Here is a 72,089-nt window from a genome sequence, read left to right on the forward strand (position 1 = left end):
AATTTAAGTGTGGGGGAGGATCGGTATCTTCGAGGGGGGTAAAATTTTTCTTCTTAGACACTTTGCAATATTCCTTTTGTTCTTTTTTCTTCAATTTTTTTTTGCAATTTTGTTCTTGTTTGCACTTTGTTTGGTTTAGGTTGTTTGTATATATTTCTTTAATGCTTACAGTATTATGATAGTAAATACACTACAAGAAAAAAGGCCTATGGCCACGCTTTTTTCTTGCCACGCTTCAAAAGCGTGGCCAAAAGTGGTCAATGGCCACGCTTTTATGAGGGTGGCGATAGATAAGAGATTTGGCCACTTTTTTTTTGCCATGCTTCAAAAGCGTGGCGAAAAGGATCAACGGCCACGCTTTTGTAAGGGTGGCAATTGATTAGAGAAAAGGCCACGTTTTTTTTCTGCCACGCTTCAAAAGCGTGGCCATAGAGAGAAACAAAGACGTTTTAAAAGTGTGGCGACAGGGTTTCATTACGGCCACGCTTAAAAAGCGTGGCTATATGCTGGTACACCATTGCCACGCTTTAAAAGCGTGGCCAAAGGTTTCTTTTCTGGCACGCTTCAAAAGCGTGGCCGTAGAGAGCAACAATAACGTTTTAAAAGCGTGGCGAAAGGGGCCCCAACCAATTGACCCAAACCCGGCTCCCAAACCCGGCCCAAACCCGGCCCCTACCCGATCCCCAACCCTAATCTCTCTTTTCCCTTCGAAACCACTAACCCTAATGCTCTCTTTCACCTTCGAAACTACTCGCCTGTATCGGAAGGGCTCCTCCCTTCGCCCTTCGCCTTCGCCTTCGTCACTGATGGAAACCACTTCTTCTTCATCTTTTTAATCTTCGTACCCTTCTTCTATTTCTTTTTCTTCTTCGAATCATTGTGGATCTCTCTGTTCACCTTCAAGCTCCAGCAAACATGGTCGACAGCAAGCTCCTCCCTCTTCTTCTCCTCCAAGCCCTCTCAGCCGCACTTCCGCCGCCGTTGGTTGCCGTTAACGTTCGCGTCTTTGTTCAGCCGTCGTCTTCGTTCACGTTCTTCGCCGTTCAAGTTTGCTCGGCGTTCACTGTTCGCGTTCACTCGCCGTTCACCGTTCGCGTTCACTCGCCGTTCACCATTCACGTTCACTCGCCGTTCACCGTTCGGGTTCGCGTTCGTCTGGAAGCCACGTTGCCCTGCTTCAAACTCTGCGACCAACCCGTGCGCTCCACCTAGCCGTCGAACTGCTCTCTTTTGTCGCCGCCGTGAGTTCCCTAAACCCACCACCAGACAATACACTCACACAACACCAATACTCTGCTTGAAACTCTGCAACTTCTTATTTCTATTACAATAAGTAACTATTTGATTTGGCAGTGGTTTGGATTTTTTTTATAGACTGAATTAAAGTATACAATAGTTATGTTCTCTTCTCTATCACATTGATACTAAGCTTTGAATTCTCTTATTTCGTTTCAAGTTTTCCGCACTCAACATGTTTGATGAAATGCTTTAACCATATTTCGGGTTGGTTTTATCATTTCTAGCTTTTAGAAACTTAGTAAGTTGATTGCATGTGAAATTAGAATAATTGGATCTTAGTAATTAGGAAATTTTAGCTGCAAAAATAGCATCTTTGTAGAAAACATATTAGCATGATGATTCCACTTGCATTAGTGTTCTTCTGGTAAATTTTAACTGTTAGTGTGAACTTGTTAATTTGCTAATTGTTCTTGTGTTGTTGTTCTGTTGTTCTTCTGTTATTTTTATTTTATTTTTTTGTTGTGATTTTCTGTTTTTGAACCTGTTAAGTTGATAATCTGCTGTTGTTTTTGAACCTGGTTTGAGGATAGGCTCCAAGACTTACCAGATGACCCTAATAATGAATTAATGATTCCCGAAGACCCTGAATGTAATAAGGAAGGTGAGCTCTCTTGAATTGTGCTTGTGCTTTGCTCGAGCAGTGCTTATCACTGCTGCTTAAGTATGCTGTAGCCAATGTAGTTTCTGTTAAGATATTTTTTTTAACTATTTTATTGCTTTAAAATGTCTCATAAAAACTGAAATTTGGTTAGTTGCAATGGAAATGGATTGTGACTTAAACTAAGCTTTAACTAAAATGTTAGTGATTTGAACACTGGATTTCTTTGCTTTAGGGAAGATTTAGTCTGATAATTATGACTATTCAGTTCTGTTCTGTTTCTGTCCCATTTTGTTTCATATCTGGTTCTCCCCTTGGCCTCTTCTTCTCTTTGTTTCTCTGTCCCTTTTTTTCTTTTTTCTTTTCTGCTTTGCAGCTCTAATTTTCTACAATTGTTGCTTCACATATTCTTGTTTACTATGGCATTAATGAAAGAAGTTCTCCGTCTAATACCTTACTCTCAATAATACGAGATTTTCTGTTTGACAAAAAAAATTTATTCTTTTAATGCACTGTGGTTTTTAGTTTCTAGTTTTTTTCTGTTTAGTCAATCTTATTTGTAACTAAAGAGGTTGACCTTTTTGTTCTTCCTTGCAATTCTTATAGCTTGACTTCCTGGATCTTGCATGTCTTCTTTTGGTTGTCTAATCTTTCTTGGTTATTCTTAAGATTCCATATATAAAATTTATCATGTTTTGAACAAAGTGAGCATATCATGGCTGATGTATGTTGCTGGTTATTATAATAGCTCCTTGTCAGAAACTGGAAGATCAAAGGGATTTTTTGAACCATTGCCTGTGAAGCAAGGGGAAGAAGCACATTAGTACACCTGTTCCACATGATTCATACTTCGTTCTTTCTGTGAGCAGTTCTGGGAAGTAAGTTCTTTCTTACTTTTAATTTATTTCCATAATTCAATCGAATTAACTAATGTTTTTAATTCTTAAATGTAACAGATGGTTTCGTTTTTCTTTATAGAATATACAACACATAAAACTGTTACTATTGTGATTTAAAATTTATTTATAATGTTTTGTGGTTTATTTTATATGCTTTTTATCTTAATATGGTTAAGCAAAAGCATTTTGTTTGTTAAATAGCAGTACTGTGGTTGTTTTCTGAATGCACAAATATGTGCAGGTATGTTGACCAGTTTGATGAAACAGACCCAAAAGGATCAAGGCTGATGTCAACATTCTTCAACACACTCTTGCAGTCTTGCTTGCAGTGTGCCTTGGTGGTGCTGTCAGCTTAACCTTCATTGTGTGGATACAAATCCATAAAGGATGGGATTGGGGATTTGGGATTGGCACCATTGCTATGTTACTTGGCATCATTATCTTTGCTGCTGCATTGCCACTATACAGAATTCATCCTGCTAAAGGAACAAGTGCTTTACTTGAGATCGTGCAGGTATCTGTTGTATACATGCCTCAGTGGTGTTGGTTTTAACTTAATTAGCATTACTCTCGAATTTTGATAGGCTTAATACCCCAGATGATGACATCTATAGTGGTTGCAAACTCCTTATTACACTTATTCATGTTTTTAATTTCCAGGTCTATGTTGCTGCAATCCGGAATAGAAGACTTACCCTTCCTGAAGATCCTGCAGAACTATATGCGATTGAGCAGGACAGGAAAGCTACTTTGGAAACAGAGTTTCTACCTCATAGAGATATTTACAGGTTCAATTTTCCTTCTTGTAACTATTAAAGCACACATATAGTTCTACACAAATAGAATTATGTGAACTTAAGTTCACCTATAAACACTATTTTACATTTTATATGAACTTAAATTCATCTTGTAACACTTATTTTTACATTTTATTGGTTCAGCCTTAAGTATGGGCTGAACATTCTACAGGGCATTGAAGGTGAAAACAAGAATTCAAAGAAATCGCTGAAGGTAATTTAATTGCTGGTTTTCATCTCTTTTGTTGTGCCTATTACTGTTTGAATCAAATCTTCAGCACCCATGGCCAACTGTAATTGAATTTTGCATTGTAGCCTCGTAAACATGTTGTTTTAGATGGAACTTCAATTACTTGTTTCGTTGGTGGTTCTTTACTAAAATATATGAGGACTATTCTTCACTTATTAATTCCTATTGTTGTTTTTCTTTTTCCCCTTCCCCATTTTGCTCAGGATTTAGTTACTGAACATGAATTTGAGAAAAACTGCTTGATGTGATTTCTCTAAGTGATATTGGGGTCACTTTTGATGATATTGGGGCTTTAGAAAATGTGAAAGATACCTTGAAGGAGTTGGTCATGCTTCCTCTACAGACAATGCTTGTGAAGGAGACAAAAGGAGAAAAGATTGAAGATGGGGTTGGGAGTTCCTGCTCTTCCATTTACCTTTGTGGCTCACCTTCTAGCAATGGCTGCTATTGTCATGGTCTGGCTTTGGATCATACACTTCAGGGGTGGCTTTTTTCTCCTACCATTACATTGATGAAGTAGTAGCTGAACTGATTTGGGAGTGGGTTTAGTTTTTAATACAATCATTTATATATAACACAAGATAATCATATAATATTACACAAGTTGAAGTTACTAATTATTGTATTTGAGTAATAGTTTTTTAATGTATAAAACAATTATAGTAAATTATATATCTCACTAATTATTGTTTGATTTGTCTTGTAATAAAAATTGCATACTATATTTGTAGGTTTGGTAATAAAAAAGGACTGAAAATTTATAGTGTAGCAATGAAGATCAAGTAAGGGAAAGAATTTTTTTTTTAATTTAACAAGGCTTTCGTCACGCTTTTAAAGCGTGGCTGTATATTTTGCTATGGCCACGCTTTTAAAGTGTGGCTGTATATTTTGCTATGGCCACGCTTTTAAAGCGTGGCCGTATCTCTTCCTATATCTCCATCTATCGCCACGCTTTAAAAGCGTGGCCAGATCTGCCCTATCGCCACGCTTTTACAGCGTGGCCATATCTCTACCTATCGCCACGCTTTCAAAGCGTGGCCGTATTTCCCACCTACAGCCACGCTTTTCCAAGTGGCAGTTTGTAAAAAAGCGTGGCAAACAAAAAGCGTGGCAATAGACTGCAAAAAGCGTGGCGATAGAGCAACCGCCACCCTTTGATAGGCCACCCTTTCGAAAGCGTGGTGATAGCTCAAAAAGCGTGGCGAAAAGCTATTGCCACGCTTTTTTCAGCTTTTCGCCACGCTTTAAAAGCGTGGCAAAAGACGTGTTTTCTTGTAGTGATACTTGCATGTTGCATGTTAGATTGAATAATTTTGGCAAAAACAACAAGAAATTTTTATGAAATCCCTTTTAGGGCATGCCATTGATTGAATTGAGACATTGTTTTTCAAACTTGCTTGAAGTATTTTTTATTGAACATAGAAAAGAGTTAGAACAACATACCTTGTGAGATTTGAGCTTAATTGTATGGTTGCACATCTTCAACCATAAAGTTTGTTCTTGTGTGATATACTTCTTTTATGATTTTAATCTTTGATTTGCATGATTCTATATGTCTATTATTTTGTGTATGAATGCATGTATGTGATTGAGGACATCTTTCAAATAGCTCACTTACCCAAATAGCCTACCCTTTATCTTCCATTGTTAGCCAACTTTGAGCCTATGCTAAACCCATTTGTTCTTAATTTTAGCACATCATAAGCCTTAAGCAAAAAACAATAAATGTCTCTTGTTTGGATCTTTGATTAGCTTAGGCTAGTGAGTGTGTTTATCATTTAAGTTTGGGAAGTTTGGAAACATTGGTTGGGATAAAAGGGTGTTTTTATATTTTTGTCAAAATATTGGAAATTGGGTACATACTCATGTATGAATTATGTTAAACCATATGCATTGATGTTCTTATATATATTTTAGTTTGAAAAAGAAAAAAAATGACGAGAAAAATAAATAAAAGAAAAAAATGAAAAAAATAGAAAAAAGAAAAAGAAAAAGAAAAGTAATAAAAAGGGGACAAAATATCCAAAAGTGAAGTCAATAAGAATCAATGCATATGTGTGATGATAAAAAAGAGAATGCATGAGTATGTGAAAAGGTGAAGAATGGGTAGTTAGGTTAGTTTTGAATTGTATAGGTTGTCATATGTTAGGTGGGAAGTTTAGGTTAATCAAAGATTCAAATTTCAAACTCACTTGATCATATGCATCCTACCTTGACCCTAGCCCCATTACAACCCTTGGATAAGCCCTCTTGATATTTGTATGCATGCACTAAATAATTGTTGTTTGTTAGATGACTTGTAAATCTTTGAAAAGCATGATAAAAAGGGGAATTGAGTGGTTAAACCCTAAACACTGAGCAAATAAAGTGAATACACATCCGGTGAGGGGTTCGATCGCTCAATTCTTTGTTCTTGTGCCTTATATTGTATCTTCTTGCAAGTTGCTTATTGGTTAGTTTTGAAAATCTCAATTCAATTCTTTGGGCATTGATCATAGTGCATTAATTCTTTGCCTTGGCCCTAAGGCTTGTTTTGGATTAATTGGAATCTCTTGTTTGTTTTGTGCCAAACTAAATAGAAACCATTGTGTACATATATATAGTATACACATACTTGCATGCATATAGTTAATTACATTGAACAAATTGTTTCCCTTTACCCTTCTCCTTTGATTGTGAATAGCATGAGGACATGCTATTGTTTAAGTTTGGGAGGATTAATGAATCCATATTTGACGATATATTATGGTTTGATTTGGGTGGATTTCATCACATAAACCCACATTTATTCATGTACATAGCATGCTTTTGTGTTTTCTCTCTAAATTTTGCCTAATTGTGAAAACATACTATTTTGAGCTTAAATTAGTGATTTTAATCCCACTTTTATGCCATTCGATGCCATGACATATTTGTTGAGTGATTTTAGGTCCTAGAGGCAAGTTTGGCAAGGCAAAAGTGGAAGGAAGCATGAACAAAGGGAGAAAGCATGAAGAAAACAAAGGAGAAGCACACATTGGAGTGTGCATACGCAGAACCACCTGTGCGTACGCACAAGAACCACAAAGCCATGTGTGCATACGCATGACCTCCTGTGCGTATGCACAAAAGGAAAATCAGCATCTGTGCGTGCGCATGCACCTGTGCGTACACACAGGTCACAGCGCGTGACTCATTTAATGGAAATCGTTTGGGGCGATTTTTGGGCCTCCAGAGCCCAATTTTTGGACCTTCTGAAGCTGATTCTTCCTATATTTGACAAGGCCTCACTCCATGTGAAGGGGGGGGAGAGAAATTAGGGTTAGTTTAGCATTGTATAGGTTGTTTTCTAGAGAGATAAGCTCCCCATTTTCTCTAGAAATTAGGGTCCTTAGCTTATTTTCCTTCTAATTTCTCTTTTTAATTCTTGTTTTAGTCTAGTTTCTTCTATCTTTTCTTGTTCTATTGTCTTAATTTCATTACTTTATCTTGTCACTTTCTCTTTTTTGCCACTTTTATGTATTTTCACTCTTGTCACTTTCATTTATATTTAATGCAATTTTATGTTTCATGCCTCTTTTGTTACTTTATTGAGTTGCTATCTTTATTTTCCTTGCTTGGTAGTTGTAGCATTTATTATTTCTTGTCATTTTACCATCCTTTATTTTCATACCCACCAAGTGTTTGATAAAATGCTTGGTTGGGCTTTTGCATAGTTTTTCTCACTCTTGGTTGGGAAATTGTGTGGTTTGGGTGAACTTGAGTGGTGGATGTCCATTCCGCATTGTGTGTGGGTTGTTAATTAATTTGGTTTCTCTTGACTCTAAGTGACCCCTTAGTGTTGACTTAGGACTTAGGGATTGAGATTAATTATGCCTAGTTGACTTATCCTCGATGTAGGGTTGACTAATTGGGATTAATTCACACACAATCACCATGTTTGTGGTCCACTACTAGGATAGAAAGCTCTAATAACCCAATTCTCACCAAGAGCTTATTTTTTTTGTTATTTAAATTCCTTTGTCATTGCCTTTACTTGCTTTCTCTTTTAATTACTTGCATGCTAAGTTACTTTCTTGCCTCTTCATTTCATTCCTTGCCATTTACATTTCCTTGCCTTTTTATTTCATTGCACTTTATATTTCTTGCAATCTCATGCCATCAACCCCCACTTCTCCATAGTCAATAATAGACACTTCATTGCAACTCCTAGGAAAGACAACTTAGAAATTAAAAACTCCCGGTTATTTGGTTTGAATTGTGACATCCTTTTATTTTAACATTTGATTGACGGTTAAATTGTCGGGTTAGGACTATTCTTACAACGCCAATTCTTTTTTGAGATAAAATTTCTAATCCATGCAATTTGGCCATCGTCAGGGGGGAGGGGGCAAAGCTCGGAGACCCGACCCAGACCACCTACTCCATGTGGCGCATCTTAAACTAAGCTCTGTCGCTGCAGATGGATCGGGCGGAGGTTGTCTTCACCGACGAGAACGACATTGGATTCTGCCCTCGTCGAGCAGCTCGAGATCCCTAAGTTTGATTTTCAGAACCCAGCTCTATCTTCCTTGTACCGTGATCCAGCAATGTCGAAGCCAAACCAAACGGTGTTGGAAGCTTAGGCTATGGTTTGCACTGGAACCACGCAAACTTGCCCACACGATGAGGAACAAGCTTTCAAGGTCTTTGATACAATTCTGAGACCAGGTTATTCTTCAATTCCTTTCATTCAATACATTACAGTTGTTTGTAATCATAACGGAATTTCAATTCTTATAGGTTATTAATTTATGCTATAAGTTTGACAAATCAAAAGCTTAATTCTTTCCTAGAATGGATTAACTTATTTTTCTATTCATCTAATCAAATTCGAAAAGCTTGATCAAAGAAGGAACAATTGGTAGAGTGGTAGAGAAAGTAGGCTTATCCCAAACCGAGTTACCATCATAAATATTACATTGATCACCCCCTTTGGAAAGAAACTGAGCCACGTGAGGAGGAGCTGAAGAAGAAGGAGACGAAGAATAAGGGAGAGAATGCCGAGAAGGGTGGTTTCTCAAGAGCGTAAGCCTATATAATCAAGATAGAAGAAGCAGGAGAAGAAGACGAGGAGGGTGAAGGTTCTAGAGGGTTGAAGCGCTTGAACTTGGTGCTTCTTCAAACAACATCATTTTGAAGCAGGGGTCCGTTACATTTTTTAACTCCATCTCCATGAAGAGATATAATTGTCATGCGTTTCCAATTCCTCACCGTAATGGAAGATTATACATTCTTTGGAAATTGGAATTGCCCTTTTGGCTTTCCCATGGATGAGAAAAGGCGTTCAAATTCAAACAAGATAGAAATACTAGAAGTCTACGAATTTATTATCTTTAGTTATTATTTTTAGTCTTTAATTCAATTTTTTAATTTAGTAATTTAACAATATATTTTAATTCATATTTTAAATATTGATGACTAACTGATAACTAAAAACAATAAAATCCTTTTATGATGAGCGCTAAAAATATCTCTACTGGCATTGAAAAAAGGTCATGGAGGAGAAAGATCTCGTGGCGAAGAGTACAAAGAAAGTCAAAATGGATGGGACATCAATTCCAGATCAACCAGAGGAGGAAATGAAAGATATTTCAGGAGTCTTAGCTGAGGGTGGAGTGAGTGCAACTTACCAAAAGAAAGATATCCAGGAGGAGGAGGCTGAGGGAGCTAACAATACCTCAAGCAATAAAGTTTCCTACCGAGATATGGTGTTTGATAATGGATTCAAGAATCTTAACTTAAAAGAAATAGCAGATATGGTTGCTGAGGAATACATGCAGAAATAAGAATTCATGGAAGCGAAAGAAGATCTAGAGACTCCTTTCAATCCTAAACTAAACATTGAAGTGACCCTTGAGGAATATGAGGATTGGTATAGGCCATGAAAATTATCTCTAATCGTCAAGCCTCTTGGAAATAACCTCAATCTCCAAGCCATGGAGAGATGGGTCCTCAAAAAGTGGGCTAGAAAAGATGTAGTTAGTGTCATGGATTTGGAAGAAAACTTTTTCTTAGTTCATTTTCTTAATCAATAAGATTATTCTTATCCGTTGTTTGAGGGGCCATGGATGATTGAGGATCATACCTATTAGTACAACGTTGGAGACCTCTATTTATGCAGCAAGAACTTGATATAAGAAAGGTAACTATTTAGATTAGGATCCCTAATCTTCTGGTGGAACTTTATAACAAGTACTTCCTTTGGAAGATTGGTAAAATCCTAGGAACGATGCTTAAGGTTGATGAATTAACCTCTATACACTCTAGAGGAAAATTTGCCTGCATATGTGTGGAATTAGATTTAAGAAGACAGATTGTTCCTTCTTTCACTACATTAGGCAAAGAATTCAAACTTGAGTATGAAGGGATTTATCAAATATGTTTCAAACGTGGGCGATATGGACATAAGATGGAAATCTTCCTGGATTTCATAGGTGAAATATTGTCACAAGTAGCTCAGGCAGCTATAGACGGTGGCCGAAATCTACAGAATGGCGGGGAGGAAGGAGGAGCTTGTCACATGAGAAAGCCGTTGGATAAGAATTCCATAAATAGGAAAGATTCTGTGATGGCGTAAAATTAGGAGGTTAATGTCAACAACAACAATTCAGGAGAAAATCAGGAGATTAGGGTCATGCAAGATACAATCAAAAGAGGAAATGAATCAAGCATTAATGAAGGTAATCCATTTGGGACTTGGATGCTTTTCAAGAGAAATCCTAGGAGAAATAAAGGTAGATTGGAGGAAAATGTAAGAAAAAAAGGAAAAAGCTTTTATTCTACAAGATTCCAAGTATTAATTGAAGAAAGCCTTGAAGATGAGAATGACAATAATCAAAGAAGTGCTACTAATGGAGATGCAAATAAACTGAATCCATATAAGGCAAGGTCACATGGTCAAGGGAAAAATGATAATAATTTTCATAAACCTAGCAATAAACCACATCATCAGAAAATCCAGCCTAAATCAAAGAATTCCATGATACATGTGAAGGAGACAGCATCAAAAATGGGCAAGAAAAAAATAGCAAACACAAGCCAAAATAAAGCAAGGAATAGCAAAAAATCTAAAAAGACATTCTAACAGAACTAGGTGAAATACGTGGAGAATAATAGTAATAAAGAACAAAAAAATGAAGCATGAAGACTACTAGAGAAGTTTCAGTATGTTATAAAAAGAATTAGATAAAGAACACTACAATGGATGGTACATTTCAGTTGTGGACACTATAGACTATACCACGATGGCTCTCATTTTGAAGTATATGGGAGGGAATAGCATGGACCAAAAAAATAACAGCACAGAAAATGAATCTATTGACCCAGGGGAAGCTAACAAGGATGTGAAAACAACTGATATGGTCATCATTGATTAGAACACAAAGAGGGATACATCTCCCTCCAGCCCAAGGCCTAAGGAGGCACGATTGACTATTTTATTAGAAGGTTTTCAAAATTATTTTTCTTTATATTATCCATGAATTTTGTAATTTGGAATTGCAGAAGAATTGCTGCTAAAGGATTTCCTATTATTATTAAAGATATGATTTATAGGTATAATGCTAATTTTTATGCTTATTGGAAACTCATGTGTCAGGTAAAAAGGCATAAAATATTATTAAAAATATGGGTTTTGATTCTTGGTTCATTAGCAAAGCAGTAGGCTTCACTGGAGGTCTTTGGTGCTTATGGAATATGTAACACCCTCATTATCAGAATGTCTCGCTTTTGACTGCGCCACTGTGATACCAAGAAGTGTTATGACGACTTCATATACTTAATAACAAAATAGGAGCCTTTGACTTGAAACCGTATCGCTGTTTTCTTTGAAAAGCCGGAAAAATACTTTATCTTGAAAATAAACAAGTATATACATATATACAAAAGTTCTTACATAAGTAGCTTATGAATATAATATACATACAAAACATACAATTCCTATCCCTCTCACAAAATATAATATTGATGGCGAGGGATAAATAAATAATAACTAAAACAACAATATCGAATAAGCAAAACGCAATAAAACTCTTCATGAGCCTCGTCTTCCATCTCCTGAAAAGATAAATCTGTAAAGGGGTTAGAACCTAACCACACGGTCTCACCACAGAATTTCATAATTATCATAAGAAGATATTTAAAGAGAAATCTATTTTCAATCTCAGTGATTATCGTTGTCTTATGAATCTTTTGAAAACAGATGGTTTAACCATCTGAAAATCCAAAACCTCTTTAAAAGAAATTAGTTAACTATCAAGAAATTCACACTCACTTTTCTTATAAAAGAATCTCAAAAATTTCCTAATAGTGTGAATTACCAACCTGTTCCCAACATAGGTTCATTAAGTCTATGCTGAACCAGCTTGATATTTCATACTTTACTAAATCTTAATCAGAAACCAACCACAAAATCAATCAAAATTATAATCAATTCAACACCAATACTTAATCAACAAAAGTACCACACTAGAGCAAACACAAGCAAAACAGACAAGGAAGGCACATGTATAGATAGCAGTTACAGCAAATAGTTCAGATAGTAGTTAATAACAGTTAAGCAATTAGACAAACCAAAACAAATTCACACTCAAACAAAGCATGCAAATGCATATGATGCATGTCTTCCCTATGGCTAATAAGCTCATCTATCAGTTATACACCAACCCGACATGTCCTGGTAGCTAACCATTGGACAGTCCCTCTGTACGTGCATCCTCAAGCTCAATAATATCCATAAAAAAATCTCAAGCTCATCCATGGGGAGAGTCAAAGCCCCAAGCTCAAATTCATATATATATATATATATATATATATACCTCATGGGGGGAAACCGAGGAGTTAAAGTGCCTGGTCACATCTTATGTACAGAAGGACAACAATTTGTCTCAATTTTGCAAGTCTCATTTTCATTTTCATCATTAACTCATATCAGTTCATATCTTATTGAATTCTTAAATTCATCATTATTACCATCATCATCCCTCATTATCAGACCTCCCATTCTGTTTATTAATAATTTAAACTCAAAACATAATTCATTCTTTTCTAAATAAATCAAACTTAAAACATATAATATTTAAGACCAAATCTTTCTAAATAATCACTTCAAATGAGGCTTTTCGATTTTTATAAAAATTTCGGCAGCATCTCCTTTAAAACTCGGACTCTGCCACCTTTTTCGAGTCCCATCCAAACATTCCTCGAACACTTCTCAATCATTTCCAGATAGCAAATCATTTTCAATAATCAAACCATTTCCAAATATCAATTCCATTTCAAATTTGTTTTAAAACAAATTATGATATCAAATCAAGTTCAATATCAAACCAAATTTCATTATTAAATCTCTTCCAAAGCAAACCAATTCTAACACTAAATCTTTTCTAAAATAAAATCTTTTCCAAAATTTAAACTAAATTCCAATATTAAATCTTAAAAAAAAATCAACTCATTATCAATAACAAAATATTTCCAAAATCTCAAAGAAATCGATTCAGCAACTGCCAATTTAGCAAAATCAATAACTTAAAATATCCAACCTTCTCAAACAGTCAATAATTCCAACAGACAAACGATCACAATCATCCATAGCAGCTCAGTTCAATTCATAAGACTCTCAAAATCACCAAAAATATACTTTTACATCAATATCAATTTATAACAATTCTCGAAAATAAAACAAGTTTAAGGAAAGCGCCCTTACCTCGTTCGCAGCAGCAGCCGCAACATCAACTCCAAACCACTTTCACATCAACCACAGCAACTCTAATCGCAACATATAATAACCAAAACTCAATCTTATACCAATTAACGTTGCAAAACCTCATCATAAGATAACAGAACAGTGACTAAAAGGATTTCGAAAGAAAATAACTTACTGCACTAAGAAGGAACTGAGACGACGGAAGGACAGCAACCCCCGCACGGCTTCGGTGAACTCCATTAGCGGCGAATTTAACCTCCGCGACTCAAACAACAGCGACGGTAATGGTGAAGATATTTCTAGCGACGGCGTGCAGTTCTGACGGTGATAGAACTGCGAATCACGGCGACGGGCTTCATCAGCAACAGCGGTAGTGACTGGCGCCTCCTGGCACAACACGACGGCGGCGACAAGAGCACCACGGCGCACTCCCTCTCCTCTCCTCGCATGACACACTTCTCCCTTGCTCCTCTCTTGCTCTCCGCCCTTCCTTTCTTTCTTTTCTTCTTTCTTTTCTTTTTTTCTATCTTTTGTATCTCAACTTCTGCGTGTGTGTGTGCATTGTGTATAATTGAGTGGAGTGAGTGCTGAGAGGGGATGTGAGCGGCGTTGCGTGTGTGAGGAGAGTGTAAGGTGAGAGTGTTGTTAGAAATTAGGGTCAGGGTTTTGGGTAAAAGTAGGTAAAAGGGTAATTTGGTAATTTTCAATAAATATAGGGATAGTATAGTAATTGAAACCAATTTTAATTCAATAAAATTATCTTTAAAAAAATATTATTTAATCATAATTTTACAAATTAATTTCAAGAAAATACTCTAATTCAAGAATTAGAGATAATATGATTAATTAATATACTTTTTTTATTCATAAAAATTAAAGGATGAATATCCAAAATTTCACTTATTTAAATCAAATTATAAAATTTTTATTATTTTATAATTACTAAACTTTATAATTTAAATATAAAAGAGTATCCAATAATTGTAAAATTAGATAAAAATTTTAATTTAATTATCAAAACTTGATTTAATTAGCTTTAATAAAAATAATTTATGAAAACAAAATCTGCAATGAATAAATAAATTGAAATTAGCTCATAATAAGATTTTTCAAAAATTCTGGGTCTTACATCCTACCCAACTTATAAAAATTTTTGTCCTCAAATATTAAAATAATACATAAGATATTACATAGTTTTAATATTTTACTTTTGAATACTTCAGAAAATCAAAAAGTCTTGGCATATATATAAATTTTCAAATACCAAATAAGCTGTAAAACTTAGATATAGGGAAGAGTATGATATAAAGCAGAAGTTACAAGATAGGTTCAAAACAAAGAAGTTACATGGTGTCAAACATCAAGGGTTTTAACATAGCTTACCATCACAACTCCCAACTGTACTCTATCGAATGATTCATCCGTAAGTTCTCAATATCATCAATCATGTAGCAAACTCACTACCGGTCACAAGCCCAATATTAACAAAATTTTTTTTTTTGCGTAAAATAAAGCTCTACAACATTCTGTGGCAACGCACACTTACAAGCTCCACCTTCTGCATTCACTAATCGTGTCCTAAGAACTAATATATTAGTTACCATATCTAAAGATCGCACATGACACCAAACAAATCTCGAGTTTGACACCAAACGAATCTCGAGTTTACTCAGAAGGATACTAGACCTTAGAAAAGAAGGACAAACGACAAGGATAGGATTTTGGTACACGAAATCGTGAATCACACTTTTCACAACTCTGCGTAGCTGACCAGCAAGTGCACTGGGTCGTCCAAGTAATACCTTACGGTAGTAAGGGTCGATCCCACGAAGATTGTCGGCTTGAAGCAAGCTATGGTCATCTTGCAAATCTCAGTCAGGTGGATTCAAATGGTTATGGGATTTTGATAATTAAAAGATAAATAAAACATAAAATAAAGATAGAGATACTTATGTAATTCATTGGTGGGAATTTCAGATAAGCGTATGGAGATGCATTATTCCTTCTGAATCTCCGCTTTCTTACTGCCTTCATTCAATCATTCATACTCCTTTCCATGGCAAGCTGTATGTTCAGGCATCACCGTTGTCAATGGCTACCTCCCAACCTCTCAGTAAAAATGGTCCTCTACGGTTTCTGTACGGCTAATCAACTGTCGGATTTCTCGTCTCGGATGAAAAATACCAGGCACAGCTACCGCAAGGCTAATCAACTGTCGGTTCTCGATCGTATCGGAATAAGATCCAATGATCCTTTTGTGCACTGTCACTGCGCCCCACAGTCGCGAGTTTAAAGCTCGTCACAGTTATCCCTTCCCAGATCCTACTCGGAATATCACATACAAGGTTTAGACTTTTTGGATCTCAGGAATGCTACTAATTGATTCTAGCCTATACCACGAAGAGAGATCTAAGAGATATGCATTCAAGCTTGTTTTCATGTAGAACGGAAGTGTTTGTCAGGCACGCGTTCATAAGTGAGAATGGTGATGAGTGTCACTTGATCATCACATTCATCATGTTCTTGTGTGCGAATGAATATCTTAGAATAAGAATAAGCTTGAATTGAATTGAAGAACAATAGTAATTTGCATTAATACTCGAGGAACAGAAGAGCTCCACACCTTAATCTATGAGGTGTAGAAACTCCACCGTTGAAAATACATAAGTGATAATGGTGTTCATTGGTTTCGGCCCCAGAGAGGGAACCAGAATAACCAAGACCCTGAATACAATAGTAAAAAGTCCTATTTATACTAACTAGTTACTAGGGTTTACAGAGATAAGTAAATGATGTAGAAATCCACTTCCGGGCCCACTTGGTGTGTGCTTGAGCTGAGCATTGAAGCTTTTATGTGTAGAGACTTTTCTTGGAGTTAAACTCCAGTTTTGGTGCTAGTTTGGGCATTAACTCCAGCTTGTAACTCAGTTCTAGCGTTTAACGCCAGAATAGGGCAGGAACTTGGCGTTTAAACGCCAGTTTGTGTCGTCAAAACTCGAGCAAAGCATGGACTATTATATATTGCTGGAAAGCCCAGAATGTCTACTTTTCAACGCAATTGAGAGCGCGCCAATTGGGTTTCTGTAGCTCCAGAAAATCCATTTCAAGTGCAGGGAGGTCAGAATCCAACAACATCTGCAGTCCTTTTTCAGCCTCTGAATCAGATTTTTGCTCAGGTTCCGCAATTTCAGCCAGAAAATACTTGAAATCACAAAAAACACAAAAACTCATAGTAAAATCCAGAAATGTGAATTTTGAATGAAAACTAATAAAAATATAATAAAAAGTGAATAAAACATACTAAAAACTACCTAAAAAAATGCCAAAAAGCGTATAAATTATCCGCTCATCACAACACCAAACTTAAATTGTTGCTTGTCCTCAAGCAACTGTAAACAAAATAGAATAAAAAGAATAGAATATACTATAAACTCCAAAATATCAAAAAAACTTAGTTCCAATCAGATGAGCGGGACTAGTAGCTTTTTGCTTCTGAACAGTTTTGGCATCTCACTTTATCCTTTGAAGTTCAGAATGATTGGCATCTCTAGGAACTCAGAATTAAGATAGTGTTATTGATTCTCCTAGTTCAGTATATTGATTCTTGAACACAGCTACTTTATGAGTCTTCGCCGTGACCCTAAGCACTTTGTTTTTCAGTGTTACCACCAGATACGTAAATGCCACAGACACATAACTGGGTGAACCTTTTCAGATTGTGACTTAGCTTTGCTAAAGTCCCCAATTAGAGGTGTCCAGAGTTCTTAAGCACACTCTTTTTGCTTTGGATCACGACTTTAACCACTCAGTCTCAAGAGAAAAAGTGGTTAGGATATTTTTGAAAAAGATGTAATTTGAAAAATTTTGACCAAGTCAACCCAAGTAATTTGAAAATTATCAGAAATTAAAGGAGAATATATTTTTTTGATTTTTGAATTTTACTATGAAAGAGAAAAACACACGAAAGACACAAGACTTAAAATTTTTTTAGATCTAATGCTCCTTGTTTTCGAAAATTTTTGGAGGAAAAACACCAAGGAACCTCAAACTTAAAAATTTTAAGATCAAAATACAAGAAAGACTCAAGAACACTTTGAAGAATCACAAGAACAACAAGAACAAAAGAAAGAACACCAAACTTAATTTTTTTTTCAAAACCAAAATAAATTTTCGAAAATTCAAGAAAGATTAACAAGAAAACACCAAACTTAAAGTTTGGCACAAGATTTAATCAAAGAAAAATTATTTTTGAAAAAGTTTTTTAAAAAGGAGATACCCAATTGCCAAGAACATAAGCCAATGCTCTAGCCAATTGAGCTATAAATTTAACGTGTTTTAATATTGTATAAAAATTAATATTTTTGAAAACTGATATTTTGAAAAAGCACAAGGAAAATACAAAAACACACAGAACAGGGAAAACCAAAGATCAAACAAGAAAAATTGACAAGAACAATTTGAAGATCAAGAAAAAATAAAGAACATGCAATTCGAAAATTGAGAGACAAAGAAAAGCAAGAAATTGACACCAAACTTAGAACATGACACTAAACTCATAAAAAATGAAAATTCAAATAAAGAAAAATAATATTTTTGAAAAATTTTTAAAAGGAATAATAGAAGATGCAATCCTAGTGACTCTAAACTAAAAAGACAAATTTTTCCTAATCTAAGTAACAAGAATCACCATCAGTTGTTCAAACTCAAACAATCCCCGGCAACGGTGCCAAATACTTGGTGCACGAAATTGTGTATGCCAATATTAATGGACTATTTCTCACAGCTTCGCACAACTAACCAGCAAGTGCACTGGGTCATCCAAGTAATACCTTACGTGAGTAAGGGTCGATCCCACGGTGATTGTTGGTTTGAAGCAATCTATGGTTATCTTGTAATTCTTAGTCAGGATATCAATTATAATTATCAGTTGATTTGTAAATAAATAAAAGAGCATGAAACAAATACTTGTTATGCATTAATGGAGAATATGTTGGAGTTTTGGAGATGCTTTATCTTCTGAATTTCAGCTTTTCTCTTGTCCTCCTCTTCACAAACGCAAGGTTCCTCCTATGGCAAGCTGTATGTTGGTGGGTCACCATTGTCAATGGCTACCATCCATCCTCTCAGTGAAAAACGTCTAAATGCTCTATCACGGCACGACTAATCATCTGTCGGTTCTCGATCATGTCGGAATAAGATCCATTGATCCTTTTGCATCTATCACTACGCCCAACACTCGCGAGTTTGAAGCTTGTCACAGTCATCCAATCCCTGAATCCTACTCGGAATACCACAAACAAGGTTTAGACCTTCCGGATTCTCAAGGATGCCGCCAATGGATTCTAGCTTATACCACGAAGATTCTGATTAAGGAATCTAAGAGATATTCATTCAATCGAAGGTAGAATGGAGGTGGTTGTCAGGCACACGTTCATAGATTGAGAATGGTGATGAGTTTCACGGATCATTACCTTCATCATGGTTAAGCACGAATGAACATCTTAGAGAGAAACAAGCGTGTTTGAATGGAAAACAAAAAGAATTGCATTAATTCATCGAGACGCTGTAGAGCTCCTCACCCCCAACAATGGAGTTTAGAGACTCATGCCATCAAAGAGTACAAATTTCAGATCTAAAAATTTCATGAGATACAAAATAAGTCTCTAAAAGTTGTTTAAATACTAAACTAGTAACCTAGGTTTACAGAAAATGAGTAAACCAAGATGGATAGTGCAGAAATCCACTTCTGGGACCCACTTGGTGCGTGCTGGGGCTGAGACTTAAGCTTCTCACGTGCCTAGGCTGTTTCTGGAGTTGAACGCCAGGTTGTAACCTGTTTCTGGCGTTGAACTCCAACTTGCAACCTCTTTCTGGCGCCGAACGCCAGACTGCAACATGGACCTAGCGTTCAGCGCCAGTTTATGTCGTTTATCTTAGCGCAAAGTATAAACTATTATATTGTTGGAAAGCCCTGGATGTCTACTTTCTAACCCAATTGAGAGCGCTCCAATTGGACTCCTATAACTCCAAAAAATCCATTCCGAGTGCAGGGAGGTCAGAATCCAACAGCATCAGCAGTCCTTTTTCAGCCTGAATCAGATTTTTTCTCAGCTCCCTCAATCTCAGCCAGAAAATAACTGAAATCATAGAAAAATACACAAACTCATAGTAAAGTCCAGAAATATGAATTTTGCCTAAAAACTAATAAAAATATACTAAAAACTAACTAGAACACACTAAAATCTACATGAAATTACCCCCCAAAAGCGTATAAAATATCCGCTCATCACATACCAAGTTGAGCGCCATTGTTAGAGATCACAATTTCGTACACCAAGTTTTTGACACCGTTACCGGGGATTGTTCAAGTTTGGACAACTGACGGTTCATCTTGTTGCTCAGATTAGGTAATTTTCTTCTTATTTTATTTTCAAAAAGTTTTCAAAAATCTTTCAAAAAAAATTTTTTCTTTTCTTTTTCATTTTTCTAATAATAATTTTCAAAAAAACAAAAAAAAAATTAATAAAATCATAAAAACCAAAAATATTTTATGTTTCTTGTTTGAGTCTAGTGTCAATTTTTAAGTTTGGTGTGAATTGCATCTTTTTAATTTTCTAAAAATTTTTCGAAAATTCATGCATGTGTTCTTCATGATCTTTAAGTTGTTCTTGATAAGTCTTCTTGTTTGATCTTCATAGTTTCTTGTTTTGTGTCTTTTCTTGTTTTTCATATGCATTCTTGTTTTATTAGTGTTTAAACATGAAAAATTTCTAAGTTTGGTGTCTTGCATGTTTTTCTTTTCTTGAAAATTTTTCAAAAATAAGTCTTGATGTTCATCTTGATCTTCAAAGTGTTCTTGGTGTTCATTTTGACATTCATAGTGTTCTTGCATGTTTTCCTTGTTTGATCCAAAATTTTCATGTTATGAGTCATATTTGTGTTTTTCTCTCTCATCATTAAAAATTCAAAAAAAATCAAAAAATATATTTCCCTTATTTCTCTCATAAATTTTGAAATCTTTGGGTTGACTTAGTCAAAAATTTTTAAAATTAGTTATTTCTTGTTAGTCAAGTCAAGATTTCAATTTTAAAAATCCTATCTTTTCAAAATCTTTTTCAAAAATCAAATCTTTTTCATATTTTTTTATTATTTTCGAAAATTCTTTAAAATTAATTTTCAAAATTTTTTTTCTTAATTTTATCTTTTATTTTCAAAAATTATACTAACAATTAATGTGATTGATTCAAAAATTTGAAGTTGTTACTTTCTTGTTAAGAAAGGTTCAATCTTTAAATTCTAGAATCATATCTTTTAGTTTCTTGTTAGTCAAGTAATCAATTTTAATTTTAAAAGTCAAATCTTTTTTAACTTCCTTTTCAAATCTTTTTCAAAATAAATTTCAATCATATCTGGAGAGGACGTGACAGAAACATTCGAAAAAGAAGAAGACATGGCTGCCGAAAAAAACAACAATGCCAACAATGCAAGGAAGATGCTTGGTGACTTCACTGCACCAAATTCCAACTTACATGGAAGAAGCATCTCAATTCCTGCCATTGGAGCAAACAATTTTGAGCTAAAGCCTCAATTAGTTTCTCTGATGCAATAGAATTGCAAGTTTTATGGACTTCCATCAGAAGATCCTTTTCAGTTCTTAACTGAATTCTTGCAGATCTGTGACACTATTAAGACCAATGGAGTTGATCCTGAGGTCTACAGACTTATGCTTTTTCCTTTTGCTGTAAGAGACAGAGCTAGAGTATGGTTGGACTCTCAACCTAAAGATAGCCTGAAATCTTGGGATAAGCTGGTCACAGCTTTCTTAGCCAAGTTCTTTCCTCCTCAAAAGCTGAGCAAGCTTAGAGTGGATGTTCAAACCTTCAGACAAAAAGAAGGTGAATCCCTCTACGAAGCTTGGGAAAGATATAAACAACTGACCAAAAAGTGTTCTTCTGACATGCTTTCAGAATGGACCATCCTGGATATATTCTATGATGGTCTATTTGAATTGTCTAAGATGTCATTGGACCATTCAGCAGGTGGATCTATCCACCTAAAGAAAATGCCTGCAGAAGCTCAGGAACTCATTGACATGGTTACAAATAACGAGTTCATGTACACTTCTGAAAGGAATCCTGTGAGTAATGGGACGCCTCAAAGGAAGGGAGTTCTTGAAATTGATGCTCTGAATGCCATACTGGTTCAGAACAAAATATTGACCCAACAAGTCAATATGATATCTCAGAGTCTGAATGGATTGCAAAATGCATCCAACAGTACTAAAGAAGCATCTTCTGAAGAAGAGACTTATGATCCTAAGAACCCTGCAATGGCAGAGGTAAATTACATGGGTGAAGCCTATGGAAACACCTATAATCCCTCATGGAGAAATCATCCAAATTTCTCATGGAAGGATCAACAAAAGCCTCAACATGGCTTTAATAATGGTGGAAGAAATAGGTTTAGCAATAGCAAACCTTTTCCATCATCTTCTCAGCAACAGACAGAAAATTTTGAGCAGAGCCCCTCTAGCTTAGCAAACATAGTCTCTGATCTATCTAAGGCCACTTTAAGTTTCATGAATGAAACAAGATCCTCCATTAGAAACTTGGAGGCACAAGTGGGTCAGCTGAGTAAGAAAATCACTGAAACTCCTCCTAGTACTCTCCCAAGCAATACAGAAGAGAATCCAAAAAGAGAGTGCAAGGCCATTGATATAATCAACATGGTCGAATCCAAGGAGGAAGGGGAGGGCATGAATCCCAATGAGGAAGACCTCATGGGACGTCTTCCAGACAGAAAGGAGTTCCCTATTGAGGACCTAAAGGAATCTGAGGCTCATATAGAGACCATAGCGATACCATTAAACATCCTTCTGCCATTCATGAGGTCTGAGAACTATTCTTCCTCTGAAGAGGATGAGGATGTAACTGAAGAGCAAGTTTCTCAATATCTAGGAGCCATCATGAAGCTGAATGCCAAGTTATTTGGTAATGAGACTTGGGAAGATGAACCTCCCTTGCTCATTAGTGAACTAAATACATGGGTTCAGCAAACTTTACCTCAAAAGAAACAAGATCCTGGTAAATTCTTAATACCCTGTACCATAGGCACCATGACCTTTGATAAGGCTCTGTGTGACCTGGGATCAAGTATAAATCTTATGCCACTCTCTGTAATGGAGAAACTAGGGATCTTTGAGGTACAAGCCGCAAGAATCTCATTAGAGATGGCAGACAAGTCAATAAAACAAGCTTATGGATTGGTAGAGGACGTGTTAGTGAAGGTTAAAAGCCTTTACATCCCTACTAATTTCATAATCCTAAACACTGGGAAGGATGAGGATGAGTGCGTCATGCTTGGAAGACCCTTCCTAGATACAGCAAGAGCTGTAATTGATGTTGACAGAGGAGAACTAGTCCTTCAATTGAATGGGGACATCCTTGTGTTTAAAGCTCAAGGATCCTCCTCTGCAACCATTAAGAGGAAGCATGAACATCTTCTCTCAATGCAGAGTCAAATAGAACCCCCACATTCAAACTCTAAGTTTGGTGTTGGGAGGTCCCAACAATGCTCTGAATACGTGTGAAGCTCCATGAGAGCTCACTGTCAAGCTATTGACGTTAAAGAAGCGCTTATTGGGAGGCAACCCGATTTTTTATTTATCTATATTTCTATTGTTCTTTTATGTTTTATTAGGTTTATGATCATGTAGATTCACAAAACAATTGCAAAAATTAAAAACAGAATCAAAAACAGCAGAAGAAAAAGCACACCGTAGACGAAGAGCTTATTGGCGTTTAAACGCCAGTAAGGAGCATCTGGCTGGTGTTCAACGCCAGAACAGAGCATGAAGTTGGAGGTGAACGCCAGAAACAAGCAGCAGTCTGGCGTTTAAATGCCAGGATTGCACCCTGAGGAAAGCTGGCGTTGAACGCCAAAAACAAGCAGCAAAGTGGCATTTAACGCAAGAAACAAGCATAGAGCTGGTGTTTAACACCAGAAACAAGCATTAGTCTGGCGTTAAACGCCAGGATTGCATATAGAGGGTGTTTTACATGCCTAAACGGTGCAGGGATGAGAAATCCTTGACACCTCAGGATCTGTGGATCCCACAGGATCACCTTAGGATCTGTGGACCCCACAAGATCCCCACCTACCTTCTCTCTCTCTCTCTCACACCTTTTCATAACACTCTTCCCTAACCATCATTCACCAATCACCTCAATCACTCTTCTCTATCACCTCTTCACCACTCACATCCATCCTCTCTTCCCCACAAACCCCACCTACCTTCAAATTCAAAATCTCTTTCCCACCCAAACCCACCCTAAATGACCGAACCTTACCCTTCTCCCTCTACTATATAAACCCCTTCATCCCTCTTCATTTTCACGCTACACAACCCTCTCTTCTCCCCCTTGGCCGAAACACACACCTCTCTCCCTCTCCTCCATATCTTCTTCTTCTTCTTCTTCTTCTTCTTCTTCTTCTATTCTCACTTCTTTTGCTCGAGGATGAGCAACATTCTAAGTTTGGTGTGGTAAAAGCATAGCTTTTTGTTTTTTCATAACCATTTATGGCACCTAAGACCGGAGAGACCTCTAGAAAGAGGAAAGGGAAGATAAAAGCTTCCACCTCCGAGTCATGAGAGATGGAGAGATTTATCTCAAAGGTCCATCAAGACCACTTCTATGATATTGTGGCCAAGAAGAAGGTGATCCCTGAGGTCCCTTTCATGCTCAAGAAAAATGAGTATCTGAAGATCCGACATGAGATCCAAAGAAGAGGTTGGGAGATTCTTACCAATCCCATTCAACAAGTCAGAATCTTAATGGTTCAAGAGTTCTATGCCAATGCATGGATTACTAGGAACCATGATCAAAGCATGAACCCAAACCCAAAGAATTGGCTTACAATAGTTTGGGGGAAATGCTTAGACTTCAGTCCAAAAAATGTGAGGTTGGCGTTCAACTTGCCTATGATGCAAGAAGACGCACGCCCCTACACTAGAAGGGTCAACTTTGATCAAAGGTTAGACCAAGTCCTCATGGACATATGTATGGAAGGAGCTCAATGGAAAAGAGACTCAAAAGGCAAGCCGGTTCAATTGAGAAGACTGGACCTTAAGCCTGTAGCTAGAGGATGGTTGGAGTTCATCCAACGCTCCATCATCCCCACTAGTGAAAAGCTTGAGACTGAGTGGTTAAAGTTGTGATCCAAAGCAAAAGAGTGTGCTTAAGAACCCTAGACACCTCTAATTGGGGACTTTAGCAAAGCTAAGTCACAATCTGAAAAGGTTCACCCAGTTATGTGTCTGTGGCATTTATGTATCCGGTGGTAATACTGGAAAACAAAGTGTTTGGGGCCACGGCCAAGACTCAAAAAAGTAGCTGTGTTCAAGAATCAACATACTTAACTAGGAGAATCAATAACACTATCTGAATTCTGAGTTCCTATAGATGCCAATCATTCTAAACTTCAAAGGATAAAGTGAGATGCCAAAACTGTTCAGAAGCAAAAAGCTACAAGTCCCGCTCATCTAATTAGAACTAATATTCATTGATATTTTGGGATTTATAGTATATTCTCTTCTTTTTATCCTACTTGATTTTTAAGTTGCTTGGGGACAAGCAACAATTTAAGTTTGGTGTTGTGATGAGCGGATAATTTATACGCTTTTTGGCATTGTTTTTAGGACGTTTTTAGTAGGATATAGCTACTTTTAGGGATGTTTTTATTAGTTTTATGCAAAATTCATATTTCTGGACTTTACTATGAGTTTGTGTGTTTTTCTGTGATTTCAGGTATTTTCTGGCTGAAATTAAGGGACCTGAGCAAAATTCTTATAGGAGGCTGACAAAGGACTGCTGATGCTGTTGGATTCTGACCTCCCTGCACTCGAAATGGATTTTCTGGAGCTACAGAACTCCAAATGGTGCGCTCTCAACTGCAATGGAAATAGACATCCAGGGCTTTCCAGCAATATATAATATTCCATACTTCATTCAAGTTTAGACTACGCAAACTGGCGTTCAATGCCAGTTCCATGCTGCATTCTGGAGTAAAACGCCAGAAACACGTCACAAACCAGAGTTAAACGCCAAAAACACGTTACAACTTGGCGTTTAACTCCAAGAGAAGCCTCTGCACGTGTAAAGCTCAAGCTCAGCCCAAGCACACATCAAAGTGGGCCCCGAAAGTGGATTTCTGCACTTAGACTTATTTCTGTAAACCCTAGTAACTAGTTTAGTATAAATCGAACGTTTTACTATTGTATTTACATCTTTGGAATATCCTTAGATCATCTTTGGATTATCTTTTGATCCTTTGATCACGTTTTGGAGGCTGGCCTCTTGGCCATGCCTGGACCATCACTTATGTATTTTCAACGGTGGAGTTTCTACACACTATAGATTAAGGTGTGGAGCTCTTTTATTCAATTCAAGCTTATTCTTGTTCTAATATATCACTCGTACTTCAACCTGATGGATGTGATGATCTGTGACACTCATCATCATCCGTCCTTATGAACGCGTGCCAGACAACCACCTCCGTTCTACAAGCAAGAGCTAGAGTGTGTATCTCTTCAATTCCTTAATCAGAGTCTTCGTGGTATAAGCTAGAATTGTTGGCAGCCATTCCTAAGATCCGGAAAGTATAAACCTTGTCTGTCGTATTCCGAGCAGGATCTGAGATGGGATGACTGTGACGAGCTTCAAACTCGCGACTGTTGGGCGTAGTGATAGACGCAAAAGAATCGTTGGATTCTATTCCGACATGATAGAGTTCCGACAGATGATTGCACCTCTTAGCTTATTTTATTTTCTTTTTGTAATTTTTAATTGCAAAAAATATTTTTTAGGTTTAGAATTTATTATTTTATTTTATTTCCTTATCAAATTAGGTTAGTATTTAAGGAATAAGATGCACCCTTTCTAGGGCATCTTGCATCACATATCATTAGACATTTTCAGAACCCTATTTTCTCTGTAAGTTATGAGCAACTAAACCTCTTGGTTAAGGTTAGGAGCTCTATTTATTTCTATGGATTAAGATTATTATTCTTCTATTTTAATTTATATTTGATTCAATTCTAAGAATTGTTTTAATTCTTAATCTTATGAATTGGGTGGAACGAGAATATGACCCTTTTCTACATGAGTTCTTATGATTCTCGAGAGAGTTATCACCTTGAATTATAGCTTGAAAACATTCTTCTTAGATGGCTAATCACACAAATCAATGGGGATAAGCAACATCTATTCAGTCGATTTGGGGTGATTTAGGGACTTCGTGGTATAAACTAGTTTTCTAAACTTCGCCCTCTAATCTGAGTTAAGTGACCACGAGAGTGGCGGTTGGTGAAGGTTAGAGGAGGATAAATCACTAAGAGATTAGGTTTTAAACACTTATGGTTTAAACACTTATGGTTTGCCATAGAATGAATCATTCATTGTTAAAATAGTTGGTAAGACATTTTAATCCGAAAAAAGTAAAAATCTCCGAAACCTTAACTGTTTTCTCACATTGTTTTCACACCAAATTGTTTATTGCTTTTCTTAATTACTTATTATTTTTATGCGTTTACAACAATAACCATTTGTTACTATTTGTCAGACTAAGTCCAACCTCGCAACCATTGCTTGCACAATCTGACAATCTTCGTAGGATAGATCCTCACTCATCTGAGGTATTACTTGGATGATCCAGTACACTTACCGGTTAAGCTGTGAAAAAATCAATTTTCTGCACCAAGTTTTTTATGCCGTTGCCGGGGATTGTTTGTGACTGACAAATACCAGTTATCCTACTACTTAGATTAGGTATTTTTATTAGTTCTTGGTTATTTAATTTCTTTTTAATTTTTGATTTTATATTTTGCTTATTTTTCTTGATTTTCAAATTTTATCTTATTAATCTTCATATAATTTTTAATTTTAAGTTTGATGTCCTGTTAAGGTCTTTGTTTTATTTTTTATTTTCAAAAATTTTAGGGTTATTGTCCTTTTAGTTTTTGAAAATTTTTAAGTTATTTTCTCTCTTGTTGTTTCAAATTTTTTGGTTAATTGTTCACTTTGTTTTACTTATTTTTTTTACATAGGATATCTCATTGGGAGCTCTCTATACTTTGACATAGAAACTCCCATTTTTTCTTTGTTTCTTGTTGTTTATGAGCAGGAACAGGGACAAAGAACCCCTTCTCGATTTTGATTCTGAACCTGAAAGAACCTCGAGGCAACGTTTGCAACAAACTAAAGCATACAAAAATGGAGCGAAAGTCAAGGAAACTTTTGAGAAGGAAGTTGAAGAACCCACTATGGCAGTTAATGGAGGGAATCCGAATGCTGAAGAGCAAGCAAGAAAGTTGCTTGTCTCATACACTGCACCCACACCTGACTTCTATGGGTGCAGTATAGCTACACCTGCAATTGGTGTTAACAATTTTGAGTTCAAGCCTCAACTGGCCACTTTGGTGCAACAAAACTGTCAGTTTCATAGACTCCCGCAGAAGGACTACAACAAATTCATATCTGACTTCCTGCAAATCTGTGACACTATTAAGACAAATGGAGTGAACCCTGAGGTTTACAAGCCCATGCTCTTCTCTTTGCTATAAGGGACAGAGCAAAGCAGTGGCTTGATTCTCAGCCCAAGGAGAGCTTGGACACATGGGTGAAGGTAGTCACTGGATTTTTAACTAAATTCTTTCCACGCCAGAAGCTGACTAAGCTTAGGGTGGATGTCCAGATCTTCAGACAGAAAGATGGAGAGTCCCTCTATGAGGCCTGGAAAAGATACAAACAGATGATCAGGAGATGCCTTCCTAACATAGTTTCAGACTGGATCAGGCTGCAAATCTTTTATGATGGCCTCTCTGAGATAGCCAAGATGTCATTGGATCACTTTGCAGGTGGTTCTCTACACATGAAGAAGACGCCTGAAGAGGCAGATGAGCTTACTAAGATGGTTGTCAATAACCAGTACTTATACACTTATGAGAGGAACCCTGTAAACACTGGGGCTACTCAAAAGAGATGATTCATGGAGGCAGATACACTGGACGCCATCTTGGCTCAAAATAAGATCCTGTCCCAACAGATTAGCATGATCTCTCAACACTTGACGGAGATACAAGTTTCAGCAGTCAACTATCTAGATGCATCTTATGATATGACTGGAAGCTACATCCAACGGGACGCTAGTGGCTATGCTCAACCCACTAATGAGCAAGTTAATTACATGGGAAATTCTTCTAGAAATCCCAACAATGATTACTATGCCAATACTTTCAATCAGGAATGGAGGAATTACCCTAACGTTTCATGGAGGGAGCAACCACAAAGACCCCAGTTGGGGTTCCACAACAATCAGGGTGGAACCAATCAGAATAGGTCTAACAACAGGCAGTTCCACCCCTCTCAACAACAAGGACCCTCTCAAGACAATTCTAACTTGGCCATTGATGAGCGGATAATTTATACGCTTTTTGGCATTGTTTTTAGGTAGTTTTTAGTAGGATCTAGCTACTTTTAGGGATATTTTTACTAGTTTTTATGAAAAATTCACATTTATGGACTTTACTATGAGTTTGTATGTTTTTTTGTGATTTCAGGTATTTTCTGGCTGAAATTGAGGGACCTGAGCAAAAATCTTATAGGAGGCTGACAAAGGACTGCTGATGCTGTTGGATTCTGACCTTCCTGCACTCGAAATGGATTTTCTGGAGCTACAGAACTCCAAATGGCACGCTCTCAATTGCGTTGGAAAGTAGACATTCAGAGCTTTCCAGAAATATATAATAGTTTATACTTTATTTGAGTGTAGATGACGCAAACTGGCGTTCAACGCCAGTTCCATGCTGTATTCTGGAGTAAAATGCCAGAAACACGTCACAAACCAGAGTTAAACGCCAAAAACACGTTACAACTTGGCGTTTAACTCCAAGAGAAGCCTCTGTACATGTAAAGCTCAAGCTCAACCCAAGCACACATCAAAGTGGGCCCCGGAAGTGGATTTCTGCACTTAGACTTATTTCTGTAAACCCTAGTAACTAGTTTCGTATAAATAGAACTTTTTACTATTGTATTTACATCTTTGGATTATCTTTTGATCCTTTGATCATGTTTTGGGGGCTGGCCTCACGGCCATGCCTGGACCTTGTTCTTTTTTATTTTCAACGGTGGAGTTTCTACACACCATAGATTAAGGTGTGGAGCTCTGCTGTACCTCGAGAATTAATGCAAAGTACTACTGTTTTTCTATTCAACTCTTGTTTATTTCTATTCTAAGATATCCATTCGCGCCTAAGAACTTAATGAATGTGATGATTATGTGACACTCATCATCATTCTCACCTATGAACGCGTGCCTGTCAACCACTTCTGTTCTACAAGCAAATAAGCTAGAATGAGTATCTCTTGGGTTCCTTAACCAGAATCTTCGTGGTATAAGCTAGAATCCATTGGCAGCATTCTTGAGAATCCGGAAAGTCTAAACCTTGTCTGTGGTATTCCGAGTAGGATTCAGGGATTGAATGACTGTGACGAGCTTCAAACTCGCGAGTATTGGGCGTAGTGACAGACGCAAAAGGATCAATGGATCCTATTCCAGCATGATCGAGAACCGACAGATGATTAGCCGTGCTGTGACAGAGCACCTGGACCATTTTCACTGAGAGGACGGACGGTAGCCATTGACAACGGTGATCCCCTAACATACAGCTTGCCATAGAAAGCAATATACACGATTGGATGGAGACAGGCGGAAAGCAGACGTTCAAAGAGCCACACAGTATCTTCATGCGCTTATCTGAAATTCCCACCATTGAATTACATAAGTATCTCTATCTTATTTTATGCTTTATTTATCTTTATATTTGAAAACCATTATAACCATTAGAATCCGCCTGACTGAGATTTACAAGATGACCATAGCTGCTTCATACCAACAATCTCCGTGGGATCGACCCTTACTCACGTAAGGTTTATTACTTGGACGACCCAGTGCACTTGCTGGTTAGTGATACAAAGTTGTGAAGAAAGTGCTAAGATTATAAACGCGCATATCAAGTTGAGCGCCATTGTTAGAGATCACAATTTTGTGCACCAAGTTTTTGGCACCGTTGCCGGGGATTGTTCGAGTTTGGACAACTGACGGTTCATCTTGTTGCTCAGATTAGGTAATTTTCTTTTCAAAAAATTTTCAAAAAAAAATCTTTCAAAAAAATTTTTCTTTGTTTTTCGTTTTTCTAATAATAATTTTTGAAAAAACCAAAAAAAAAACAAAAAAATTAATAAAATCATAAAAACCAAAAATATTTTGTGTTTTTTGTTTGAGTCTAGTATCAATTTTAAGTTTAGTGTCAATTGCATATTTTTAATTTTTCTCAAAATTTTCTAAAAATTCATGCATGTGTTCTTCATGATCTTCAAGTTGTTCTTGATAAGTCTTCTTGTTTGATCTTTATATTTTCTTGTTTTGTGTCTTTTCTTGTTTTTTTATATGCATTCTTGTTTTATTATTGTCTAAACATGAAAAATTTCTAAGTTTGGTGTCTTGTATGTGTTTCTTTTCTTAAAAATTTTTCAAAAACAAGTCTTGATATTAATCTTGATCTTCAAAGTGTTCTTGGTGTTCATCTTGACATTCATAGTGTTCTTGCATGCATCATTGGTTTTTATCCAAAATTTTCATGTTTTGGGTCATATTTGTGTTTCTCTCTCTCATCATTAAAAAAATTAAAAAATAAAAAAATATATTTTCCTTGTTTTACTCATGAATTTCGAAATCTTTGGGTTGACTTAGTCAAAATTTTTTAAATAAGTTGTTTCTTATTAGTCAAGTCAAGATTTCAATTTTAAAAATCTTATCTTTTCAAAATCTTTTTCAAAAATCAAATCTTTTTCATTTTTTTATTTATTTTCAAAAATTTTTAAAATTTAATTTCAAAATCTTTTTCTTATCTTTATTTCATAATTTTCGAAAAGTTACTAATAATTAATGTGATTGATTCAAAAATTTGAAGTTTGTTACTTTCTTGTTAAGAAAGGTTCAATCTTTAAATTCTAGAATCATATCTTTTAGTTTCTTATTAGTCAAGTAATCAATTTTAATTTTAAAAATCAAATCTTTTTAACTTCCTTTTCAAATCTTTTTCAAAATATCTTTTCAATCATATCTTTTTAACCATATCTTTTTCAAATCAAATCAATTTCAAAATCTTTTCTAACTTCTTATCTTTTCAAAATTGATTTTCAAATATTTTTCAACTAACTAATTGACTTTTTGTTTGTTTTACTATATCTTATCTTTTTCAAAACCACCTAACTACTTTTCTATCTCTAATTTTCAAAAATCACTAACCATTTTTTCAAATTAATTTTCAAAAACTCCTCTCTCTCATCTCCTTATATTTATTTATTTATTTACTAACACTTCTCTTTATCTAAAAATTCGAACCATCTCCTCTCCTCTGTGTTCAAATTTTCCTTCTCCTTTTTCTATTCTTTTCTTCTTCTACTCACATAAAGGAATCTCTATACTGTGACATAAAGGATTCCTCTTCTTTTCTGTTCTCTTCTTTTTCATATGAGCAGGAGCAAGGACAAGAACATTCTTGTTGAAGCAGATCCTGAACCTGAAAGGACTTTAAGGAGGAAGCTAAGGGAAGCTAAAGCACAACCCTCTGCAAAGGACTTGACAGAAACATTCGAAAAAGAAGAAGACATGGCAGCCAAAAATAACAACAATGCCAACAATGCAAGGAAGATGCTTGGTGACTTCACTGCACCAAATTCCAACTTACATGGAAGAAGCATCTCAATTCCTGCCATTGGAGCAAATAATTTTGAGCTAAAACCTCAATTAGTTTCTCTGATGCAACAGAATTACAAGTTTCATAGACTTCCATCAGAAGATCCTTTTAAGTTCTTAACTGAATTCTTGCAAATCTGTGATACTGTTAAGACCAATGGGGTTGATCCCGAGGTCTACAGACTTATACTTTTCCCTTTTGCTGTAAGAGACAGAGCTAGCGTATGGTTGGACTCTCAACCTAAAGACAGCCTGAACTCTTGGGATAAGCTGGTAACGGCTTTCTTAGCCAAGTTCTTTCCTCCTCAAAAACTGAGCAAGCTTAGAGTGGATGTTCAAACCTTCAGACAAAAAGAAGGTGAATCCCTCTATGAAGCTTGGGAGAGATACAATAAACTGACCAAAAAGTGTCCTTCTGACATGCTTTCAGAATGGACCATCCTGGATATATTCTATGATGGTCTGTCTGAAATATCTAAGATGTCATTGGACCATTCTACAGGTGGATCTATTCACCTAATGAAAATGCCTGCAGAAGCTCAGGAACTCATTGACATGGTTGCAAATAACCAGTTCATGTACACTTCTGAGAGGAATCCTGTGAGTAATGGGATGCCTCAAAGGAAGGGAGTTCTCGAAATTGATGCTCTGAATGCCATATTGGCTCAGAACAAAATATTGACCCAACAATTCAAAATGATATCTCAGAGTCTGAATGGATTGCAAAATACATCCAATAGTACAAAAGAAGCATCTTCTGAAAAAGAGGCTTATGATCCTGAGAACCCTGTAATGGCAGAGGTAAATTACATGAGTGAAGCCATTGGCAACACCTATAACGTTTCATGGAGAAATCATCCAAATTTCTCATGGAAGGATCAACAAAAGCCTCAACAAGGCTTTAATAATGGTGGAAGAAACAGGTTTAGCAATAGCAAACCTTTTCCATCATCTTCTCAGCAACAGACAGAGAATTCTAAGCAGAGTCCCTCTAGCTTAGCAAATATAGTCTCTGATCTATCTAAGGCCACTTTAAGTTTCATGAATGAAACAAGGTCCTCCATTAGAAACTTGGAGGCACAAGTAGGTCAGCTGAGTAAGAAAATCACTGACACTCCTCCTAGTACTCTCCCAAGCAATACAAAAGAGAATCCAAAAGGAGAGTGCAAGGCCATTGATATAATCAACATGGCCGAATCTACAAAGGAGGAGGAGAATGTGAATCCCAATAAGGAAGACCTCATGGGACGTCCTCCAGATAGAAAGGAGTTCTCTATTGAGGACCTAAAGGAATTGAGGCTCATATAGAGACCATAGAGATTCCATTAAACTTCCTTCTACCATTCATGAGCTCTGAAAACTATTCTTCCTCTGAAGAGGATGAGGATGTAACTGAAGAACAAGTTGCTCAATATCTAGGAGCCATCATGAAGCTAAATGCCAAGTTCTTTGATAATGAGACTTGAGAAGATGAACATCCCTTGCTCATTAGTGAACTAAATACATGGGTTCAGCAAACTCTACCTTAAAAGAAACAAGATCCTGGTAAATTCTTAATATCATGTACCATAGGCACCATGACCTTTGAGAAGGCTCTGTGTGACCTGAGGTCAGGTATAAATCTTATGCCACTCTTTGTAATGAAGAAGCTGAGGATCTTTGAGGTACAAGCTGCAAAAATCTTATTAGAGATGGCAGACAAGTCACTAAAACAAGCTTATGGATTGGTAGAGGATGTGTTGGTAAAGGTTAAAGGCCTTTACATCCCTGCTGATTTCATAATCTTAGACACAGGGAAGGATGAGGATGAATGCATTATCCTTGGAAGACCCTTCCTAGCCACAGCATGAGCTGTGATTGATGTTGACAGAGGAGAGCTAGTCCTTCAATTGAATGGGGACTACCTTATGTTTAAAGCTCAATGATCTTCCTCTGCAACCATAGAAAAGAGGCACGATGAGCTTCTCTCAATATAGAGTCAAACAGAGCCCCCACAGTCAAACTCTAAGTTTGGTGTTGGGAGGCCACAACCAAACTCTAAGTTTGGTATTTAACCCCCACATTCAAACTCTGAGTTTGGTGTTGGGAGGTCCCAACAATGCTCTGAATACCTATGAGGCTCCATGAGAGCTCACCATCAAGCTATTGACATTAAAGAAGTGCTTATTGGGATGCAACCCAATTTTTTTTATCTATATTTCTACTGTTCTTTTATGTTTTATTAGGTTTATGATCATGTGGAGTAACAAAACAATTGCAAAAATTAAAAACAGAATCAAAAACAGGAGAAGAAAAAGCACACCCTGGAGGAAGAGCTGTCTGGCGTTTAAACGCCAGAAACAAGCATCTGTCTGGCGTTTAACGCCAGAAACAAGCACCAAGCTGGCGTTTAACGCCAGAAACAAGCATAGAGCTGGCGTTTAACGCCAGAAACAAGCATCAGTCTGGCGTTAAACGCCAGGATTGCATACAGAGGGCATTTTACACGCCTAAATGGTGCAGGGATGATTAATCCTTGATACCTCAGGATATGTGGACCCCACAGGATCCCCACCTACCTTATCCCTCTCTCTCACACATTTTCATGACACTCTTTCCCAAACATCATTCACCAATCACCTCAATCACTCTTTCCCATCACCTCTTCAACACTCACATCCATCCACTCTTCCCCATAAACCCCACCTACCTTCAAATTCAAAATCTCTTTCCCACCCAAACCCACCCTACATGACCGAACCCTACCCCTCTCCCTCAACTATATAAACCCATCCATCCTTCTTCATTTTCACATAACACAACCCTTTCTTACCCCCTTGGCCGAAACCACACTTCTCTCCCTCTCCTCTATATCTTCTTCTTCTTCTTCTATTCTTTCTTCTTTTGCTCGAGGGCGAGCAACATTCTAAGTTTGGTATGGTAAAAGCATAGCTTTTTTGTTTTTCCATAACCATTTATGGCACCTAAGGCCGGAGAGACCTCTAGAAAGAGGAAAGGGAAGACAAAAGCTTCCACCTCCGAGTCATGGGAGATGGAGAGATTCATCTCAAAGGTCCATCAAGACCACTTCTATGAAGTTGTGGCCAAGAAGAAGGTGATCCCTGAGGTCCCTTTCATGCTCAAGAAAAATGAGTATTCGGAGATCCGACATGAGATCCAAAGAAGAGGTTGGGAAGTTCTTACCCACCCCATTCAACAAGTCAGAATCTTAATGGTTCAAGAGTTCTATGTCAATGCATGGATCACTAGGAACCATGATCAAAGTATGAACCCGAATCCAAAGAATTATCTTACAATGGTTCCGGGGAAATGCTTAGATTTCAGTCCGGAGAACGTAAGGTTGGTGTTCAACTTGCCTATGATGCAAGAAGACGCACGCCCCTACACTAGAAGGGTCAACTTTGATCAAAGGTTGGACCAAGTCCTCATGGACATATGTATGGAAGGAGCTTGGTGCACGAAATTGTGATCATCAATGGCACCATCAACATGGTATGCTCAATTGTAATCTCAACTCTTTATCACAACTTTGCACAACTAACCAGCAAGTGCACTGGGTCGTCCAAGTAATAAACCTTACGCGAGTAAGGGTCGATCCCACAGAGATTGTTGGTATGAAGCAAGCTATGGTCATCTTGTAAATCTCAGTCAGGCAGATTCAAATGGTTATGAATGATTTATGAATAAAGCATAAAATAAAAATAGAGATACTTATGTAATTCATTGATGAGAATTTCAGATAAGCGTATGGAGATGCTTTGTCCCTTCCGTCTCTCTACTTTCCTACTGGCTTCATCCAATCCTTCTTACTCCTTTCCATGGCAAGCTGTATGTTGGGCATCACCATTGTCAATGGCTACAATCCCGTCCTCTCAGTGAAAATGTTCAACGCGCTCTGTCACAGCACGGCTATTTAGCTGTCGGTTCTCGATCATGTCAGAATAGAATCCAGTAATTCTTTCGCGTCTGTCACTAACGCCCCAAAATCGCGAGTTTGAAGCTCGTCACAGTCACTCAATCCTTGAATCCTACTCAGAATACCACAGACAAGGTTTAGACCTTCCGGATTCTCTTGAATGCCGCCATCAATTCTAGCTTATACCACGAAGATTCCGATTAAGAAATCCAAGAGATAAACATTCAACCCTTGTTTGCTTGTAGAATGGAAGTGGTTGTCAGGCACGCGTTCATAAGTGAGAAGGATGATGAGCGTCACATAATCATCACATTCATCATGTTCTTGGGTGCGAATGAATATCTTAGAACAAGAATGAGCTGAATTGAATAGAAGAACAATAGTAATTGCATTAATACTCGAGGTACAGCAGAGCTCCACACCTTAATCTATGGTGTGTAGAAACTCCACTATTGAAAATACATAAGAACAAGGTCTAGGCATGGCCGAGAGGCCAGACCCCATGATCTAAGATAGCATAAGACTACTCAAAGGTAGTTACCCAGATGATTAATACAATAGCAAAAGGTCCTATTTGTAGAGAACTAGTAGCTTAGGGTTTACAAAGATGAGTAAATGACATAAAAATCCACTTCCGGGCCCACTTGGTGTGTGCTTGGGCTGAGCATTGAAGCATTTTCGTGTAGAGATTCTTCTTGGAGTTAAACGCTAGCTTTTGTACCAGTTTGGGCATTTAACTCCCATTCTTGTGCCAGTTCCGGCGTTTTACGCCAGAATTCTTGAGCTGACTTGAAACGCCTGTTTGGGCCATCAAATCGCGGGCAAAGTATGGACTATTATACATTGCTGGAAAGCCCAGGATGTATACTTTCCAACGCAGTTGAGAACTCGCCAATTGGGCTTCTGTAGCTCCAGAAAATCCACTTCGAGTGCAGGGCGGTCAGAATCCAACAGCATCTGCAGTCCTTTTCAGCCTCTGAATCAGATTTTTGCTCAGGTCCCTCAATTTCAGCCAGAAAATACCTGAAATCACAGAAAAACACACAAACTCATAGTAAAGTCCAGAAAAGTGAATTTTAACTAAAAACTAATAAAAATATAATAAAAACTAACTAAAACATACTAAAAACATACTAAAAACAATGCCAAAAAACGTATAAATTATCCGCTCATCAGAGCTCAATGGAAAAGAGACTCAAAAGGCAAGCCGGTTCAATTGAGAAGACTGGACCTTAAGCCTGTGGCTAGATGATGGTTGGAGTTCATCTAACGCTCCATCATCCCCACTAGCAACCGATCCGAAGTAACTGTGGATTGGGCCATCATGATCCATAGCATTATGATTGGAGAGGAAGTAGAAGTTCATGAAGTCATCTCTCTAGAACTCTACAAAGTAGCTGAAAAGCCCTCCACCTTGGCAAGGCTAGCTTATCCTCATCTAATTTGCCATCTATGCAACTTAGCTGGAGTTGTCATAGAAGGAGACATCCTCATTGAAGAGGACAAGCCCATCAGTAAGAAGAGGATGGAGCAAACAAGAGAGTCCATTCATGGATCTCAAGAGACACATGAGGAAGCTCATCATCAAGAAATCCCTGAGATGCCTCAAGGGATGTATTTTCCTCCAAACAACTATTGGGAACAACTCAACACTTCTCTAGAAGGATTGAGTCATGACATGAACCAATTAAGGGTGGATCACCAAGAACACTCTATCATCCTCAATGAGATTAGAGAAGATCAAAGAGCTATGAGGGAGGAGCAACAAAGGCAAGGAAGAGACATAGAGGAGCTCAAGAACACCATTGGTCCTTCAAGAAGAAGACGCCACCATCACTAAGGTGGACTCATTCCTTAACTTCCTTGTTCTTATCTCTCATTTTTTTTTTGAGCTTCATGTTTGCCTATGTTTGTGTCTTTATTACATGATCATTAGTATTTAGTAACTATGTCTTAAGGCTTTGAATAATTCCATGAATCCTTCACCTTTCTTAAATGAAAAATGTTTTTAATACAAAAGAACAAGAAGTACATGAGTTTCGAATTCATCCTTGAAATTAGTTTAATTATATTGATGTGGTGACAATACTTTTTGTTTTCTGAATGAATGCTTGAATAGTGCATATTTTTTATCTTGTTGTTTATGAATGTTAAAATTATTGGCTCTTGAAAGAATGATGAAAAAGAGAAATGTTATTGATGATCTGAAAAATCATAAAATTGATTCTTGAAGCAAGAAAAAGCAGTGAATAAAAAGCTTGCAAAAAAAGCCAATAGCCATTAAAACCAAAAGGCAAAGGTAAAAAGGATCCAAGGCTTTGAGCATCAATGGATAGGAGGGCCCAAGGAAATAAATCCAGGCCTAAGCGGCTAAATCAAGCTGTCCCTAACCATGTGCTTGTGGCATGCAGGTCCAAGTGAAAAGCTTGAGACTGAGTGGTTAAAGTCGTGATCCAAAGCAAAAAGCGTGTGCTTAAGAGCTCTGGACACCTCTAACTGGGGACTTTAAGAAAGCTGAGTCACAATCTGAAAAGGTTCACCCAGTCATGTGTCTGTGGCATTTATGTATCCGGTGGTAATACTGGAAAACAAAGTGCTTAGGGCCACGGCCAAGACTCATAAAGTAGCTGTGTTCAAGAATCAACATACAAAACAAGGAGAATCAATAACACTATCTGAACTCTGAATTCTTATGGATGCCAATCATTCTAAACTTCAAAGGATAAAGTGAGATGCCAAAACTGTTCAGAAGCAAAAAGCTACAAGTCCCGCTCATCTAATTAAAACTAATATTCATTGATATTTTGGAATTTATAGTATATTCTCTTCTTTTTATCCTATTTGATTTTCAGTTGCTTGGGGACAAGCAACAATTTAAGTTTGGTGTTGTGATGAGCGGATAATTTATACGCTTTTTGGCATTGTTTTTAGGTAGTTTTTAGTAGGATCTAGCTATTTTAGGGATATTTTTATTAGTTTTTATGCAAAATTCACATTTTTTGGACTTTACTATAATTTTGTGTCTTTTTCTGTGATTTTATGTATTTTCTGGCTGAAATTGAGGGACCTGAGCAAAAATCTGATAGGAGGCTGACAAAGGACTACTGATGCTGTTGGATTCTGACCTCCCTGCACTCAAAATGGATTTTCTGGAGCTACAGAACTCCAAATGGCATGCTCTCAATTGCGTTGGAAAGTAGACATCTAGGGCTTTCCAGAAACATATAATAATCCATACTTTATTCAATTTTAGATGACAACGCCAGTTCCATGCTACATTCTAGAGTAAAACGCCAGAAACACGTCACAAACCAGAGTTAAATGCCAAAAACACGTTACAACTTGGCGTTTAACTCCAAGAGAAGCCTCTGCACGTGTAAAGCTCAAGCTCAGCCCAAGCACACATCAAAGTAGGCCCCGAAAGTGGATTTCTGCACTTAGACTTATTTCTGTAAACCCTAGTAACTAGTTTAGTATAAATAGAACTTTTTACTATTGTATTTACATCCTTGGATTATCTTTTGATCCTTTGATCACGTTTTGGGGGGCTGGCCTCATGGCCATGCCTGGACCTTGTTCTTATGTATTTTCAATGGCGGAATTTCTACACACCATAGATTAAGGTGTGGAGCTCTGCTGTACCTCGAGAATTAATGCAAAATACTACTATTTTTCTATTCAACTCTTGTTTATTTCTATTCTAAGATATCCATTCGCGCCTAAGAACTTGATGAATGTGATTATTATGTGACACTCATCATCATTCTCACCTATGAACGCGTGCTTGACAACCACTTCCGTTCTACAAGCAAATAAGCTAGAATGAGTATTTCTTGGGTTCCTTAACCAGAATCTTCGTGGTATAAGCTAGAATCCATTGGCAGCATTCTTGAGAATCCGGAAAGTCTAAACCTTGTCTGTGGTATTCCGAGTAGGATTCAGGGATTGAATGACTGTGACGAGCTTCAAACTCGCGAGTGTTGGGTGTAGTGACAGACGTAAAAGGATTAATGGATCCTATTCCAGCATGATCGAGAACCGACAGATGATTAGCCGTGCTGTGACAGAGCACCTGGACCATTTTCACTGAGAGCACGGACGGTAGCCATTGACAACGGTGATTCCCCAACATACAGCTTGCCGTGGAAAGGAATATACACGATTGGATGGAGACAGCCAGAAAGCAGATGTTCAAAGAGCCACACAGTATCTTCATGCGCTTATCTGAAATTCCCACCATTGAATTACATAAGTATCTCTATCTTATTTTATGCTTTATTTATCTTTATATTCGAAAACCATTATAACCATTAGAATCCGCCTGACTGAGATTTACAAGATGACCATAGCTGCTTCATACCAACAATCTCCGTGGGATCGACCCTTACTCACGTAAGGTTTATTACTTGGACGACCCAGTGCACTTGCTGGTTAGTGATGCGAAGTTGTGAAAAAAGTGCTGAGATTATAAACGCGCATATCAAGTTGAGCGCCATTGTTAGAGATCACAATTTCGTGCACCAGCCACAATAGTCTCTGAACTTTCCAAGACCACTCACAACTTTATGCAAGAGACAAGAGCTTCAATTAGAAACTTGGAAGTACAAGTGGGTCAGTTGAGTAAGAGAACACCTGATAGATCTCCTAACACTCTTCCAAGCAATACAGAGGTAAATCCAAGAGAAGAGCACAAGACCCTGATATTGGGCAAGGAGGCCGAACCTAGAGAGATACATGCTGCTGAGAAATTGAAGGAAAAAAAGGCTCAAGAGGAGACTGGAAGTATAATGTTACACGCCCCAGTGGTGGCGAAGGAGCCTGAGGTACAACACCCTCAGACACGAGACCAAGGATGAGCATCTCACTTAATTCTTGGAGGTCTTCAAAAAGTTGCACATCAATATTCTTTTTGTTGAGGTGTTGGAAAAGATGCCTCCCTACATGGCCTGTTTAAAAAGTGTACTCTCTAAGAAGACAACCATGAAAGGTGATGAAACTGTGGTGCTGACCAAGGAGTACAGTGCACTGGTGCAGAAGAGGCTACCCACGAAGATGGTAGATTCTGGGAGCTTCCTAATTCCCTGTACTATTGGGACCATCATATTTTACAAGGCATTATGTGACCTTGGATCAAGCACAAATCTGATGCCTCTCTTTGTGATGAAGAAGTTGGGAATACGAGAGGTGCAACCCACAAGAATCTCACAGGAGATGGCAGATAAGTCCTAAAAGTGAGCATACGGGGTAGTGGAGAATATCCTAGTAAAGGTGGAAGACATTTACCTCCCTGCGGATTTTGTGATACTTGATACGGGAGAGGACACAGATAACTCCATCATCCTAGGAAGGCCATTTCTAGCCACAGGGAGAGCCCTGCTTGACGTTGAGAAAGGAGAGTTATGCCTGAGGATGCATGAAGACTATTTGTTGTTCAAGATTTTTAAACCTCAACCACTCTCTGACAAAGGAGGTACTAGCATGCAAAGTTCAAAGCTCAAGCCCTCTCACTTGGTGGAAAGCCATATAGTACACCCTGACATGAAACCTAAGTTTGGTGTTGGACACTCACCACCCACCAACGATGGAGGAGGCCCCAAGAAGAAAGTACCCAAAGGCTGGAGGAATAAGAAGATTCCTACTGAGGACTTCTCACCTAGTGATGAGCGGATAATTTATACACTTTTGGCATTGTTTTTAGTATGCTTTTAGTATGTTTTAGTTAGTTTTTATTATATTTTTATTAGTTTTTATTTAAAATTCACTTTTCTGGATTTTACTATGAGTCTATATATTTTTCTGTGATTTCAGGTATTTTCTGGCTGAAATTGAGGGACCTGAGCAAAAATCTGATCCAGAGGCTGAAAAAGGACTGCAGATGCTGTTGGATTCTGACCTCCCTGCACTCGAAGTGGATTTTCCGGAGCTACAGCAGCCCAATTGGCGCGCTCTCAATTGCGTTGGAAAGTAGACATTCTGGGCTTTCCAGCAATATACAATAGTTGGAGTTAAATGCCGGAACTGGCACAAAAGTGGGAGTTAAACACCCATACTGGCACAAAAGCTGGCGTTTAACTCCAAGAAAAGTCTCTACACATGGAAGCTTCAATGCTCATCCCAAGCACACACCAAGTGGGCCCGGAAGTGGATTTTTATGTCATTTACTCATTTTTGTAAACCCTAAGCAACTAGTTCTCTATAAATAGGACCTTTTGCTATTGTATTTTCATCTTGGTTCTTCTGGTTCCCTCTCTAGGGCCGAAGCCAATGATCACCATTATCACTTATGTATTTTCAACGGTGGAGTTTCTACACACCATAGATTAAGCTGTGGAGCTCTGCTGTACCTCGAGTATTAATGCAATTACTATTGTTCTTCTATTCAATTCAGCTTATTCTTGTTCTAAGATATCACTTGTTCCTCAACTTGATGAATGTGATGATCCGTGACACTCATCATTATTTTCACCTATGAACGTGTGCTTGACAACCACCTCCATTCTACCTTAGATTGAGTGGATATCTCTTGGATTCCTTAATCAGAATCTTCGTGGTATAAGCTAGAATCCATTGGCGGCCATTCTTGAGAATCCGGAAGGTCTAAACCTTATCTGTGGTATTCTGAGTAGGATTCAGGGATTGAATGACTGTGACGAGCTTCAAACTCGCAATTGTGGGGCGTTAGTGACAGACGCAAAAGAATCACTGGATTCTATTCCAACATGATCGAGAACCGATAGATGAATAGTCGTGCTGTGACAGAGCGCGTTGAACATTTTCACTGAGAGGACGGGACTGTAGCCATTGACAACGGTGATGCCCAACATACAGCTTGCCATGGAAAGGAGTAAGAAGGTTTGGATGAAGACAGTAGGAAAGTAGAGAGACAGAAGGGACAAAGCATCTCCATACGCTTATCTAAAATTCTCACCAATGAATTACATAAGTATCTCTATCTTTATTTTATGTTTTATTCATCTTTTAATTATCAACGCTCCATAACCATTTGAATCCGCCTGACTGAGATTTACAAGATGACCATAGCTTGCTTCATACCAACAATCTCCGTGGGATCGACCCTTACTCGCGTAAGGTTTATTACTTGGACGACCCAGTGCACTTGCTGGTTAGTTGTGCGAAGTTGTGATAAAGAGTTGAGATTACAATTGAGCGTACCATGTTGATGGCGCCATTGATGATCACAATTTCGTGCACCAAGTTTTTGGCGCCGTTGCCGGGGATTGTTCGAGTTTGGACAACTGACGGTTCATCTTGTTGCTTAGATTAGATAATTTTATTTTATTTTGTTCTTCAGAGTTCTTAAGAATGAATTCTAGAGTTTCAGATGATATTTTCATCATCACCAAAGCTGATTGATTCTCATCAATTTAGCTCTTGAATGTAATGTCCTGCTGAAGCTTGGCCAGCCATGTCTAATCTTTTTAGACTACAGCTTTAGACTAACATTGCATGATTCCTGGAATTCTCATTAAGAATTTTTGATTCCTTTATTTTTCTTTTTCCACCTAATTTTCAAAAAATCCAAAAAATTACAAAATAAAAAAAATCAAAAATATTTTTATGTTTCTTGTTTGAGTCTAGTGTCTAATTTTAAGTTTGGTGTCAATTGCATGTCTTTATTCTTCTAATTTTCGAAAATTACATGCATTATGTTCTTCATTGATCTTCAAGTTGTTCTTGATGATTTCCTTGCTCTGATCTTTAAATTCTCTTGTCTTGAGTGTTTTGTTGTTTCTCATATGCATTCTCAATTTGTTAGTATACAAACTTCTAAGTTTGGTGTCTTGCATGCATTGTTTATTTGATCTTAGTTTCATTTTGATTATTCCTCATCATTAAACATTCAATAAATTTTTTTTTTAATTTGTGTCTTTTCAAGTCAATAATACAGAGAATTGAAGATTCAAAACATGCAGCAGAGGAATTACACAGAAAAAGTTGGGCATTCAAAACGCCCAGTGAAGAAGGAAAACTGGCGTTTAAACGCCAGCCAGGGTACCTGACTGGGCGTTTAATGCCCAAAAGGGTAGCATTTTGGGCGTTAAACGCCAAAATTGATACCATTCTGGGCGTTTAACGCCAGGATGGCACAAGAGGGAAGATTTTGTTTTTAATTCAAATTTTTTTAAGTTTTCATAATTTTTCAAAATCAAATCTTTTTCAAACCATATTTTTTCAATCATATATTTTCAAAATCAATTTCTTTCAATTTTCAAAAATACTTGCTAACAATTAATGATTTGATTCAACATTTCAAGTATGTTGCCTTTTCTGTTGAGAAACGTTTAATGTCTGAATCATATCTTTTAAATTTCTTGTTAGCCAAGTCATTAATTTTAAAAATCAAATCTTTTTTTAAATTGTTTTTCAATCATATCTTTTTAAAACTATATCTTTTCAATCATATCTTTTTAATCACATTTTTTTCAAAATTAATTTTTCAATCATATCTTTTTTATTTCAAAATCTTTTTCAAAAATCACTTTATTTCTTTCCAAACTTTAATTTTCGAAAATCATTCTTCAATTTTTCAAAATTTCTTCAAAATCTTTTAATTTATTTTCGAAAATTCTTCCCCTCTTCTCACATCCTTCTATTTAAGGACTAACACTCCTCCACTATCTTACTCTATCTCTCTTGATAAGTTCGAATTCTTCTCCTTCTACCTCCTCCTTCTATTCTTCTTTTCCTCTGACATTTCAAGGAATCTCTATACTGTGACATAGAGGATTCCATATTTTCTTGTTCTCTTCTCTTTCATATGAGCAGGAACAAAGACAAAAGCATTCTTGTTGAGGCTGACCCTGAACCTAAAAGGACCTTGAAGCGAAATCTAAGAGAAGCTAAAGCACTACTCTCTGTAGAGGACCTAACAGAAATCTTCAAACAAGAAGAAGACATGGCAGCCGAAAACAACAACAATGCCAACAATGCAAGGAAGGTGCTGGGTGACGTTACTACACCTACTCCCGACTTCTATGGGAGAAGCATCTCTATCCCTGCCATTGGAGCAAATAACTTTGAGCTTAAGCCTCAATTAGTTTCTCTAATGCAACAGAATTGCAAGTTTCATGGACTTCCATTGGAAGATCCTCATCAATTTTTAGCCGAGTTCTTGTAAATCTGTGACACTGTCAAGACTAATGGGGTTGACCCTGAGGTCTACAGACTTATGCTACTCCCTTTTGCTATAAGAGACAGAGCTAGGATATGGTTGGACTCACAACCTAAAGAAAGCCTGAACTCTTGGGAAAAGCTAGTCAATGCCTTCTTGGCAAAGTTCTTTCCACCTCAAAAATTGAGTAAGCTTAGAGTGGAAGTCCAAACCTTCAGATAGAAGGAAGGTGCATCCCTCTATGAAGCTTGGGAAAGATACAAACAATTGATCAGAAAGTGTCCTTCTGACATGCTTTCTGAATGGAGCATCATAGGTATCTTCTATGATGGTCTGTCTGAACTGTCCAAGATGTCATTGGATAGTTCTGCTGGAGGCTCTCTTCATCTGACGAAGACGCCTGCAGAAGCTCAAGAACTCATTGAAATGGTTGCAAATAACCAATTCATGTACACTTCTGAAAGGAATCCTGTGAACAATGGGACGAATCAGAAGAAAGGAGTTCTTGAGATTGATACTCTAAATGCCATATTGGCTCAAAACAAAATATTGACTCAGCAAGTCAATATGATTTCTCAAAGTCTGTCTGGAATGCAAGCTGCACCAGGCAGTACTAAGGACGCTTCATCTGAAGAAGAAGCTTATGATCCTAAGAACCCATCAATGGAAGAGGTGAATTACATGGGAGAAACTATGGAAACACCTATAATCCTTCATGGAGAAATCATCCAAATCTCTCATGGAAGGATCAACAGAGACCTCAACAAGGTTTCAACAACAATAATGGTGGAAGAAACAGGTTTAGCAATGGCAAGCCTTTTTCATCATCTTCTCAGCAACAGACAGAGAATTCTAAGCAGAGCCACTCTCACTTAGCAACCATGGTCTCTGATCTAATCAAAACCACTCAAAGTTTCATGACTGAAACAAGGTCCTCCATTAGAAACTTGGAGGCACAAGTGGGTCAGCTGAGTAAGAAAATCACTGAACTCCCTCCTAGCACTCTTCCAAGCAATACAGAAGAGAATCCAAAAGGAGAGTGCAAGGCCATTGACATGACCTACATGTCCGAATTTGGAGAGGAGGAAGAGGCATTGAGCGCCACTAAGGAAGGCCTCAATGGACGTTCACTGGCCTCCAATGAGTTCCCCAATGAGGAACCATGGGAATCTAAGGCTCACACTGAGACCATAGAGATTCCAATGGATTTACTTCTGCCATTCATGAGCTCTGATGAGTATTCTTCCTCTGAAGAGGATGAGTATGTCACTGAAGAGCAAGTTGCTAAATACCTTGGAGCAATCATGAAGCTAAATGACAAGTTATTTAGTAATGAGACTTGGGAGGATGAACCCCCTTTGCTCACCAAAGAACTGGATGACTTGTCTAGGCAGAGATTACCTCAAAAGAGACAAGATCATGGGAAGTTCTCAATACCTTGCGCCATAGGCACCATGACCTTCAAGAAGGCCTTGTGTGACCTAGGGTCAAGCATAAACCTCATGCCCCTCTCTGTAATGGAGAAGCTAGGGATCTTTGAGGTACAAGCTGCAAGAATCTCACTAGAGATGGCAGACAATTCAAGAAAACAAGCTTATGGGCTTGTAGAGGATCTTCTGGTAAAGATTGAAGACCATTACATCCCTGCTGATTTCATAGTCCTAGAGACTGGGAAGTGCATGGATGAATCCATCATCCTTGGCAGACCCTTCCTAGCCACAGCAAAGGATGTGATTGATGTGGACAGAGGAGAATTGATCATTCAAGTGAATGAAGAATCCTTTGTGTTTAAGGCTCAAGGATATCCCTCTGTCACCATGGAGAGGAAGCATGAAGAGCTTCTCTCAAAACAGAGTCAAACAGAGCCCCCACAGTCAAACTCTAAGTTTGGTGTTGGGAGGCCACAACCAAATTCTAAGTTTGGTGTTGAACCCCCACATTCAAACTCTAAGTTTGGTGTTGGGTGGTTCCAACATTGCTCTGAGTATCTTTGAGGCTCCATGAGAGCCCACTGTCAAGCTACTGACATTAAAGAAGCGCTTGTTGGGAGGCAACCCAATGTTATATTTTATCTATTTTCCTTTGTTATTTTATGTTTTCTGTAGGTTGATGATCATGAGAAGTCACAAAATCAGTTAAAAAAGCAAAAACAGAATGAAAAACAGAAAGAAAAATAGCACACCCTGGAGGAAGACCTTGCTGGCGTTTAAACGCCAGTAAGGGTAGCAAATGTGCGTTTAACGCCCAGTCTGGCACCATTCTGGGCATTTAACGCCAGAAAGGGGCACCAGACTGGCGTTAAACGCCAGGAAAGGGCAAGAAGTTGGCGTTAAACGCCAGAAATGGGCACCAGCCCAGCGTTTAACGCCAGAATTGGCATAAAGAGCATTTTTTGCTCGCCACTTGGTGCAGGGATGAATTTTCCTTGACACCTCAGGATCTGTGGACCCCACAGGATCCCCACCTACCCCACCACTCTCTCTCTTCTTCTTCACCCATTCACCAATCACCTCAACCACTCTTCCCCAAAAACCCCTCACCTATCAAATCTCATCTTTCTCTTCACCACTCACATCCATCCTTCATAAAACCTCACCTACCTCACCATTCAAATTCAAACCACTTTCCCTCCCAAACCTACCCTCACATAACCGAACCCTACCCCTCTCTCTACCCTTATATAAACCCATCTTCACCCCTTCATTTTCACACAACCTAAACACTACTTCTTCCCCTTTGGCCGAACCACAAAGCCATCTCCATCTCCTCTATTTCTTCTTCTTCTACTCTCTTCTTTCTTCTTTTGCTCGAGGACGAGCAAACCTTCTAAGTTTGGTGTGGTAAAAGCATTGCTTTTTGTTTTTCCATAACCATTTATGGCATCTAAGGCCGGAGAAACCTCTAAAAAGAGGAAAGGGAAAGCAAAAGCTTCCACCTCCGAGTCATGGGAGATGGAGAGATTCATCTCAAGGGTGCATCAAGACCACTTCTATGAAGTTGTGGCCTTGAAGAAGGTGATCCCTGAGGTCCCTTTCAAACTCAAAAAGAGTGAATATCCGGAGATCCGACATGAGATCCGAAGAAGAGGTTGGGAAGTTCTTACCAACCCCATTCAACAAGTTAGAATCTTAATGGTTCAAGAGTTCTATGCAAATGCATGGATCACCAAGAACCATGATCAAAGTGTGAACCCGGACCCAAAGAATTGGCTTACAATGGTTCGGGGGAAATACTTGGATTTTAGTCCGGAAAATGTAAGGTTGGCATTCAACTTGCCCATGATGCAAGGAGATGAACACCCTTACACTAGAAGGGTCAACTTTGATCAAAGGTTGGACCAAGTCCTCATAGACATTTGTGAAGAGGGCGCTCAATGGAAGAGAGACTCAAGGGGAAGCCGGTTCAACTAAGAAGGCATGACCTCAAGCCTGTGGCTAGAGGATGGTTGGAGTTTATCCAACGCTCAATCATTCTGACTAGCAATCGGTCCGAAGTTACTATAGACCGGGCTATCATGATTCATAGCATCATGATTGGAGCGGAAGTAGAAGTTCATGAGGTTATATCCCAAGAACTTTATAAGGTGGCGGACAAGTCCTCTACCTTGACAAGGTTAGCCTTTCCTCATCTCATTTGTCACCTCTGTTATTCAGTTGGAGTTGACATAGAGGGAGACACCCTCATTGATGAGCACAAGCCCATCACTAAGAAAAGGATGGAGCAAACAAGAGACCCCTCTCATCATGAAATCCCTAAAATGCCTCAAGGGATGCACTTTCCTCCACAAAACTATTAGGAGCAAATCAATACCTCCCTAGGAGAATTGAGTTCCAACATGGGACAACTAAGGGTGGAGCACCAAGAACATTCCATCCTCCTCCATGAAATTAGAGAAGATCAAAGAATCATGAGAGAGGAGCAACAAAGGCAAGGAAGAGACATTGAGGATCTCAAGCACTCCATAAGATCTTCAAGAGGAAGAACAAGCCGCCATCACTAAGGTGGACCCGTTCTTTAATCTCCTTGTTCTTTATTTTTCTATTTTTCGAAAAATCATGCTTATGTCTATCCATGTTTGTGTCTTATGATCATTAGTGTCTTAGTGTCTATGCCTTAAAGTTATGAATGTCCTATGAATCCATCACCTTTCTTGAATGAAAAATGTTCTTAATTGAAAAAGAGAAGAATTGCATGAATTTTAAATTTTATAACAGATTAATTATTTTGATGTGGTGGCAATATTTTGGTTTCTGAATGTATGCTTGAACAGTGCATATGTCTTTTGAATTTGTTGTTCATGAATGGTTGGCTCTTGAAAGAATGATGAAAAAGGAGACATGTTACTGAGGATCTGAAAAATCATAAAAATGATTCTTGAAGCAAGAAAAAGTAGTGAATACAAAAAAAAAGAAGCGAAAAAAAAAGAGGAGAAAGAGAAAAAGAAAGAAAAAGAAAGAAATAAAAGTGTGATCCAAGGAAAAAAGAGTGTGCTTAAGAACCCTGGACACCTCTAATTGGGGACTCTAGCAAAGCTGAGTCACAATCTGAAAAGGTTAACCCAATTATGTGTCTGTGGCATGTATGTATCCGGTGGTAATACTGAAAGACAGAGTGCTTTGGGCCACGGCCAAGACTCATAAAGTAGCTGTGTTCAAAAATCATCATACTTAAGTAGGAGAATCAATAATACTATCCAGATTCTGAGTTCCTATGGAAGCCAATCATTCTGAATTTCAAAGGATAGAGTGAGATGCCAAAACTATTCAGAGGCAAAGAGCTAAAAGCCCCGCTCATCTTATTAATACTGATCTTCATAGATGTTTTTGGAATTCATTGCATATTCTCTTCTCTTTATCTTATTTGATTTCCAGTTGCTTGGGAACAAGCAACAATTTAAGTTTGGTGTTGTGATGAGCGGATAATTTGTACGCTTTTTGGCATTGTTTTTAGTATGTTTTTAGTATGTTTTAGTTAGTTTTTAGTATATTTCTATTAGTTTTTAGTTAAAATTCACTTTTCTGGACTTTACTATGAGTTTGTGTGTTTTTCTGTGATTTCAGGTATTTTCTGGCTGAAATTGAGGGACTTGAGCAAAAATCTGATTCATAGGCTGAAAAGGACTGCAGATGCTGTTGGATTCTGACCTCCCTGCACTCGAAGTGGATTTTCTAGAGCTACAGAAGCCCAATTGGCACGCTCTCAACGGCGTTGGAAAGTAGACATCCTGGGCTTTCCAGCAATGTATAATAGTCCATACTTTGCCCAAGATTTGATGGCCCAAACCGGCGTCCTAAATCAGCTCAAAACTGCCCGGCGTTAAACGCCGAAACTGGCACAAGAATGGGAGTTAAACGCCCAAACTGGCACAAAAGCTGGCGTTTAACTCCAAGAGAAGTCTCTACACGAAAATGCTTCAATTCTCAGCCCAAGCACACACCAAGTGGGCCCGGAAGTGGATTTTTATGTCATTTACTCATCTCTGTATACTCTAGGCTACTAGTTCTCTACAAATAGGACCTTTTGCTATTGTATTTTCATCTTTAGATCTTTGAATCTTTTGATCATGTTTTGGGGGCTGGCCTCTCGGCCATGCCTAGACCTTGTTCTTATGTATTTTCAACGATGGAGTTTCTACACACCATAGATTAAGGTGTGGAGCTCTGCTGTACCTCGAGTATTAATGCAATTACTATTGTTCTTCTATTCAATTCAGCTTATTCTTGTTCTAAGATATTCATTTGCACCCAAGAACATGATGAATGTGATGATTATGTGACACTCATCATCATTCTCACTTATGAACGAGTGCCTGACAACCACTTCTGTTCTACAAGTAAACAAGGCTTGAATGTTTATCTCTTGGATCCCTTGATCGGAATCTTCGTGGTATAGGCTAGAATTGATGGCGGCATTCAAGAGAATCCGGAAGGTCTAAACCTTGTCTATGGTATTCTGAGTAGGATTCAATGATTGAATGACTGTGACGAGCTTCAAACTCCTGAAGGCTGGGCATTAGTGACAGACGCAAAAGAATCACTGGATTCTATTCCAACCTGATTGAGAACCGACAGATGATTAACCGTGCCGTGACAGGGTGCGTTGAACATTTTCACTGAGAGGATGGGAGGTAGCCACTGACAATGGTGAAACCCTACATACAGCTTGCCAGGGAAAGGAGTAAGAAGGATTGGATGAAGACAGTAGGAAAGCAGAGAGACAGAAAGGACAAAGCATCTCTATACGCTTATCTGAAATTCTTACCAATGAATTACATAAGTATCTCTATCTTTATCTTTATGTTTTATTCATCATCCATAACCATTTGAGTCTGCCTGACTGAGATTTACAAGATGACCATAGCTTGCTTCATACCAACAATCTCCGTGGGATCGACCCTTACTCGCGTAAGGTTTATTACTTGGACGACCCAGTACACTTGCTGGTTAGTTGTGTGAAGTTGTGATAAAGAGTTGAGATTGCAATTGAGCGTACCATGTTGATGGCGCCATTGATGATCACAATTTCGTGCACCAATGAGCGGGACTTTTAGCTTTTTGCCTCTGAACAGTTTTGGCATCTCACTTTATCCCTTGAAGTTCAGAATGATTGGCTTCTATAGGAACTCAGAATCCGGATAGTGTTATTGATTCTCCTAGTTAAGTATGATGATTCTTGAACACAGCTACTTTATGAGTCTTGGCCGTGGCCCAAAGCAGTCTGTTTTCCAGTATTACCACCGGATACATCCATGCCACAGACACATAACTGGGTGAACCTTCTCAGATTATGACTCAGCTTTGCTAGAGTCCCCAATTAGAGGTGTCCAGGGTTCTTAAGCACACTCTTTTTGCTTCGGATCACGACTTTAACCGCTCAGTCTCAAGTTTTCACTTGACACCTTCACGCCACAAGCACATGGTTAGGGACAAGCTTGGTTTAGCCGCTTAGGCCAGGATACTATTCCTGTGGGCCCTCCTATCCACTGATGCTCAAAGCCTTGGATTCTTTTTATTTTTACCCTTGCCTTTTGGTTTAAAGGGCTATTGGCTTTTTCTTTTTTTTCTTTTTCTCTTTTTTTCATTTTTTTTGAATTCACTGCTTTTTCCTGCTTCAAGAATCATTTTTATGATTTTTCAGATCCTCAGTAACATGTCTCCTTTTTCATCATTCTTTCAAGAGCCAACAATTTTAACATTCATGAACCAAAAATTCAAAAGACATATGCACTATTCAAGCATTCATTCAGAAAACAAGATAATTGCCACCACATCAAAATAATTAATCTGTTCTAAAATTCGAAATTCATGCAATTCTTCTCTTTTTTAATTAAGAACATTTTTCATTTAAGAAAGGTGATGGATTCATAGGACATTCATAACTTTAAGGCATAGACACTAAGACACTAATGATCATAAGACACAAACATAAATAAAACATAAAGCATAATTTTCGAAAAACAGGAAAATAAAGAACAAGGAAGTTAAAGAACGGGTCCACCTTAGTGATGGCGGCTTGTTCTTCCTCTTGAAGATCTTATGGAGTGCTTGAGCTCCTCAATGTCTCTTCCTTGCCTTTGTTGCTCCTCTCTCATGATTCTTTGATCTTCTCAAATTTCATGGAGGAGGATGGAATGTTCTTGGTGCTCCACCCTTAGTTGTCCCATGTTGGAACTCAATTCTCCTAGGGAGGTGTTGATTTGCTCCCAATAGTTTTGTGGAGGAAAGTGCATCCCTTGAGGCATCTCAGGGATTTAATGATGAGGAATCTCCTCATGTCCATGAGTGGGATCTCTTGTTTGCTCCATCCTCTTCTTAGTGATGGTCTTGTCCTCATCAATGAGGATGTCTCCCTCTATGTTAATTCCAACTGAATTACAGAGGTGACAAATGAGATGAGGGAAGGCTAACCTTGCCAAGGTAGAGGACTTGTCCACCACCTTGTAAAGTTCTTGGGATATAACCTCATGAACTTCTACTTCCTCTCTAATCATGATGCTATGAATCATGATAGCCCGGTCTATAGTAACTTCGGACTGGTTGCTAGTGGGAATGATTGAGCGTTGGATAAACTCCAACCATCCGCTAGCCACGGGCTTGAGGTCATGCCTTCTCAGTTGAACCGGCTTCCCTCTTGAATCTCTCTTCCATTGAGCACCCTCTTCACAGATGTCTATGAGGACTTGGTCCAACCTTTGATCAAAATTGACCCTTCTAGTGTAGGGGTGTTTATCTCCTTGCATCATGGGCAAGTTGAATGCCAACCTTACATTTTCCGGACTAAAATCTAAGCATTTTCCCTGAACCATTGTAAGCCAATTTTTTGGGTCCGGGTTCACACTTTGATCATGGTTCTTGGTGATCCATGCATTGGCATAGAACTCTTGAACCACTAAAATTCTGACTTGTTGAATGGGGTTGGTAAGAACTTCCCAACCTCTTCTTTGGATCTCATGTCGGATCTCCGGATATTCACTCTTTTTGAGTTTGAAAGGGACCTCGGGGATCACCTTCTTCATGGCCACAACTTCATAGAAGTGGTCTTGATGCACCATTGAGATGAATCTCTCCATCTCCCATGACTCGGAGGTGGAAGCTTTTGCCTTCCCTTTCTTCTTTCTAGAGGTTTCTCCAGCCTTAGGTAACATAAATGGTTATGGAAAAACAAAAAGCAACGCTTTTACCACACCAAACTTAGAAGGTTTGCTCGTCCTCGAGCAAAAGAAGAAAGAAGAGAGTAGAAGAAGAAGAAATAGGGGAGATGGAGGGGGCTTTGTGGTTCGGCCAAGGAGGAGAAATAGTGTTTAGGTTGTATGAAAATGAAGGAGTGAGGAAGGGTTTATATAGGGGTGGAGAGAGAGGTAGGTTTGGGAGGGAAAGTGATTTGAATTTGGATGGTGAGGTAGGTGGGGTTTTATGAAGGATGGATGTGAGTGGTGAAGAGAATGGTGGAATTTGATAGGTGAGGGGTTTTTGAGAAAGAGGTATTGAGGTGATTGGTGAATGGGTGAAGAGAGAGAGTGGTGGGGTAGGTGGGGATCCTGTGGGGTCCACAGATCTTGAGGTGTCAAGGATAGCTCATCCCTGCACCAAGTGGCGTGCAAAAATGCCCTTTCTGCCAATCCTGGCATTAAACGCCGGGCTGCTGCCCTTTTCTGGTGTTAAACGCCAGTCTGGTGCCCCTTTCTGATGTTAAACGCCAGTCTGGTGCCCTTTTCTGGCGTTAAACGCCCAGAATGGTGCCAGACTGGGTGTTAAACGCCCATTTACTGCCCTTACTGGCGTTTAAATGCCAGCAAGCTTTTCCTCTAGGGTGTGCTATTTTTCTTTCTGTTTTTCATTCTGTTTTTGCTTTTTCAATTGTTTTTGTGACTTCACATGATCATCAACCTATAGAAAACATAAAATAACAATGGAAAATAGATAAATATAACATTGGGTTGCCTCCCAACAAGCGCTTCTTTAATGTCAGTAGCTTGACAGTGGGCTCTCATGGAGCCTCACAGATGTTCAGAGCAATGTTGGAACCTCCCAACACCAAACTTAGAGTTTGAATGTGGGGGTTCAACACCAAACTTAGAATTTGGTTATGGCCTCCCAACACCAAACTTAGAGTTTAACTGTGGGGGCTCTGTTTGACTCTGTTTTGAGAGAAGCTCTTCATGCTTCTTCTCTATGGTTACAGAGGGATATCCTTGAGCCTTAAACACAAGGGATTCTTCATTCACTTGAATGATCAATTCTCCTCTGTCAACATCCATCACAGCCTTTGCTGTGGCTAGGAAGGTTCTGCCAAGGATGATGGATTCATCCATGCACTTCCCAGTCTCTAGGACTATGAAATCAGCAGGAATGTAATGGTCTTCAATATTTACCAGAACATCCTCTACAAGTCCATAAGCTTGTTTTCTTGAATTGTCTGCCATCTCTAGTGAGATTCTTGCAGCTTGTACCTCAAAGATCCCTAGCTTCTCCATTACAGAGAGAGGCATCAGGTTTATGCTTGACCCTAGGTCACACAGAGCCTTCTCGAAGGTCATGGTGCCTAATGTACAAGGTATTGAGAACTTCCCAGGGTCCTGTCTCTTTTGAGGTAATCTCTGCCTAGTCAAGTCATCCAGTTCTTTGGTGAGCAAAGGGGGTTCGTCCTCCCATGTCTCATTACCAAATAACTTGTCATTTAGCTTCATGATTGCTCCAAGGTACTTAGCAACTTGCTTTTCAGTGACATCTTCATCCTCTTCAGAGGAAAAATACTCATCAGAGCTCATGAATGGCAGAAGTAAATCCAATGGAATCTCTATGGTCTCAGTGTGAGCCTTAGATTCCCATGGTTCCTCATTAAGGAACTCATTAGAGGCCAGTGGACATCTATTAAGGTCTTCCTCAGTGGCGATCACTACCTCTTTCTCCTCTCCAAATTAGGCCATGTTGATGGCCTTACACTCTCCTTTTGGATTCTCTTCTGTATTGCTTGGAAGAGTACTAGGAGGGAGTTCAGTAACTTTTTTACTCAGCTGACCCACTTGTGCCTCCAGGTTTCTAATGGAGGGCCTTGTTTCAGTCATAAAACTTTGAGTGGTTTTGATTAGATCAGAGACCATGGTTGTTAAGTCAGAGTGGCTCTGCTTAGAATTCTCTGTCTGTTGCTGAGAAGATGATGGAAAAGGCTTGCCATTGCTAAACCTGTTTCTTCTACCATTATTGTTGTTGAAACCTTGTTGAGGTCTCTGTTGATCCTTCCATGAGAGACTTGGATGATTTCTCCATGAAGGATTATAGGTGTTTCCATAGGGTTCTCCCATGTAATTCACCTCTTCCATTGATGGGTTCTCAGGATCATAAGCTTCTTCTTCAGATGAAGCGTCCTTAGTACTGCCTAGTGCAGCTTGCATTCCAGACAGACTTTGAGAAATTATATTGACTTGCTGAGTCAATATTTTGTTCTGAGCCAATATGGCATTCAGAGTATCAATCTCAAGAACTCCTTTCTTCTGATTCGTCCCATTGTTCACAAGATTCCTTTCAGAAGTGTACATGAATTGGTTATTTGCAACCATTTCAATGAGTTCTTCTTCTGCAGGCGTCTTCTTTAGATGAAGAGATCCTCCAGCAGAGCTGTCCAATGACATCTTGGACAGTTTAGACAGACCATCATATAAGATACCTATGATGCTCCATTCAGAAAGCATGTCAGAAGGACACTTTCTGATCAATTATTTGTATCTTTCTCAAGCTTCATAGAGGGATTCACCTTCCTTCTGTCTGAAGGTTTGGACTTCCACTCTAAGCTTACTCAATTTTTGAGGTGGAAAGAACTTTGCCAAGAAGGCATTAACTAGCTTTTCCCAAGAGTTCAGGCTTTCTTTAGTTTGTGAATCCAACCATATCCTAGCTCTGTCTCTTACAGCAAAAGGGAATAGCATAAGTCTGTAGACCTCAGGGTCAACCCCATTGGTCTTGACAGTGTCACAGATTTGCAAGAATTCAGCTAAGAACTGATGAGGATCTTCCAATGGAAGTCCACGGAACTTGCAATTCTATTGCATTAGAGAAACTAATTGAGGCTTAAGCTCAAAGTTGTTTGCTCCAATGGCAGGGATAGAGATGTTTCTCCCATAGAAGTCGGGAGTAGGTGCAGTAAAGTCACCCAGCACCTTCCTTGCATTGTTGGCATTATTGTTGTTTTCGGCTGCCATGTCTTCTTCTTGTTTGAAGATTTCTGTTAGGTCCTCTACAGAGAGTAGTGCTTTAGCTTCTCTTTGCTTTTGCTTCAAGGTCCTTTCAAGTTCAGGGTCGGCCTCAACAAGAATGCTTTTGTCTTTGTTCCTGCTCATATGAAAGAGAAGAGAACAAGAAAGTATGGAATCCTCTATGTCACAGTATAGAGATTCCTTGAGATGTCAGAGGAAAAGAAGAATAGAAGGAGGAGGTAGAAGAATTCGAACTTATCAAGAGAGATAGAGTTTGAATTGTTGATAGTGGAGGAGTGTTAGTCCTTAAATAGAAGGATGTGAGAAGAGGGGAAGAATTTTCGAAAATAAATTAAAAGATTTTGAAGAAATTTTGAAAAATTGAAGAATGATTTTCAAAAATTAAAGTTGGGAAAGAAATAAAGTGTGTTTTGAAAAAGATTTTTGAAAGTAGAAATCAAAAAAATATGATTCAAAAGTTATGGTTTTAAAAAGATATGATTGAAAAGATATGATTGAAAAACAATTAAAAAAGATTTGATTTCTAAAATTAATGACTTGGCTAACAAGAAATTTAAAAGATATGATTCAGACATTAAACCTTTCTCAACAGAAAAGGCAACTTACTTGAAATGTTTGAATCAAATCATTAATTGTTGGCAAGTATTTTTGAAAATGGAAAGAAATTGATTTTGAAAATATATGATTTAAAAGATATGATTTGAAAAAGATTTGATTTTGAAAATTTATGAAAACTTGAAAAAAATATTTGAATTTAAAAACAAAATCTTCCCTCTTGTGCCATCCTGGCATTAAACACCCAGAATGGTATTCATTCTGGCGTTTAACGCCCAAAACTCTACCCTTTTGGGCGTTAAACGCCCAGCCAAGTAGGCTAGCGTTTAAATGCCAGTTTTCCTTCCTCACTGGGCGTGTTGAACGCCCAGCTTTTTGGTTTTAAGATTTTATAATTTTTTTTGGATTTTTTTTTTGAAAATTGAGTGGAAAAGAAAAATAAAGGATTCAAAATTCTTAATGAGAATTCCAGGAATCATGCAATGTTAGTCTAAAGCTATAGTCTAAAAAGATTAAACATGGCTAGCCAAGCTTCAGCAGGACATTACATTCAAGAGCTAAATTGATGGGAATCAATCAGCTTTTGTGATGATAAGAACATCACCTTGAAACTCTAGAATTCATTCTTAAGAACTCTGAAGAAAAATACCTAATCTAAGCAACAAGATGAACCGTCAGTTGTCCAAACTCAAACAATCCCCGGCAACGGCGCCAAAAACTTGGTGTTGTTGCCGGATCAAAACTTGGCACTGTTATTGCAGGGAACAAATGCAAAATTGTAGTTAGGACATTTAATTCCCCGGCAACGACGCCAAAAACTTGGTGCACGAAATTGTGATCATTAATGGCGCCATTAACATGGTACGCTCAATTGCAATCTCAACTCTTTATCACAACTTCGCACAACTAACCAGTAAGTGCACTGGGTCGTCCAAGTAATAAACCTTACGCGAGTAAGGGTCGATCCCATGGAGATTGTTGGTATGAAGCAAGCTATGGTCATCTTGTAAATCTCAGTCAGGCGGATTCAAATGGTTATGGAGGATTGATAATTAAAAGATGAATAAAACATAAAATAAAGATAGAGATACTTATGTAATTCATTGGTGAGAATTTCAGATAAGCGTATGGAGATGCTTTGTCCCTTCCGTCTCTCTGCTTTCCTACTGTCTTCATCCAATCCTTCTTACTCCTTTCCATGGCAAGCTGTATGTTGGGCATTACTGTTGTCAATGGCTACAGTCCCGTCCTCTTAGTGAAAATGTTCAACGTGCTCTGTCACAGCACGACTATTCATCTGTCGGTTCTCGATCATGTCGGAATAGAATCCAGTGATTCTTTTGCGTCTGTCACTAACGCCCCACAATCGCGAGTTTGAAGCTCGTCACAGTCATTCATTCCCTGAATCCTACTCAGAATACCACAGATAAGGTTTAGACCTTCCGGATTCTCGAGAATGCCACCATCAATTCTAGCTTATACCACGAAGATTCTGATTGAGGAATCCAAAAGATATCCACTCAAGCCTTGTTTGCATGTAGAACGGAAGTGGTTGTCAGGCACGCGTTCATAAGTGAGAATGATGATGAGCGTCACATAATCATCACATTCATCATGTTCTTGGGTGCAAATGAATATCTTAGAATAAGAATAAGCTGAATTGAATAGAAGAACAATAGTAATTGCATTAATACTCGAGGTACAGCAGAGCTCCACACCTTAATCTATGGTGTGTAGAAACTCCACCATTGAAAATACATAAGAACAAGGTCTAGGCATGGCCGTGAGTCCAGACCCCATGATCTAAGATAGCATAAGACTACTCAAAGATAGCTACTAAGATCTGACCTCAAATACAATAGTAAAAGGTCATATTTATAGAGAACTAGTAGCTTAGGGTTTACAAAAAATGAGTAAATGACGTAAATATCCACTTCCGGGCCCACTTGGTGTGTGCTTGGGCTGAGCATTGAAGCATTTTCGTGTAGAGACTTTTCCTGGAGTTAAACGCCAGCTTTTGTGCCAGTTTGGGCGTTTAACTCCAGCTTTGGTGCCAGTTCCGGTGTTTAACGCCGAGCAGTCTTGAGCTGATTTGAAACGCCTGTTTGGGCCATCAAAACTCGGGCAAAGTATGGACTATTATGTATTTCTGGAAAGCCCAGGATGTCTACTTTCCAACACAATTGAGAGTGCGCCAATTGGGTATCTGTAGCTCCAGAAAATCCACTTCGAATGCAGAGAGGTCAGAATCCAATAGCATCTGCAGTCCTTTTCAGCCTCTGAATCAGATTTTTGCTCAGGTCCCTCAATTTCAGCCAGAAAATACCTGAAATCATAGAAAAACACACAAACTCATAGTAAAGTCTAGAAAAGTGAATTTTAAATAAAAACTACTAAAAATATAATAAAAACTAACTAAAACATACTAAAAACATACTAAAACCAATGCCAAAAAGCGTATAAATTATCTTCTCATCAAACGTATTCATAAAGATGAAGAACGAAGATACATCTTAGAATAGAGAATCAAACACGGATTGAAGATAAAACAATAATACTTTATTAATCCATAAAACTCAGCAGAGCTCCTCCCCTCAACCTAAACGGTTTAGAAACTCATACTGATAGAAAATACAATGAAGAATGTGTAAAGTGTCAAAGGTCTCTGTTTCAATCCCCTTTAAGAATAAAGTTCTCAAATAAATACTAGACTAATGACTAAGGATTACATAAGAAGGGTAAAACAGTCTTTTAGTGCTAAAATCCACTTTCGAGGCCCACTTGGTAAGTGTTTGGGTTGAGCTTGATTGAGATCCACGTGCTAGGAGGTCTCTAGGGTGTTGAACGCTAGCTAGGGGGTCCTTTTTGGGCGTTTGGACGCTGTTCTCTTCTTCCTTGGGCGTTGGATGCTAGAATTGGGCTGGAGGCTGGCGTTGAACGCCAGTTTTGGGCCTTCAAATATGAAGCAAAGTATGGACTATTATACATTGCTAGAAAGCTCTAGATGTTAGATTTTCATAGCAGTTAAGAACGCTCTATTTGGACTTCTGTAACTTCAGAAAAGCTCTTTAAAGTGCAAGGACGTCAGATCCTGACAGTATCTGCAGTGCTTTCTCTGCCTCTGAATTAAACTTTTGCTCCAACTCCTCAATTTCAGCCAAAAAATACCTGAAATTGCATAAAAAACACACAAACTCAAAGTAGAATCCAACGAGGTGGAGGTGCATGAGGTGATCGCTCAGGAGTTTACAGAGTAGCTGAAAAGTCCTCCACCACTGGGAGACTGGCTTTCCCTCATCTCATCTACCGCCTATGTGCAGCAGCTGGAGCTCACATTGAGGGAGATACCCTAATTGGTATTGAGAGACCAATCACAAAGAGGGGTATGGATCATATTAGAGAGTTTAGACATGGACAGCAGCAGGAGCCAGTCCCATTGCCTCCTCAGGATCTTCCGGAGATGCCTCAGGGAGTTTACTTCCCTCCTCATAATTACTAAGATCAATTGACCACATCTTTAGGGGAGCTGGCATCATCAGTCGATCAGCTGCGGCTAGAGCATTAGGATCACGCTGCGCTCCTACACTAGATGATGGAGGAGCAGAGGAGGTAGGAGTGTGATATAGAGGAGCTTAAACGCTCCAGAGGATTCTTCAGAGGTAGCAGCAGCCACCATCACTGAGGTTGTCTAGTTTTACTCTCTCTATCTTTATTTTATCTCTTTTTTCTAGTATTTAATTGTATTATCTGTTTTCTATTCTAAACTGTATGATCACTCTTAGGATTTCTTTACTTTCTAGTTTAGTAGTTTATTTTTAAAAAAATTTCAAGATATCTTATGTGTTACGGATCAAGCTTAAAATGAAAAATCTATTGAAAAATAAGTACTAAGATGCATGAGATCTTGAGTTATATTATAAGTTACTCTAGTTGCTTAGAGGTGGTGGCCTCATCTCTATTTCTGAATGTATGAATTAACTATGCATCTATGATATTGGAGTTGAGTATATTGGTTCTGGAGGAATAGGAACTTAGAGACATATTATTGATTCTCTGAAATAAGAAAAGATTGATTCTTGAGGCAAAATAAACAGCAAAAAGAATTAAAAATAAAAGAAAATTCAAAAGAAGATGTCAAAGGCTTTGAGAATCAATGGTTAGGAGGGTCAAAACTGATCTAAAAGCTCAAAAGAGTAGTTTTTCCTAACCATATGCTTGTGATGTGATAGTGTCAAGTAACCCTTGAGACTGAACACTTAAAGTCGTGACCAATTGCTGTTACAGAGTATGCCTAAGGCTCTGAGCACCACTGTTTAGGATAAATAAAAGAAAAGTTAGAACTCAAGGAATTCCCTAGTTAAGTGCTTATGGTGTTCTTGTTTCAAGTTAAGCTTGAAAAAAAAAACACTTAGAGTCACGATTAGGCTCAAGGTGCAAAGAACCAAGGAAAAGAAAAGTTGTGTTTAAGAATCAATTAGAGCCTAAAGAAGAGAATCAATAATATCATCTGAGTTCTAGTTTTGAAGGATTTCAGTATTTCTGAGCTTCAAGGGATAGTGAGATGCCGAAACTATTCAGAAATCGAGTGTCATTAGCCCCATTCAGTAACCAAACCTGAATGACAACTCAAGTCTTGTGTATTTTCTCTTCTGGGTCCTATATTATTTTTGGTTGCTTGAGAACAAGCAACAGTTTAAGTTTGGTATTATGATGCGTGAGCATCTTATACCCTTTTTGGCATCATTTTCTAGTTGTTTTTAGTTAGATTTTATTTATTTTTACCTGATTTTTGTGCAAAAATCACCTTTGGATGATACTTTAAGCTTTTCTTGTGTTTTTATGATTTTAGGTAAAATTCGGAGCAATTTGGCAGAGTTTGGAGCTAAAAAGGAAAATGCTGTAAGCATCCCCCCTGGGCGTTGAATGCCCATCCGGCGTTTAACGCCAGCAGGGGACACAGGCTAGCAACGTTGCACTTCCCCCCAGCATTTAACATCCATCTCTGGAGTTAAATGCCAGCAGCAGTCTGAATCCACTTCTTTGGGCCTCTCAAGTGGATTTTGCAGCTCTTAGCTTATTTTATTTTTTTGTAATTTTTAATTGCAAATAATATCTTTTAGGTTTAAGATTTATTATTTTATTTTATTTCCTTATCAAATTAGGTTAGTATTTAAGGAATAAGATGCACCCTTTCTAGGGCATCTTGCATCACGTATCATTAGACGTTTTCAGAATCCTATTTTCTCTGTAAGTTATGAGTAACTAAACCTTTTGGTTAAGGTTTGGAGCTCTATTTATTTCTATGGGTTAAGATTATTCTTCTTCTATTTTAATTTATATTTGATTCAATTCTAAGGTTTGTTTTCGTTCTTAATCTTATGAATTGGGTGGAACGAGAGTATGGCCCTTTTCTACACGAGTTCTTGTAATTCTCAAATAGTTATCCCCCTTGAACTACAGCTTGAAAACATTCCTCTTAGACGGCTAATTATACAAACTGATGGGGATAAGCAACATCTATTCATCCGATTTGGGGTGATTAGGGCCTTCGTGGTATAAACTAGTTTTCTGAACTTCACCCTCTAATATAAGTTAAGTGACCACGAGAGTGGCGGTTGATGAATGTTAGAAGAGGATAAATCGCTAAGAGATTAGGGTTTAAACACTTATGGTTTGTTATAGAATGAATCATTCATTATTAAAATAGTTGGTAAGACATTTTAATCCGAAAAAAGTAAACATCTCTAAAACCTTAACTATTTTCTCACATTGTTTTAACACCAAACTATTTATTGCTTTTCTTAATTGCTTATTATTTTTATGCATTTACAACAACAACCCTAAGTCCAACCTTGTTACTATTTGCCTAACTAAGTCCAACCTGACAACCATTGCTTGCTCAGTCCGACAATTCTCGTGGGATCAACCCTCACTCACCTGAGGTATTACTTGGATGACCCGGTGCACTTGCCAGTTAAGCTGTGAAAAATTCGATTTCCCGCACCAAGCACCTCGCACAGCTATGCCAACCACAAGATTTTGAATGAAATTAGGGGTGATCTTTGACTGGCTGATGCAGTAGGAAACTACCCCGTAAGAATATTGTAAAGTCCAAACTCCTTTACAAAAAGGAGACCATTCAGTAAGCCAAAGGACTGGTTGAGAAAGAAGATGCAAGCCGATACAGAAAATAGAGGACTATTAGTAGAAGCAATTTTATCGCATTTCTCGTCTCTCGCTTAGCTCTGTGTCCTCACTCCGACATGCCCTGGGCCAAGAAAAGTAGTCCTTTCATTGGTTAATAGGATTACAGTTAATGGTACTTAACGGGATAGACCGATCATCCCTTTCTTCCTTCTACTTAGGGGTGCTCATGGGCGGGGTGAAATTGGATTCGATGTGACCCAGACCCGAACCAAAATATATACCAGACCTATTTGTTAGACGCGAACCCAGCCCTAAACCCAATAAAACTTACACACTTTCGGGCTATAATTATGCCGAGTAAAAACCGGGTGAAAATCGGGCCGTTAACATAACCTTCTTGTAAGCTAGCATGTAAAAATATCCAAATTTTCAATACTCCAACCATTATTTGACATGGTAAAATTCACTTAAAAAAATATAACAAGAACCAACGCTTCTCGAAAATTAAAGTATAACCACAATCAATACTAATATTATCTAATAACACTAAATATTTAAATCAATACAAATAACACAATATTATGCATTAGTCTAAAGTCTTATGCATTTGAACCATAAAACATTAACTTATAGTCTTATAATGACTAATAACACAAAATATTAAGGTTTACAATACTTAAATTCCACATAAGAATAGCCATCATCCATTACTAATAACACAAAATATTAATTGTGTATAATGATCGGGCCACCGGGTCGAGTTCGGGTGACCCGAGCTATGACCTAGATCAGACTCGAAATAATGACCGGGTCTATTTTTGAGATCCTTACCCGACCCTAAATCTAGTGAAATCACACCAAATTAGCTCATAAAATGTTCGGAACCGAACCAGGTCTTCGGATTGGACCGAGCCATGCACACCCCTACTTCTACTAGTTCTGGAGTCAAGCTAGCAAACAATTTGTTAGATATAGGTCAATCATGGATTCAAGCTATAATAAACAACACTAATAATAATACTTATACTACTATTTAATTTATTTATAAAGCATGTTGCATCGATACTTATTATTATTACTTTTTTTTAATCTCATAAAAATTGCTGAATTTCTTTTTAAACAAATTCAAATTTGACATAATATTTTTTTACTAGCCATATTAAAATATATCATTATTATAAAGTTAATTCATAATTTTATGTTAGATTTTTTGTGTTTTCATTCTAATTTATTATTTTCTAACTTTTTTAATTACTTGAAAATAATAAAAATAACAAATAAATATGTATATTTGTATAACTCTAATATAAAAATTTTATGTTTCTTAATTTTTTCTTTAAATAAATGAATTTAAATTTTTAAAATAATAAATTATACAAAATTATCAAATATATAAATATTTTTTAGCAATTAAGTTCAACTAATTTGTATTATATTTTAGTTGAATAATTATATAAAATTATATACAAATTATAAAATAAATATTTTATAAAATATTTTTAATATAAAATATTTTAAATTTATTATTAATTTATATATTATCTAATAAATTTTTATATAATATTAAAATACATTATATAATATAATTAATTTAATTCTGCTTATTATGCAATTCTCACTCAAGGTATTTTAGATTTGAGAACTGGACCGTATCAATATGCAAAATTATAGAAGTAGTTAACTTAGTGAAGCTAGAATTTAATTATCATTGATAGATCTTAAATCGAGTTAAACCCCAAAGTGGTCCTTGAGATTCACAAAATGCATCGATTTAGTCCCTAACTTCCCAATTGCACTAATTAAGTCCTCCAGATTGGAAAAAATGCATCAAGGTGGTCCCCCTCGTGTTTTCCGGTTATGTTCGTTGCCGGCGGGAGTGACGTGGCTAATGAGTGCCACGCTGGAGGAGTGTAAAACGTCGTCGTATTGGGTTTTGGCGCTAAACCCACAAATAGACGACACCGTATCTGTGTAAGCATATACAAAATGTTCAAACCCCCCTCCCCCAATATTCAAAGATCACTTCGTCTTCTTCATCTTCCCTTGAACTGAAAGCACCAAAACCTGGCATTGGAGAGCCCTGGTGTAGATTTTCGGAGTGAAACAATTTGGAATTCAGAGGAGCGTGATCAGCGTTGGCTGAAGATCGGTGAAGGAAGGAACAAAGATTCTGCATGAAATCTCCTGTGACAAAGGTAGGCATGGAGTATATTATATAGCCTTGTTCTGTTTTACATAGTGGTAAGTGATGCGGTATTTTACAACCCACACTACTAACCGGCAAGTGCACCGGGTCGTACCAAATAATACCTTACGTGAGTAAGGGTCGATCCCACGAGGATTGATGGATCAAGCAACAATGATTGATTGATTGGCTTAGTTAGGCAAGCAAAAATTGGTTTTGAGATGTTCAAAAGGTTTAAGTTCGAACTCAGAATATCAAAAGGATAGACAAATAAATAAGTTGGGAATAAAATATTGATAAAACAGTTAAGGTTTCAGAGTTATCTATTTTCCGGATTAACTTTTATTACTAACTAATTTAATCATGCAAGATATAATTTCATGGCAAACTATATGTGACTAGACCCTAATTCCTTAGACCTTCCTAGTCTCCTCTAAAATTCATTAATTGCCAATTCATTGGTCAATTAATTCCAATTAGAAGGTGATGATCAATTTCTAGTTTATATGCTAAAAGAATCCTAATTATCCAAAAATAAAGGGATTATATGTCACGTATCCCGTTAAATACAAACAATTAGAAATTCAGTATAATATGTTTTCAAGCTGTTGTTCAAGTAAAGAGCTTTTCCAAATTTTACAAGAACTCAATTAGAACATGGGTCATACTTCCGTTCCACCCACATTCATAAAATAAAGAACAAAACCAATTATTGAAATATAAATCAAGACATGAATTAAATTAAAAAGATCAAACGAATTAATCCATGAAAATAGACAGAGATCCTAACCTTAACAGTGGAGGATTAGTTGCTCATGGTTCAGAATAGAAAAGTAGGATTTAGGTAAACTATTTCTGATCTGAATGTACAGAGTTCCAATCTAATGGCATGTAAATTTTTATTTATAACTAATCCTAATGAATTTAAAATCTAATTAACAGATCTTCAGTTGATGGGTGGGGACCACTTGATTTGTCCATTCTACAGCTTCTAATCTGTGTTTTCTGGGCTAGAAACTGGGTCAAAACAGCCCAGAAATCGCTCCCAGCATTTTTTTGTATTTTTCTGCACGTAACGCATGTGACGCGTCCGCGTCGTCCACGCGTTCGCGTCATTTGTGCAGATTCCAGTCCACGCGTTCGCGTTAGGCACGCAATCGCGTCATTGCGATTTCTCCATTCCACGCGGTCGCGTGAGCCATGCGTCCGCGTCGGTCTTCGCTGGTCATCTCTTTGGTTTCTTCTTTTTCTCTGCAGAAACTTCATCAAATCCATCCGAATGCTACCTAAAATAAATATAATTACACAGAACTCAAAATAGCATCCATAGTGGCTAAAATATAATTAATTCTCAATTAAACTCAACAATTTAAGTGCAAATTCACTAGGAAAAGATAGACAAGATGCTCACGCATCACAACACCAAACTTAAACTGTTGCTTGTCCTCAAGCAACCAAAACTAATATAGGCTTGGGATGTGAATTTGCATGAGAATGAGAGTTTGATTAAGCTCATGTCTCTTTTTATAGTGGGGTTTATAACTGTAATCCTGAATAGATTTGGCATCCCACTCTTCTTTGAATCAGGAGGATGTCATTGTCCTTCGGAATTAGAATCCAGATAATATTACGAATTCTCTGATCTTTATATTTCAGTTTAATCCTTGAACACAGCAAAATTTACTTTAATTGCACCTTGAGCCTAGCCGTGACTTTAAATGTTTTGTCTCAAGGATTACTTGACACAGAAACACCACAAGCACTTAACTGGGGAACTCCCTTTGAGTTCTGATTTTTCTTTCAGTTACTCCCAGACAGTGGTGCTCAAAGCCTTTGGCATACTCTGTTAAACGCACTTGGTCTCGACTCTAAGTGTTCTGTCTCAAGGATTACCTGACACAATCACACCACAAGCATATGACTAGGGAAACAACTCTTTGAGCTTTTAATCATGTCTGACCTCCCTAGTCATTGATGCTTAGAGCCTTGAACCTTGCTTTTATTATTATTTATTTATTTAAAATATATATATATATATATATATTTTTTTTTTCTTTTGCTGTTTCTTTTGCTTCAAGGATTAAATTTTTGTTTATTTCAGAGAAGTCATAATAATTCTCTAAATTCCTGTTCCTTATACATCAACATCCCTTGATTCAAATTCAAATATGCACTGTTTATTTCATGCATTCAAAAATCACAAAAATTACCACCACATTTAAGTAAATAAGACTATTTTTAGAATTAAACTCAATTTCTCATGCAATACATCACTTATTTTTCTTTTCTTTTTAGATTCAAGTTCAGTGAGTGGTACATGAAACATCTTTTCAGAATTCTAACTAATAAAGGATCATGCAACAAGCAGAGCAAAATAGCAGAAAACCGGAACATAACATAGAAAAAGAGGGGAGGAATAAAAAATGAAAGGAACTCAACCACCTTAGTTATCCTAGCGGTCGCTCTATTCTTCAGGTTGTGCTCCTCACTGAAGATGATTCGCCTCGCTTTTGTGCCAGAAAACCAATAAGCGTAGCGTCAACACCAAACTTAAAGGTTTGCTTGTCCTCAAGCAAAGAAGAACTGAAAATAGAAAGAGAGAAATTATTATGAAGAAAGAAAAAGAAGAGGATAAAAGAATAAGAGAGAATAAGGATTGGGGGAGAGAGAAAGAAAACTGGGCGGCGCAAACGACATGTTCGCGTACGGCATGCGTACGCGTGGGTTGCGCATTCTTCATAATGACGCGTTAGTGTCAGGCACGCGTCCGCGTGCCATGGATTTTGTGTGATTCGCGTAAAGCTAGCCAAGCGCCCGCACGACTCTCTGTTCATATGGCTTGGGAGCTAATTATTCATTCGACGCGTTCGCGTCATACACGCGCTCGCGTGGATGGCCATATGTGCGACTGACGCGAATGCGTCAGTCACGCGTCCGCGTGATCAAATTTGTGCTTTTAGCACACTTCTTGCCCCAAGCCAGCACAACTCTCTGCCCAATTTTATTTTTCACTTAAGCATGATCGACGCGTTCGCGTCGGTGACGCTTGCGCGTCATATGTGGTTTTTTTTTAGCTTGAGGTGTTCGATTCCTGGAATAACATAACTGCATGATCAGAAAATTAGTAAGAACTCAATAAAATAACTAAGAAAACTACTACAATGAAAAATAAAAATAGCTAGGGATACGAAATTATCGGGTTGCCTCCCGACAAGCGCTTCTTTATCGTCACTAGCTTGACGGTCAGCTCCTCTAAGGAGGAGGATCATAGGGACTCAGCTCTTCACCCCTTACTTTAAACTTCTTTCCTGTGTCTCCATAACGTAGCTCAATATGCTCTAGAGAGAGGATTCTGATTACTGTATAAACCCATGCTGGATTGCTGGTCAACACCACCTTCATTCCTGGGGAGAAACCTTCAGTGGGGATCTTTTTGTTTCTCCATCCTCTGGGTACTTTCTTCTTTTTGGGAACCTCCTCCTTGGTAGATGATGTATTCCCAACACCAAACTTAGGTTTGATGTCAGGAGGAATTTTATTGATTGTTGCCAAGGGAGGTTTGAGCTGCAGATTCTGCTGTGTATCATCAGGGGGTTTTTGAAGATTCGGATCAATAAGCTCAGCCTGCATGCACCTCTCTTCTTCACCTGTTGGATGTATATCTTTGAAGACATGAAAGACCAGTTGCTCATTATGCACTCTAAGCACTAATTCACCCACTTCTACATCAATCAGAGCTCTTCCAGTGGCTAGGAACGGTCTTCCTAGAATTATAGAGGCATTCTCATCCTCCCCCGTGTCAAGAATCACAAAGTCTACTGGGAGGACGAATTTACCCACTTTAACCAATATATTTTCCACTAATCCGTATGCAGGCTTCATAGATTTGTCTGCCATCTGCAATGCTATCTTTGTGGGTTATGCCTATTGGATTTGCAGCTTCTTCATCACAGATAAGGCCATTAGATTTATGCTTGCCCCCAGATCACATAGGGCTTTCTCAAAGGTTGTGCTCCCAATGGTGCATGGAATTTGAAAGCTCCCTGGATCTGGCATCTTCTTTGGCAAGTTATTCTGAATTACAGCACTACATTCCTTAGTCAGGACTACTGTCTCATCTCCCTTTAAATGCTTTTTCTTTGACAACAGCTCCTTCATGAATTTGGCATAGATAGGCATTTGCTCCAAAACCTCAGTAAAAGGAATATTGATTTGTAATTTTCTGAAGATTTCCAAGAACTTTGAGAACTGCTTGTCCTTGGTCTCCTTTTGAAGTCTATGAGGATATGGCATCTTAGGTTTGTACTCAGGAGCCTTTGGCAGTGTAGGATAAGTGTTAAGAAAGTCTGGGAATGGGTTGTCTGCATGCTTTTGAGGGGTGTGCTCTACTTCTTCCTTCTTCTCCTCTAGAGCTTCTTTTTCAACTAACTTTTCATTGACCTTGGTCTTAGAACCAGCTACTTTACCACTTCTCAATTGAATAACCTTGCAATCTTCTCCTGAGTTCACCACTGTATCACCTTGAAATGTACTTGTAGACTTCTCAAGTATTTGCTTGCTCGGTTGGCCCACTAGCACCTCTAAATTTCTAATTGAGGCTCTAGTTTCCTGCATAACTTGTGCTTCCGTACTTGCCACTTGTCCATTTATCACGGAGATAGCCTTGCATTCCTCTCTTGGATTTGAAATTGTGTTACTAGGAAGGTGGTGCATGAATTTGCAATCCGTACAACTGACCAGCAAGTGCACTGGGTCGTCCAAGTAATACCTTACGTGAGTAAGGGTCGATCCCACGGAGATTATTGGTTTGAAGCAAGCTATGTTTATTTTATTAATCTTAGTCAAGATGCCAATAAGATTATTTGGATTTAATTGTAAGAAGTAAAAGTGTTTGGAATAAGTAATTGTTACTTCATTAATGGAGGATATGTTGGAGTTTTGGAGATGCTTTGTCCTCTGAATTTCTGCAATGTAATATTCAACTCAATTGTTTGTAAAGTTCCATCCATGGCAAGCTGTATGTAGGGTGTCACCATTGTCAGTGGCTACTTCCCATCCTCTCAGTGAAAACGGTCCAGATGCTCTGTCACAGCACGACTAATCAGCTGTTGGTTCTCGATCATATTGGAATAGGATCCATTGATCCTTTTGCATTTGTCATCACGCCCAGCAATTGCGAGTTTGAAGCGCATCACAGCCATTCAATCCTTGAATCCTACTCGGAATACCACAGACAAGGTTTAGACTTTTCGGATCCTCAAGAGTGGCCGCCATCAGTTCTAGCTTATACCACGAAGATTCTGATTAAGGAAGCTAAGAGATGATCATTCAATCTGATGTAGAACGGAGGTGTTTGTCAGGCACACGTTCATGGATTGAGGAAGGTGATGAGTGTCAAGGATCATCACCTCCTTCACAATTAAGCACGAAGGAACATCTTAGATAGGAACACACACACGTTTGAATGGAGAAATAGAAACAATTGCATTAATTCATTGAGACGCTGCAGAGCTCCTCACCCCCAACAATGGAGTTTAGAGACTCGTGCCATCAAAGTGTATAAAATTCAGATCTGAAAATGTCATGAGATACAAATTAAGTCTCTAAAAGTTGTTTAAATAGTAAACTAATAACCTAGGTTTACAGAAAATGAGTAAACTATAATAGATAGTGCATAAATCTATTTCTGGGGCCCACTTGGTGTGTGCTGGGGCTGAGACTTAAGCTTCTCACGTGCCTAGGCTGTTTTGGGCGTTCAACGCCAGGTTGTAACCTGTTTCTGGCGTTGAACTCCAACTTGTAACTTGTTTCTGGCGCTGGACGCCAGACTGCAACATGGAACTGGCGTTGAACGCCAGTTTACGTCGTCTATCTTCACGCAAAGTATGAACTATTATATATTGCTGGAAAGCCCTAGATGTCTACTTTCCAACCCAACTGAGAGCGCGTCAATTAGACTCCTGTAGCTCTAAAAATTCTATTCCGAGTGCAGGGAGGTCAGGATCCAACAGCATCAGCAGTCCTTTTTCAGCCTAACTCAGATTTTTGCTCAGCTCCCTC

At 38.0% G+C, this 72,089-nt stretch overlaps 2 non-coding genes across 2 annotated transcripts; one reads left to right on the forward strand and one right to left on the reverse strand.

Moving 5' to 3' along the window:
- Positions 1 to 32,701: 32,701 nt before the first annotated feature.
- Positions 32,702 to 32,809, reverse strand: LOC112793183 (small nucleolar RNA R71). The gene has a single exon (XR_003197890.1). It is a non-coding gene; the product is annotated as a small nucleolar RNA R71 (small nucleolar RNA).
- A 23,805-nt stretch (positions 32,810 to 56,614) lies between these two features.
- LOC112793352 (small nucleolar RNA R71) lies at positions 56,615 to 56,722 on the forward strand. Its single transcript, XR_003198048.1, has one exon. It is a non-coding gene; the product is annotated as a small nucleolar RNA R71 (small nucleolar RNA).
- Positions 56,723 to 72,089: the final 15,367 nt, after the last annotated feature.

This window comes from Arachis hypogaea, chromosome 3 (assembly GCF_003086295.3).
Source record: "Arachis hypogaea cultivar Tifrunner chromosome 3, arahy.Tifrunner.gnm2.J5K5, whole genome shotgun sequence".
Classification (NCBI taxonomy): domain Eukaryota; kingdom Viridiplantae; phylum Streptophyta; class Magnoliopsida; order Fabales; family Fabaceae; genus Arachis; species Arachis hypogaea.